This window comes from Arachis ipaensis, chromosome B8, assembly GCF_059453495.1.
Source record: "Arachis ipaensis isolate K30076 ecotype BB chromosome B8, ASM5945349v1, whole genome shotgun sequence".
In the NCBI taxonomy this organism is placed as follows: Eukaryota; Viridiplantae; Streptophyta; class Magnoliopsida; order Fabales; family Fabaceae; genus Arachis; species Arachis ipaensis.
This window is the reverse complement of record NC_142443.1, coordinates 46,278,265-46,350,353: the sequence shown is the minus strand read 5'-3', so window position 1 is coordinate 46,350,353 and position 72,089 is coordinate 46,278,265. Positions and strand designations below refer to the sequence as shown.

The 72,089-nt window shown below is 39.0% G+C and overlaps 1 protein-coding gene, 1 non-coding gene and 1 pseudogene across 2 annotated transcripts; 2 read left to right on the top strand and 1 right to left on the bottom strand.

Annotated features, from left to right (window-relative positions):
• Window positions 1-50,463: 50,463 nt before the first annotated feature.
• On the top strand, window positions 50,464-52,333 carry LOC148547931 (uncharacterized). Its single transcript, XM_088495564.1, has 2 exons — window positions 50,464-51,271; window positions 51,819-52,333. The coding sequence occupies exons 1-2, from the start codon at window positions 50,464-50,466 to the stop codon at window positions 52,331-52,333; spliced, it is 1,323 nt and encodes a 440-aa protein (XP_088351690.1).
• Window positions 52,334-52,400: 67 nt separating this feature from the next.
• LOC148547929 (uncharacterized) lies at window positions 52,401-59,120 on the top strand (annotated as a pseudogene).
• On the bottom strand, window positions 57,369-57,472 carry LOC148547930 (small nucleolar RNA R71). Its single transcript, XR_015897120.1, has one exon. It is a non-coding gene; the product is annotated as a small nucleolar RNA R71 (small nucleolar RNA).
• Window positions 59,121-72,089: the final 12,969 nt, after the last annotated feature.

Here is a 72,089-nt window from a genome sequence, read left to right as displayed (position 1 = left end):
ACTTAAGGACTTTAACTAAAAGTGCTAGGTGGGAGACAACCCACCATGGTATGATCGTTGCTTTTCATTCTTAGTCTTATTTTATTTTATTTTTATTTTTACTAGTGGTCATTCATAAATTTTGCATAATCATCTGCATTTTGCATTCTTCGTTCTGCATGTTAAAAAAAATGATGACGCACGACGCGCAAGCGTCGCTGACGCATACGCGTCATATGTGTGTGCGTGCAACAAAAGAATTGAACAGAAAGTTGGGCAGGAGTGGTGCTGGACACGTGTCTGGCGCACAAGCAAGTCCACGCATACGCGTCCGTCATGGTACGCATCGCTTGTGATTTCAGGCCTCCACGCGTACGCGTCCCTGACGCGCACGCGTGACCATGATAAATCGGCGTAAAAGCGTGCTGAACAGAGAGTTGTGATGGTCTGGGGTTGGCACTGTGCTAGAGGCACAAAATTACCCACGCGTACGCATCCTTGATACGTGCGCGACCTTTCGCTTTCAAACCACCCACGCGTACGCGTGAGCGACGCGTACGCGTCACATGGCGAATACAGTTTTCACGCGCACGCGTGCCCTACGCACACGTGTCACATCCCATTTTTCATTACCTTCTCTTTTCTTCTCTCCTTTCTATTTTTTTCTTCCTCCTTTCTTACTTTCTTCTTCTTCTTCATTACTTCTCATCCTTATTCTCTTTTATTCTATTTTTCCTATTGCATTTACATACTTTCATTCACTGCATTTTAATTTTGTGCATATTTTTATTTTCTTTTCTAAGTTTATTATCTTTCCTTTGGTGTTAAATATTTTTATTCAACTATTGTATCTTTTCTAGTATTATTTTGGTGCTTAGTAACTTGTTTTACACTGTTGGATGATATTATTTATCTGTCCATGCCAATCTTTTATGATACCTGTGTTCCTTTTGCATTGACATGAATTGATAGTATCTTGCATTACCCACACTCTCTTCCCCTTTGTTGCAATTTTTGCACTATTGATATGCCATGTGCTTCTACTGTTTTCTCACTTGCATGTTGTAGCTACCATGTAATGGAGACCCTCATTATTTGGCATTAACTCACCCATACTTTATTTGTTTTCTTATCTTTATTTCTGGGTTACTTTTCTTTCCTTTCATCTTCTTTCAGGATGGCCACCGAAGAAGGGAAAGGAAGAACGTCTATATGGGGCAAAAGACAAGTTCATCTGCACAATCTTTGGAGAAAAGCATCAGTTGGAACAACCCGTCCACTTGCACATCTCAGCATGCACTGAGGACGGTGCAATCTTTAAGTGTGGGGAGGTCGATACCGACTTCCGTGGGTTAGTTATTTCCTTCCCAACACCAATGTTTAATTTTCTTTGTTAAATTAGTTGTTGCATTTGCATGTTTGATTGCATGTTGCTTGATTTTGTGCATATTTTACCACTACTTGGTTGGAGTGATAAATTCTTTTCAAGACCCTTTTTATTGTATTTCACTAATTTAAATAAAAAAAATTGTGTTAAACTTGTTTAAAGATTGTAATTGGAACATGAATTATAGCTAAAAACACCCAACCTGTGAGATTTTGAGCTTATTTATATGGTTACATTATTTAACCATAATATTTTATTCTTGTGAGTTTTCTTCCCTATGATTGCAATCTTTGCTTTGTTCCATTCTATATGTCCATTGTTTAGTGTATTTACATGCTTGCATATGATTGAGGCCATCATTTATTAGCTCACTTATCCCAAATAGCCTACCCTTTTAATCACCTTTGTTAGCCACCTTGAGCCTTTTAATCCCCCTTTGTTCTATATTCTACTACATCACTAGCCTTAACCGGAAAAATAAGTAATTACCTGATATGAATCTTTGGTTAGCTTAAGTTAGAGATAGTGTATAAATTAAGTGTGGGTAACTGTGGGAACGTAGGTTGATGAAATGGTACTATGCTTCATTAACAAAATATTGGGAATTTGGGTACCTACTCATGTGAGATCAAAATAATTAAAATACCATTGCATTGATATGTTATTTACTTTTATATTTTTAATAAAAAAGAAAAATAAAAAATAAATAAATAAAAGAAAAGAGAAAAAAAAGAAAAAGAAAAAAAATATATATATATATATAATATAATATAATAATATAATATAAATAAATAAATAGGGGACAAAATTACCCCAATGTTAAGTTTAACAAAAGATCAATGCATATGTGATAAAATTAAAGAAAAGTTGATACATGAGTATGTAATGAAAAAGTGAGAATTTTGGGTAGTTATGCATGAATTTAGAATTACATAGTGTGTGTATGTTTAGGTGAGAGCTTAAGTTAGTCAAAGATTCATATTATAGCTCACTTGGCCATACATATATCCTCACCCTTACCTTAGCCCCATTACAACCTTGAAAAGACCTCATGATGTTTGCATTTGTACATTAAATATTTGTTGATTGGTTAGATGAAGAACAAAGTTTTAGAAAGCATGATTAGAGCAGATTAGAGTGGATTAACCCAATATACCTAAGTGATTTTGAGTGCATATACACTTCCAGTGAGGGTTCAATGCTTGATTCTATGCTCCCAGCTTTCATGAGCTATCTTCTTACAAGTTTACTTGTCTTTTATTGTGTGATTTGAATTAGTGAAATCTGATTTATGTTTGTCTTGGAAAACTTGTTTACTTTTAACCGAGTAGATGGAAATATCTTAGCATATAGTTGCATTCATATAGATAGGTTGCATTTCATAAGTTTTACCATCCCTTTTCACTCCTTATTAGCTTCTCTTGAGCTTAGCATGAGGACACGCTAATGTTTAAGTGTGGGGAGATTTGATGCACCACTATTTCGTGGTATATCTTGTGCTTAATTTAGTGGATTTTATCCACTATTCTCACACTTATTCATGTCATTGCATGTTATACATTTTCCTTCCTGATTTTGTGCTATGCTTGAAAACATGTTTCTTTGGTCTTAATTTAGCTAATTTTAATCCTCTCTTATTACCATTCGATGCCATGATATGTGTGTTAAGTGTTTTCAGAGATTATAGGGCAGGAATGACTTAGAGGGTGGAAAGGAAGCATGCAAAAGTGGAAGGAATACAAGAAACTGAAGGAACTGCTAAAGCTGTCCAGCCTGACCTCTTGGTACTAAATCGAACATAGCTTGAGCTACAGAGGTCCAAATGAGGCGGTTTTAGTTGCGTTGGAAAGCTAACATCTGGGGCTTCGAAATGATATATAATTTGCTATTGTTTCCATGCTGTTAGGTTACACGCACGCGTGGATCACGTGCCCGCGTGACCTGGAGAAAATTCAATCCACGCATACGCGTGGACGACGCATATGCGTGACTTTGCCGCGTGCTGGACGTATCAGAAATTGCTGGGGGCAATTTGTGGGCTATTTTTGACCCAGTTTTTAGCCCAGAAAACACAGATTAGAGGTTACAGAGTGGGGGAATCCATTCATTTATCATACACTTCTCATTCACATAATTTTAGGTTTTAGATGTAGTTTCTAGAGAAAGAGAGGCTCTCTCCTCTCTCAGGTTTTAGAATTTAAGATTTCTCTTAGGTTAGGTTTACTTCTTCTCCATTCCAGGTTCAATGTTCCTTTAATTTAGTTTCCCTTCTACTTTTATTTACTCTATGACTTTAGTTTGTTTATTTTCCCAATTTGGTTTATGAACTCCATGTTTGATTTGATTTCTTATTTAATGCAATTTGAGGTATTTCAGATTTATGATTTTAATTTAGCATTTTACATTCTTAGCTTGGGTTGAGTAATTGGAGATGCTTGAGTTATCAAACTCCGGTGTTGATTGAAAATTAGAATTCGCTAGTTGATTTGAATTCCCCTAACTCTAGTCTTTCCATAGGAGTTGACTAGGACCTGAGAAAATCAAATTGATTTATCCACTTAACATACCTTCATAGTTAGAGGTTGACCAAGTGGTAGCAACGAACAATTCTCATCACAATTGATAAGGATAACTAGGATAGGATTTCCAGTTCTCATACCTTGCCAAGAGTTTTTCTAGTTATTAATTTACTTTCTTACCAATTTATTTCCTTGTTCCCTATTTCAAAAACCCAAAAAGGTACTGTTCATACCCAGGGTCGAGCTATCCGACCTAGGATGATCGACGACAAAGCGACCGACCTCTTCAGGTCAAGCGGATCGACTTCTTCTCAAAGAACTCGGCCAAGTTGACAGGAAAGCCCATAAAAGGGACCAAGTAGAGGAACACGACCCAAGTGCAAAGGCCGTCCAAGCCTATAAGAGATAAGGGCGGTTCCCTTGAAGATAAGCTGACCTCAACTCAAAGATAAAGATAAGATAAGATAACTAACTTATCTTATCTAGAAAGGTCACTCTACAACTACTATAAATACACTGGAGCACCCAGGTATAACTCATACTCTGATTCTACATAAAACCTGTTTAATACCCATGCTAACTTAAGCATCGGAGTCTCTTGCAGGTACCCCCCACTCTCCGGTGATAAGGATCAGCAGCACAACCAGTCCAACAAGTCGGACGCACTGGCTCCGGTCACCATTCACGAACCGGACACCTCAGGTTCCGACTAGCACATAAGATCTCGATTGAGATCGACCTACAAATTCAGGTAACCCTCGGAACATTGGCGCCGTTGCCGGGGAACCTGAAAGTCATCCCATCACCATGGCGGACAACCATGACAACGATCACGATTCAGGTCTGGAGGATCGAACACCGCACAAAAACGCGAACGTCACGCTACAAGACGCTTCGGAGACCAACCAAGACAAAGACTCGCCAAATTCAGGGGCCATAGAAGCATTCCTAGATCGCCTAAAACAACTGGAAAAAGAAACCCACCAACAAAGGGAAATCGGAAGAGATCTACAAAGAGAGATGCGGCGACGTCGGGAGTTGGAAGAAAAACTGCAGCAATTGGAAGCCGATCTCAAATCAAAAGCCCCTCGCGCTAATCTCGAAGAGAATTCACATAAAGAACAATACCCCTTCACTAGGGAAATCATGAAAACCAAAATTCCAAAAGACTTCAAACTCCCGGATATGGCTCTATATGACGGCACCACGGATCCTAACCACCGTCTCAGTAACTTCAGAAGCAGAATGTATCTTACTGACGCCCCAGACGCCATTCGCTGTAAAGCCTTCCCAACAACTCTGACAAAGACAACTATGCGGTGGTTCAACAACTTACCACCAAAATCCATCTCAAGTTTCGACGACTTAGCTAAAAAATTCTTAGCCAGATTTTCCATTCAAAAGGATAAAGCTAAGCACGCTCCCAGTTTATTAGGAATCAAACAAGGAGATCGGGAGAGCCTTCACAACTACATGGAAAGATTCAACAAAACATGCATGGACATACAAAGTTTACCCACGGAAGCCGCAATCATGGGACTCATCAACGGCCTACGAGAGGGACCTTTCAGCCAATCTATATCAAAAAAGTACCCGACTACCCTCGACGAAGTTCAGGAGAGAGCAGAAAAATATATCAATATGGAAGAAAACGCTCATCTAGGAGAGTCCTCAAAATCGGGAGCTTCCTACCGTGAAAGAGACAAAGAATCCAAAAGAAAAGACGACAGACAAGGAGAGAAAATTAAGAAGTACCATAACTACACTCCTCTTAGGGCATCACTGGTCGAAATATATAAAGAAGTCTGCTACACAGAAAAAATCCCCCCAGCTCGGCCACTTAAAGGCAAAAAGGGAGGAGGAAACCGAAAAGAGTATTGCGAATATCATCGGGTCCGGGGACACTCCACTAACGAATGCTTCGATTTAAAAAACATAATAGAAAAATTGGTAAGGGAAGGAAAACTAGATCGATTCCTGGCCACCCGAGATGACGAGCAAAGAAAGAGACGAAGGGATGATGATACCGAACGAACAGAACGATCACCTCGGACACCAGAAAGACACGTCCATATGATACATGGCGGTTTCACAGCAGGAGGAATCTCCAAATCCTCTCGTAAGAGATACCTCAAAGAGATATACCATGACGAAGGAGAGGAAGAAGCACTCAGCATCCCAGCAATAACATTTACTAAAGAGGATGCAACCGGTATCATTATCGGACATGACGATCCCATGGTTATCACCGTCATCTTGGCAAACGCCAACCTACATCGGACATTAATAGACCAAGGGAGTTCTGCCGACATCTTATTCAAAACAGCCTTCGATAAGCTCGGCTTAGAAGAAAAAGAACTTAAAGCATATCCAAACAGTTTGTTCGGAGACACTCCGGTTCGACCACTAGGATACATACCACTGCATACAACCTTTGGAAAAGGAGACCAATCAAGAACTCTCAAAATAGACTACATCGTAGTCAACGTAAGCTCAGCCTACAACGCTCTCATAGGTCGGACCACGCTCAACCAACTCGGCACAATAGTCTCGACCCCACACCTGTGCATGAAATTCGCAACTCCAAAAGGAATAGCTACAATAAAAGCAGACCAGAGGATGGCGCGTCGCTATTACAACGAGAGCCTCAACCTTAGAGGCAAAGGAGAAGAGTTCCACACAATTGAACTGGGCAGAGTTCAACGACGAAAGGAGTTCCGTCCCCAACCAGAGGGCGAGTTAGAAAAAATTCAGATCGGAGACACCTCGGAAAAAACAACTAATATCGGCACAATCCTCAAAGGAGATCTAAAAGAACTGCTAATACAATTTTTGCGAGATAATGCCAACCTGTTTGCATGGAAAGCCGCAGACATACCAGGTATAGACCCTAAGCTAATGTGTCACAAGTTGGCAGTCTATCCAGGATCTCGACCAGTACAACAGAGACGAAGAAAGCTCGGGCCAGAGCAATCCCAGGCTGTGGAAGAGTAAGTGCAGGCACTATTGGTAGCTGGATTTATAAGAGAAGTCAAATACCCACTATGGCTAGCCAACGTTGTCTTGGTGAAGAAAACAAACGGGAAGTGGCGAATGTGCACCGATTATACAGATCTCAACAAAGCTTGCCCAAAAGATCCATACCCACTCCCGAGTATCGACGCCCTGGTAGACGCTTCCTCTGGGTATAAATATCTCTCGTTTATGGATGCGTATTCGGGATACAACCAAATCCCCATGTACCCACCGGACCAGGAAAAGACTTCGTTCTTAACGCCAAAGGCAAACTACTGCTAAATTGTAATGCCTTTCGGCCTTAAGAACGCAGGAGCCACTTATCAAAGATTGATGAATAAAGTCTTCTCGGAGCACATCGGGAAAATCATGGAAGTTTATGTGGACGACATGCTAATTAAAACGAAAAGCGAACAGACACTGTTGACCGACCTAGCCCAAGTGTTCGACACCATCAGGAAACATGGTATGCGACTCAATCCAGCTAAATGCACCTTCGCGGTAGAAGCAGGAAAATTCTTAGGCTTCATGCTCACACAACGGGGAATTGAAGCAAACCCAGATAAATGCCAGGCCATATTGAAGTTGAAGAGCCCAACCTACATGAAAGAAGTACAGCAACTCAACGGGAGGCTGGCCGCCCTATCCCGATTCTTAGCAGGAGTTGCAATAAGATCTCTCCCCTTCTATGCAACTTTAAGAAAAGGAAAACAGTTCGAACGGACGACAGAATGCGAACAAGCGTTCCAAGACTTTAAGAAGTTCTTAGGACAGCCACCTATCATATCCCGACCTCAAGAGGGAGAACCACTCATACTATATCTTGCAGTAGGAGAAAAGGCAGTAGCATCAGCATTGATCCGAGAAAGCGAAAACGGGCAACAACCCATCTACTTCATTAGCAAAGCACTACAGGGATCCGAGCTGAACTATCAGAAAATAGAAAAATTTGCCTACACTCTGGTCTTAACATCTCGGCGACTCCGCCCCTACTTCCAGGCCCACACCATCAAAGTTCGAACTAATCAACCCTTAAATGGAATACTACAGAAAACGGATTTAGCCGGTAGAATTCTACAATGGGCAGTCGAGCTGTCAGAATTCGACCTCCAATATGAAGCTCGGACCGCCATCAAATCACAATACCTAGCCGACTTTATCGCCGAGTTCACAGATGCCCTAGAGGCCCCCATAGAGTGGAATTTGTATGTGGATGGATCTTCAAACAAAACAGGAAGTGGCGCAGGAGTGATAATAGAAAGCAACCAGGGAGCCCAAGTTGAGCTTTCCCTCAAGTTCGGATTCCCGGCTTCAAATAACCAGGCAGAATACGAAGCATCGCTAGCTGGCTTAAAACTGGCTGAAGAAGTGGGAGCGCGAAAACTCAACATCTATAGTGATTCGCAAGTAGTCACATCACAGATAGCAGGGAGCTACCAAGCCAAAGATCCCATCATGAAAAGATACCTGGATAAAACCAAGCAACAGCTCGAACAATTCGGGGAATACAAGATCTGCCACATACCCCGCGAGCAAAATGCTCGAGCTGACGCACTCTCAAAGCTGGCTAGCACCAAACCAGGAGGCAATAATAGAAGCCTCATCCAGGAAATGCTACAGAACCCATCAATCTCGGAAACAGAAAAAGTCCTAAACATAACAGGTCAGGACCAAGACTGGATGATCCCCATAATCAACTACCTCAAGTCAAGAACGCTCTCCGCAGAAGAAAAGGAAGCAAAGAAGCTAAAAAGGGAAGCACAATACTACACCATTATAAATAACACCTTGTACAAAAGAGGGATATCGGTGCCATTACTAAAGTGCGTGCCGACCTCCCACACTAGGGAAGTGCTAGAAGAGGTACACAGTGGCATCTGCGGCAGTAATCTCGGAGCGAGGGCTCTAGCCAAAAAGATACTCTGGGCAGGGTTTTACTGGCAAACTCTACAGAAAGAATCTACAGAGTTCGTAAAGACATGTCCACCATGTCAGAAGCATGCCAACTTCCACATTGCCCCACCAGAAGAACTCATCAGTGTAACCGCACCTTGGCCTTTTGCGAAGTGGGGACTCGACCTTCTCGGCCCCTTTCCCCAGGGATCGGGGCAAGTTAAATTCCTCATAGTAGGGGTAGATTACTTCACAAAGTGGATCGAGGCAGAACCCTTAGCCAACGCCACTGCCCAAAGAAGCCGGAAGTTTTTATACAGAAACATTGTCACAAGATTTGGGGTCCCATATTCAATAACCACAGACAATGGCACCCAATTCACAGATACCGGCTTCAGGAAACTAGTATCCGACTTGAATATAAAGCACCAGTTTACCTCTTTCGAACACCCTCAAGCCAACGGACAGGCCGAAGCCGCCAATAAAGTCATATTAGCAGGGTTAAAACGACGACTACAAGATGCAAAGGGAGCTTGGGCAGAGGAGCTTCCACAAGTCCTATGGGCCTATCGAACGACGCCACATTCTACCACAAAGGAATCCCTATTTCGGTTAACATACGGAACGGAGGCAATGATTCCAGTAGAAATTGAGGAAGGATCGCACAGGGCAGTCCATTATAATGAGGGAGCAAACCCCCAACTTCAGAGGGAAGAACTCGACCTACTACCTGAGATCCAGGAAAGAGCTCGGATCAGGGAAGAAGCGCTAAAACGTCGAATGGCATCCAGATATAACCAAAGGGTAGTACCAAGGAGTTTCACTGAGAATGGTCTCATCTTAATCCGAAACGACATAGGAACAACTCGACCCGGAGAAGGAAAACTGGCAGCCAATTGGAAAGGACCATACCGGGTCACAGAAGTACTCGGGAAGGGCTACTACAGAATATCCGAACTCAATGGACGGGAGCTTCCAAGGTCATGGCATGCCTGCAACCTAAGAAGGTACTACAGTTAGAAAGGGTAAAGGATCTCACCAGTGGATGCGCTCTTTTTCCCTAAAAGGTTTTTTAATGAGGCACCAAGTCGAGACCCAGACCCAACTTAAGAGGATGAGAAAAATCCCACATGTATATATTTGCATTTTTCTTTGAATAAAATATTACCTAGGTATTCTACAAAGATTTCAAGACGCATTATTCTGAAGCATTCATTGTCCGATTATAAAGCTACAGGTCGGCAAAAAGTAAAAAACAATTTCACTGCACGACCACGATAAAGACAAATCGTCCAATAAAGGTGAAAACGCGATTCACCCAAAGGACGAGCTCGATATGCCAACCACTTTCTACAAATCGGCAAAAATGAACACAAAATAATGTAAGAAGTTATCGAAAGCAATCTAAAAAGAACCTGACGAGGTCTTACGGATAGCTAATATAAATAACTTAAAGAGACTGGCCGACATCAAAAAGTCGGACCAAGTCAACCTAAGTTATCAGCGAATCCCTGGAAAGAGGTCTGATCAACCTTATTAAAGAGGAATTGCTATAACTTAGAAGAGACCGACCTAACGAAGTCGGTTTCCTACAAAAACAAGTTATAAAAGTAATCCCTGAAAGAGACCTAACAAGGGTCCAAGAAAGAGGATTACGAAATAACTTAGAAGAGATCGACCTAACGAAGTCGACCTCCTGCAAAAAAAGTAATCCCTGAAAGAGACCTAACAAGGGTCCAAGAAAGAGGATTACGAAATAACTTAGAAGAGATCGACCTAACGAAGTCGACCTCCTACAAAAACAAGTTATAAAAGTAATCCCTGAAAGAGACCTAACAAGGGTCCAAGAAAGAGGATTACGAAATAACTTAGAAGAGATCGACCTAACGAAGTCAACTTCCTACAAAAGATAAGTTATAAAAGTAATCCCTGAAAGAGACCTAACAAAGGTCCAAGAAAGAGGATTACGAAATAACTTAGAAGAAATCGACCCAACGAAGTCAATCCACTACAAAAATCTAGCAATCCCTGAAAGAGACCTCACGAAGGTCCAAGAAAGAGGATTACAAAAAGGAGTCTATCAGGGGACCAATGCAAAGATGTCGATCACAAAGCACTAAAAAACACACGCAAAGCAAGAAAATCAAATTGGACCCCTACGACTACAAAGAGTCAAAAACTCAAGAAGTTCAAATTGGGAGAATTCAACATCAGCAGGTTTTATATAAAATTATAAAGGCCTCGAAGGATCACCAACACTTACTATCCAAAGGATAGCAAGCTACTTGTCTGTTTCTAAAAGTAATAAAAGTTGCTAGGAAAGCAACTAAGAAGAGTCAAACATCTAAATAAAGAGATCAAAAGGCCAAAAAACCGGGCCATCTACACAAAAGTTATAAAAAGTTCCCACAAAACGCCCACAAGCCGGGCCAACTACAAATCAACAGGCATCAGAAGTTTTCTCGGCACCATCAGGAGCTTTCTTCGCGGCATCAAGACCAGGGGAAGGAGGGCGAGCTTGAATCGGCACCGCATCAACAGTCCCATCCTCCTGATTCAGGATCTGGCAATCCAAGTCAGGCACAGCAGGAGGAGCAGAAGAAGTCGGCGCCTTGGTGGAAGACACGAGGGGAGGAACAACTTCATCATCATCACCCTCATCATCAGGGACAATTTTGCCATCTCGGACAACATTATCCAAACTGAAAAGGGTGAGATCGGCCTTAGGAGCAATGATCCGGACTTGTTCTTTCAAGTTCTCGTAAGCAGCAGTTACGCTACCAACAAGATGACCCTGGAGGTCGGCATAATCCTCCCGGGCATTGTCCAGCTCTTCCCTCAAGCGCCTCCCCTCCCTATAGGATGTCACATAGCTTTCCTTGTGCATCATGGCTGCATCCTCAGCCAACCTCAAGGAAGCAGCCAGCGGCTCAGAGCTCGCCTTCTCATTCTCGAGGTCCTTCTCCAATTTGGCCACCTTCACCTCGAGCTCCTCCTTCAACCCCTTCATCTGGTCGAACTCTCGTTTTGCCTCCTTCATAAATGCCTTAGTAGCATGAAGAGGAAGGTTCTGGGCAGTTCGATGAATCGCAGCCGCCATATAGGCCATCTTCACATGATTCTGAGCCATAAACTCCAAATGATGAAGAATGGACACATCATCCATGGGAATGGTACCATATGGCCCAATCTGTTGATCTATAAATTCAATAGCGTTGAAGTTAGGAGCATTGAGATCAAAGGGCTCGGAAGTCTTTTGCTTTTTACTTGGAGGAACAATGGGTGGAACAGCAGAAGAAGAAGGGGGATCCACCAAACGGACCCGAGGTATCGGGATCGTCTTCTTCACCCCGGGAGAGCTCGGCACGGCCGGCTTCTCACGAGGCTGAGAAGACCCCTCCCCAGCAGCCCTGGCCGCAACATTCCTGGCAGCAGTCGCCTTCTGTGCCCTTTTAAAAGCTTTCATAGACTCATTGTTCTTCATTGCCTCTGCAAATAAAATAAAAGTCAAGCTACAAATCAAATACAGCTACAAGCATCATAAGACAAACAGCAAAGGAAACACAAGATACCCAGTTCAGATTGAAGAAGAGAAGGGTTGGTTAGAAATTTCTTTGTGTCAAGATGAGGAGGCTGACCCCAACGCTCCTCTAACACAGTCACAAAGGCTCGCTCAGCCTCATCCAACATGTCCCAAGAGTACCTAGAGACCCTAACATCCTTCTACCACTCTAGGGGAAAGGCGGGCTCATCATTTTCATCCAAGAAAAAGGGCCGAGATCCTTCAACAGCTCGGACCTTGAAGAAATAGTTTTTAAAATCCCGAAACGATTCGTCAAACATGGAAAAAACTTTCTTTCCTTGGGTAGAACGGAAGGAGACCCAAGCTGACTTCTTTTTCACCACACCAGGCTTAGTCAAGACAAACAAATAGAAAAAGAGAGATTGGGAAGCAGGAATACCAAAACTATTACACAATAATTGGAAGATTTTAATAAAACCCCAGGAGTTGGGGTGAAGTTGAGAAGGGGCAACATTACAAGACCATAACAGGTCGATTTCAAATGGAGAAAAGGGAAGAGTAACTCCGAGTTGACCAAAGAAAAAATCGTAAGCATAAAAGAAAGGGCGATCGTCAACAACTCGAGTCGAGAAACAGACTCTCTCGTCAGAGGAAGGAGGAACAAGCTCATAATTCTTCTCATCACCAGAGTTACTACAGACGCTGTGAAACTGCCTAAGCTGAGAACAAAATTCAGAATCAACCAGCGAGACACACATGAGGACCATGGAATCCACCCAATCGGCCATACCCGCAGGGACCTGAGAAGGCGTCGCTACGACGTTATTTCAGGAAGACATGAGGTCAACTAAGATCCTACAAAAGAAAAGAATAGCGGATTACTCAAAAAACATCTCGGGCACGGGTCAAAACATCTCGATGGGCGGATAAACAAAAGAAAAACCCCAAGACTAAAGCCAAAAAGTCCTGGGGCATCCTTTGGAGGCAATAACAAAGCAAGATTTCTAGGAAAAACCTACGCCCCAGTATCTCTCAAAACAAGGAAAGAAGACCTAAAGCAGCAAGCATTTCGTCCATCAAAGTTAAGAAACGCAAAGTCATCAAAGCAACTATCTTTCTACAATCTACCAGCAAAAGCACTGTTAACGTCAGTAATACCAAACAGAAAACCATCAAAAGCAGAGAAACAGCAAAGACGCAAACTTTTTCGAAATCAAACAAAAATCATCAGCAGAGAACAAGCACCAACATCGAACACTCCCAAAATCGTCAAAGGAGCAACCTTTTTCAGAGTCAAACAAAGTCATCATTCCAAAGCTTCAAATACAAAAGCATTCACAAAACATGCAAAGTTCCTAAAGTATCAAGAAACAGAGGGAGAAACTACAAGACACACAATGATCAGCAAAAAAGACAGAAAAACCCAAACTTTCTCAAAACAGACACAAAAAATGGCATAGAGAAAGATAGAAAGAAAAATCGAACCTGGAGAAATAGAAGAAAGACTGTAAAAGAAAGCCGAAGAGCAGAAGCAAAACCACCCCCCTCGAAGCAGAAATTACGAAGATAGAAGGAGAAATCTGGAAATCTCCTCTTTCCCACAGAAAGCAGTAACAGAACAGGCGTTGCAGGAGAAATTGCGAAAGAAACAGAAAATGAGATAGTAAAGGGAGAAGTTACGAAGAGGAGCGAAGAAGAGAAACCGTTTTTTATTAAGAATTTCAAAATAAAAGCCAAGAGAGAACGAGAGCAATTAATAACTAATTAATGAAGGCATTAAACCCTCTCACGTTCCCAAGAACAAAGCGTTGGTATAAAAGCGCGCGTTTTTAGAGGAAAACGTTCTACATTCAAAAGCTCTACGTAGAAAGGAATCGACAAAAGTGCTCGAGTTCGGCTTCGCTGTAAAGAAGTTCGAAGTCAAGAAACTCGACTTCAAAGCAGAAGACCGAGCTCAAGCAGGGGTACTATTCATACCCAGGGTCGAGCTATCCGACCTGGGATTATCGACGACAAAGCGACCGACCTCTTCAGGTCAAGCGGATCGACTTCTTCTTAAAGAACTCGGCCAAGTTGACAGGAAAGCCCATAAAAGGGACCAAGTAGAGGAACACGACCCAAGTGCAAAGGCCGTCCAAGCCTATAAGAGATAAGGGCGGTTCCCTTGAAGATAAGCTGACCTCAACTCAAAGATAAAGATAAGATAAGATAACTAACTTATCTTATCTAGAAAGGTCACTCTACAACTACTATAAATACACTGGAGCACCCAGGTATAACTCATACTCTGATTCTACATAAAACCTGTTTAATACCCATGCTAACTTAAGCATCGGAGTCTCTTGCAGGTACCCCCCACTCTTCGGTGATAAGGATCAGCAGCACAACCAGTCCAACAAGTCAGACGTACTGGCTCCGGTCACCATTCACGAACCGGACACCTCAGGTTCTGACTAGCACATAAGATCTCGACCGAGATCGACCTACAAATTCAGGTAACCCTCGGAACAGGTACTTTTCCATAACCAATAATAAATCATACTTCCCTGCAATTCCTTGAGAGATGACCCGAGGTTTAAATACTTTGGTTATCAATTTTATTCTGTTTGCTTTATTGACAACCAAAACTTTTGTATGAAAGGATTCTCTGTTGGTTTAGAAACTATACTAGCAACGAGAACTTATTTGTGAAATTTCTTTTCTAGCAAAAAATCCGTTCGTCAAGCGACTTTGTCCATGTGAAATAATCTTCTAAATCCTGTTCTCGAATACAGCAAAGGTTTGTTTACCATGCGCCATGATTATACTATCTAAGTCCAAGAGTGTCTCCAATAGAATTGAATAGTTTTGGAAGCTAATGGTAGAAAAAAATGTTGTTGAAATTTTTTATATTAATAGATAAGGTACTTGTGAATTTTTACACCAAATCTCTTGATATCATAATAAGTTTTGCATTATTTACTGAACAAGAAATAGAAAATGAGAAGAGAAGAGAGTGAGGAACAACTTGCATTTTGTGTATTATTGATCATGAGAGAATAAAATACAAATTAGTACAGATTATAACTTTCTAAACACTATAATAACAAACTTGTAATAGAAAAATTGAATTAATTACTAGTAATTAACTTTCAACAAATCACTTCTCATTATTTTTTCTTATATCATATTTTTTTCTCTAACTTTTCTCCATTTAATAACCTTAGTATTTATAGGGTGTATTCTTGTATATAACTAAGATGGCAAAATGGGTCGAACTTTTCAAGTCAACTCGACAAAAAAGGCGGGCTGAACTGCGATTTTTAACCTGCCAAACCTGTATCACCAAACTCGCAGGCTTTAGAGGGCGAAGCAGGCCAGACCAACGGGACAATATTATTTTAAAAAAAAATGAAGGCATTGTTTCTAAATTTGTTAACTTATAAAATAAAAATTAGGTTCAGATTTTTCCCTCCTTTTCTTTCTCTCAGTGCTTTCACCCTCTCTCAAATCACCCCTCCTCTTACTGTCATTCTCTCAGGTCTCTTTCTTCTCTCACTCTCCGTTCTCCTTCTTCCTTGGGCTTTGGCTCTCTCACCCGACAACAACGCTCTCATCTCTTGCAGCTTGCATCTCTTAGCTCGTGTCTTTGATCTCTCAACCTCTCTTAGTCCCTAAAGCCCAGTGTCTTCGCCTCCTAACAACGACAACATCTCCATCAGTGACAGGTTCGATTAGCAACTTTTGCTCTCCGATCTACTCTTTTGCTGAGTCTACTCTACTTTTATATTTTTGCACTCTAAAGAGAACGTGGAGAGTGGAGAGAGAGAAGTGGAAAGGGATTAATGTTTGGATATGTTTTCGAACAAAATAAGAATTATGATTGTTCATTGTTTGAGATTTTTTACTACTTTATTGTTTTGTTACTAATTTGTTTTGTTACTAATTTGTTACATGATTTGTTATAGATTCTCTTTTAAGGAATGAATGTATTAGGAATTAAAGATTAATTGTATTTATTTGGAATTAATTGTGTTAAAGTTCTGTTTAAGTAATTAAAGTTATATTTTAGGAATTAATTTTATATTTTTATATAAATTTAGATTATTTTAACAAAATAGAATAGGTGAGTTAGCCTGCCAATTTGCCCTTAACTGGAGTGATTTATAAATATTGGCCTGTGTTAATTTGGCAGGATGGTTTCGGTTGGGCAAAGCGAGACAAGATGGGACGAGTATGCTGTTTTATCACCCCTATAAATAATGCACATAGATTTTATGCTAAAATGTATTTATTTATTTTTATTTTAAAAGAAAAAAAGCAATAAAAATCAAAACTATACTTTTTAAATTATAAAATTTTAAATATTATATTATAGAATAATATCTCTTAAAAATTTTAAACGATTAGAATTCATATTAATAATTTAAGAATAAGAATAAATAGTCATTTCTGACCATAAAAAATTGAAACTAAAGTGATACCTATATAAGATAAGTTTTGTTCCACAAAAATAACCAATGATTAAATTTTTATTAGTAATACCTTAAGTATCCCTCTTTTTCCTTCTTCCTTTCTTGTCTTCCTTCCATAACCACCACCACTTCCGGTGCATCGGCCTCGACCCCAAAATTCTCTCATGTCGATTTAACAAACCCTAATTTACTGCTTTCTTTTGCAGTAGGAACCCACGTTCTTTTGTCCTTTTTCTTCATTCGATAGTGATCGTTCCAAATCTGGGCTAAGAGATTCGTCTCTAATAGGTGAATTCTTTTATTTGTGTGCGTGTATTGTTTCAGTTTTTTCCTTTTGATTGATTTCAATAAAAAAAAAAAGTGGAATTTGAGAGAAAGAAAAGGAAAGATGTTGCTGAGAAAGAAAAAGAAGAACAACCAGAATGCAAATGTGAGGTGGCTTCTGATAAGCTCAACGTGCTTGGTAGTGATGACTTGCATCATCTACCTCTTTTTCTCATCAAAAAATCCATATAAGTGACAAATTCTCATTGATTTAATGCCTTGATAAGAGCTATATCATGAATTTATAGGACATTGCTTTAAAATGAGTTCTTGCATGCATTTCAGGTGAAAAGAGCAACAAAAGAAGAAGAAAACAATCAAAGGTGACTGGGCACTTGTGTGGGCGTGCCACTTCAAGCAAGTGCCTGGATCGTAAATTTGGTGTGCTTGGGCGTGGCACGCCAGGCTTATTCTCCAGAGAAGGATGTCCAAGCTTCACAATGGGCATGGCACACCACTGCTGGGCGTGGCACGCCAGCTATGTTTTCCAGAGAAGAGTTCTTCACATTTTCACTAGGGGCGTGGCACGCTAAGTCTGGGCGTGGCACGCCAAGACCAGGGGTGGCACGCTAGTTATCTGATCCAGAGACGAGTTCTTCGAGCTTTATAATGGGCGTGGCACGCCACTACAGGGCGTGGCACGCCAGGCATATTATCCAGAAAGGAGTTCTTGAAGATTTATAATAGGCGTAGTATGCCAAGGCTGGGCGTGGCATGCTAAGTCTAGTCCCCAGAGGTAGTTGTTCATAGTACACTACGGGCGTGGTACGCCAAGGCTAAGCGTGGCACGCCAGTTATCTTGTCCAGAAGAGGTTTCTCCAGGTTTCATCATGGGCGTGTGGCATGCCACTGCTGGGCGTGGCACGTCACTGCTGGGCGTGGCACGTCACTGCTGGGCGTGGCACGCCAATTATGCTTCCCAGAGAAGGATGATCAAGGCTTCACCAAGGGCGTGGCACGCCAAGCTACGGCGTGGCATGCCAGTATCATTTTCCAGAAAGAGATATTCAGCTCACCTAAAGGGGTGTGGCATGCTAGGTTTTCCTCCACAATGGGCGTGGCACGCCAAAGTCTGGGCGTGGCATGCCAAGTCTCAACCCTAGAGAAGAAAGGATGGTGTAACTTCATGGACGTGCTCGAAGGCGTGGCACGCAAGGGTTTCCTTCACAATGGGCGTGGCACTCCAGTTCATTTGTCCAGAGAAGAAGAATGGAAAGTCACCATGGGCGTGGCACGCCAGTTCACTATTTTAGAGGAGTAAAAAGCAAGCAGCATAATGGGCATGGCACGCCACACATGGGCGTGGCACGCCAATTCTAAATTTCAGAGAAGGAGGAAAAGAGCATCACTATGGGCGTGCCACTTGGTACTTTGGGCGTGGCACGCCAGGCTTAAGAACTTGGAAATAGAGAATGGGCATGCTCGAAGGTGTGGCATACCCAACCCTCATCATGGGCGTGTCCAAGAGTTGCTTGGGCATGGCACGCCAAGTCAAGACTTCATCATGGGTGTGCCACTTGGTACCTTGGGCGTGGCACGCCAAGTCAATACAGTGGGAGTGCACTCTCACGTGCCACGCCACTCACACGCCACCAATGAGATATTATTTTCTTTTGTTTTAAGTGTAATTTCTTTTATTTTATTTGTAATTTCTTATTTCTAGATTTAGGAGTAGTATAAGTACCCTTTGGAGGGTACTGAGAAATAGATTTGAGATCCCATCATCTAATTTTTGCTTACTTTTACTTTCATTCCATCTCTTGTACTTTCTCTGAACTATGAGCAGCTAAACTCCCTCTCATTGGGGGAGGCAGCGCTGATGTACTTGATGGATCAATAGAATTTGAGTTTCTTCTTCTCTTCATCTCTCTTGATTTACTTGAAAGCTTTTCGTTCTTCATTCAATTATTCAATCATCTTGGAAAAGAGGTTGAATACTCATGGATTCCATGTGAACCTTGGAAAAGGAATCATGGAGTTATGCTTGAAATCCTTTCTCATAATTGAGTAGATCTGGGTTTTGTGACTGGGTAAATGTGACGCTAGATCCACCCATTACTTGGATCTATGAGAAGGATGATCGTATAATCAGGGACTAAGCTATATCTTTCTTCATGAACAACTAAACCAAGGAATTGGCTATTGATCAATAATTGGGAGATTGAATCACCAAGGAATTGGGATTCAATCAATCATGATTGCCAAGAGGTCAATGAGTGCATGATTGAAGAAGAGATGATGTGATGATTGATCCGGAGAATACATCATCTCATAACCCTAATGAACCTTTCGTATCTCTATCTTCCCTTTCTTTACAACTTTATTAATTTCTGTGCATCACCCCATTCCCTTTACATTTCAGTCATTTAGATTTCTACTCATTTACTTTATGTAATTTAACTTTTATGCTCTTTAATTAAGCTATTTATCGTTCCAGTTATTTACAATTCTGTCATTTATATTCCTGCACTTCAATATTCATCCATGATCAGTTTAACTAGAATATCCTAATAACTAAAGTTGTTCAACCAATCAATCTCTGTGGGATTTGACCTCACTCTTGTGAGTTATTACTTGACGGCAATTCGGTTTACTTTCCGAAGGAATTTTGTCAGGTACAATTTCCAGTCAATCAAGTTTATGGCGCCGTTGCCGAGGATTGATTTTTAGTTGACAATGACTAAGTTAAGGATAACTAGATTGAACATTTTTCTTTTCTTATTTTTTTAATCAGCTAATTGTAGTTAGTTTACTTTAATCTCGAGTAATTTTCATTTATTTCTTGTGTTCATATACTCAACTGAATTCTAACACACTAACTGTTTGAGAAATTGCATCACCCACTCTTTCAATAGAGTATTTTCCATTGTTTCCTTGTGGTTGTGTGTATGACAGGCAGGAGAGGAGCTGTAACCTCTTACAATTCTGAACTTGAGAGGACATTTCTAAGATTGAAAAGAGAGGAAGTAGCAAGAAGGAAAAGAATGGTTGGAGAAGGAGAAGACTCAAACCAAATCATGGAAGACGAGGCACATAACCATGATGGAGAGGGTGTTGCTAACCATGCTCAACCTGCTAGAAGCGTGTTAGGATCCTTCATCAATCCTAACCCTGGAAATTGTCGAGTAGCATTCTTACACCTACTGTACATGTGGTGCACGAAATTGTGATCTCAACTGCGCCAACAACTTGGTACGCACGTTCATAATCTCAATTCTCTTTTCACAACTCCGCACAACTAACCAGCAAGTGCACTGGGTCGTCCAAGTAATAAACCATACGTGAGTAACGGTCGATGCCACGGAGATTGTCGGCTTGAAGCAAGCTATCGTCATCCTTGTAAATCTCAGTCAGGCAGATTCAAATAGTTATGGGATTTTGATAATTAAAATATAAATAAAACATAAAGTAGGATAGAGATACTTATGTAATTCATTGGTGAGAATTTTAGATAAGTGTATGGAGATGCTTTGTTCCTTCTGAATCTCTGCTTTCCCACTGCCTCCATTCAATCATTCATACTCCTTTCCATGGCAAGCTGTATGTTGGGGGATCACTGTTGTCAATGGCTACCATCCGTCCTCTCAGTGAAAATGATCCAAATGCGTTGTCACCGCACGGCTAATCATCTGTCGGTTCTCACTCATGTTGGAATAGGATCCATTGATCCTTTTGCGTCTGTCATTACGCCCAACACTCGCAAGTTTGAAGATCGTCAAAGTCATCCCATCCCAGATCCTACTCGAAATACCACAGACAAGGTTCAGACTTTCCGAATCTCAAGAATGCTACCAATAATTCTAGCTTATACCACGAAGACTCCGATCTTTCGGAATGGAGGCTAAACGATAAACACTCAAGCTATTGCATGTAGAACGGAAGTGGTTATCAGGCACGCGTTCATAGGTGAGAATGGTCATGAGTGTCACATAATCATCACATTCATCATGTTTATGGGTGCGAATGAATATCTTAGAATAAAAATAAGCTTGAATTGAATAGAAAAGCAATAGTACTTTGCATTAATTCATGAGGAATAGCAGAGCTCCACACCTTAATCTATGGGGTGTAAAAACTCCACCGTTGAAAATACATAAGTGATAATAGTGTAGGCATGGCCGTGAGGCCAGCCTGCAATGTCTAAGGACTAAACGTTCCAAAGATATAAATACAATAGTAAAAGGTCCTATTTATAATGAACTAGTTACTAGGGTTTACAGAGATAAGTAAATGATGCAGAAATCCACTTCCGGGGCCTACTTGGTGTGTGCTTGGGCTGAGCATTGAGCCTTACACGTGTAGAGACTTCTCTTGGAGTTAAACGCCAGGTTGCAGCCTGTTTGTGGCGTTTAACTCTAGTTTGTAACCTGTTTCTGGCGTTTAACTTCAGAATAGGGCAGGAAGTTGGCATTTGAACGCAAGTTTGCGTCGTCAAAACTTAGAAAAAGTATAGACTATTAAATATTATTGGAAAGCCCTGGATGTCTACTTTCCAACGCAATTGAGAGCGTGCCAATTGGGCTTTTGTAGCTCTAGAAAATCCATTTTGAGTGCAGGGAGGTCAGAATCCAACAGCATCTGCAGTCCTTTTTCAGCCTTTGAATCAGATGTTTGCTCAGGTCCCTCAATTTCAGTCAGAAAATACCTAAAATCACAGAAAAATACACAAAATCATAGTAAAGTCCATAACTGTTATTTTTATTTAAAAACTAATAAAAATATAATAAAAATTAACTAAAACATACTAAAAATAATGCCAAAAAGCGTATAAATTATCCGCTCATCACAACACCAAACTTAAATTGTTGCTTGTCCCCAAGCAACTGAAAATTAAATAGGATAAAAATAAGAGAATATACTATTAAATTCCAAAATATCAATGAAATTTAGCTCCAATTAGATGAGCGGGACTAGTAGCTTTTTGCCTCTGAATAGTTTTGGCATCTCACTTTATCCTTTGAAGTTCAGAATGATTGGCATCTATAGGAACTCAGAATTTAGATAGTGTTATTGATTCTCCTAGTTCAGTATGTTGATTCTTGAACACAGCTACTTTATGAGTCTTGGCTGTGGCCCTAAGAACTTTGTTTTTCCAGTATTACCACCGGATACATAAATGCCACAGACACATAACTGGGTGAACCTTTTCAGATTGTGACTCAGCTTTGCTAGAGTTCCCAATTAGAGGTGTCCAGGGTTTTTAAGCACACTCTTTTTGCTTTGGATCACGACTTTAACCACTCAGTCTCAAGCTTTTCACTTGGCACCTTCACGCCACGCACATGGTTAGGGACAGCTTGGTTTAGCCGCTTAGGCCAGGATTTTATTCCTTTGGGCCCTCCTATCCACTGATTCTCAAAGCCTTGGATCCTTTTTACCCTTGCCTTTTGGTTTAAAGGGTTATTGGATTTTTGCTCTTTCCTTTTGGTTTAAAGAGCTCTTGGCTTTTTCTGCTTGCTTTTTCTCTTCTTTTTTTCGCCATTTTTTTTTTGCAAGCCTTGTTCTTCACTGCTTTTTCTTGCTTCAAGAATCAATTTTATGATTTTTTAGATTATCAATAATATTTCTCTATTTTCATCATTCTTTCAAGAGCCAAAAAATTTAACATTCATAAAAAACAATATAAAAAATATGCACTATTCAAGCATTCATTCAGAAAACAAAAAGTATTGCCACTACATCAAAATAATTAAACTAATCTCAAGGATGAATTCGAAATCCATGTACTTCTTGTTCTTTTGTTTTTAGAATATTTTTCATTTAAGAAAGGTGATGGATTCATAGGACATTCATAGCTTTAAGGCATAGACACTAGACACTAATGATCATGTAATAAGACACAAACATAAATAAAAATAAAGCATAGAAAACAAAAACAGAAAAAATAAATAGACAAGGAGATTAAGGAACGGGTCCACCTTAGTGAGGGTGGCGTCTTCTTCCTTTTGAAGAACCAATGGTGTTCTTGAGCTCCTCTATGTCTCTTCCTTGCCTTTGTTGCTCCTCCCTCATAGCTCTTTGATCTTCTCTAATCTCATGGAGAATGATGGAGTGCTCTTGGTGCTCCACCCTTAGTTGTCCCATGTTGGAACATAATTCTCCTAGGGAGGTGTTAATTTGCTCCCAATAATTTTGTGGAGGAAAGTGCATCCCTTGAGGCATCTCAGGGATTTCGTGATGAGGATTTTCCTCATGCTCTTGTTGAGGTCCATGAGTGGGCTCTCTTGTTTGCTCCATCCTTTTCTTAGTGATGGGCTTTTGAGATGAATCTCTCCATCTCCCATGACTCGGAGGTGGAAGCAATTGCCTTCCCTTTCCTCTTTCTAGAGGTTTCTCCGGCCTTAGGTGCCATTAGTGGTTATGAAAAAACAAAAAAGCAATGCTTTTTCCACACCAAACTTAAAAGGTTTGCTCGTCCTCGAGCAAAAAAAGAAAGAAGAGAGGAGAAGAAGAAGAAAATGGTGGAGATGGAGAGGTATGAGTGTGTCGGCCAAGGGGGGAAAGAATTGTGTATTAGGGGTTGGGTTTGGGAGGGAAGAGTGGTGAAGAGGTGATGGGGAAGAGAGATGGATGTGATTGGTGAAGGGTATTATTGGAAAGTGTGAAGAAGAGAGAGGGTGAGTTGAGGTAGGTGGGAATCCTATGGGGTCCACAGATCCTGAGGGGTCAAGGACTTAGCATCCCTGCTCCATTTAGACGTTCAAGACGCCCTTAGAATGCAATTCTGGCGTTAAAAGCCAGATTGCTGCTTGTTTCTGGCATTTAACGCCAGCTTTTCTCTCTTTCTTGGCATTAAACGCCAAGTGGATGCTCTGTTCTGGTGTTAAACGCCAGTCTGGTGCCTGTTTCTGGCGTTAAACGCCCAGAATGGTGCCAGACTGGGCGTTTAACGCCCATTCTGCTACTCTTACTGGCGTTTAAATGCCAGTAAGCTCTTCCTCCAGGGTGAGCTATTTTTAATGCTATTTTTCATTCTGTTTTTGATTTTTTAGTTGTTTTTGTGACTTCACATGATCATCAACCTAAAGAAAACATAAAATAATAATGGAAAATAAATAGAGATAATTAAATAACATTGGGTTGCCTCCCAATAAGTGCTTCTTTAATGTCAATAGCTTGACAGTGAGCTCTCACGGAGCCTCACAAATAATCAGAGCAGGGTTGTGGCCTCTCAACACCAAACTTAGAGTTTGGTTATGGCCTCCCAACACCAAACTTAGAGTTTGGTTGTGGCCTCCCAACACCAAACTTAGAGTTGAATGTGGGGGTTTTGTTTGACTCTGTATTGAGAGAAGCTTTTTATGCTTCCTCTCCATGGTTACAGAAGGAGAACCTTGAATCTTGACTACAAGGTAGTTCTCATTCAACTGAAGGACCAACTCTCCTCTGTCAACATCAATCACAGCTTTTGCTGTGGCTAAGAAGGGTCTTCCAAGGATGATTGATGAGAGAACTTTTGTGTGGTCTAGAAAATTGAAGATAAATCCTCGTTGCAAATATAGCTTCTAAACCAACAAAAGTCCTTTCATACAAACGTTTTGGTTGTCACAAGTAACAAACCCCTTTTTAAAATTGATAACCGAGTATTTAAACCTCGGGTCGTCTTCTCAAGGAATTGCAGGGAGGTATGTTCTTATTATTGGTTATGAGTTTGTAAATTCGGGGTTTGGAGTTTGGGCAATGGGCACAGGTATATTTAAATGACAAGTAAAATAAATAAATAACTGTAAAATAAACTCTTGGCAAGGTATAAGAACTGGAAGTCCTATCCTAGTTATCCTTATCAATTGTGATGAGAATTGGATTTTTCTTCCACTTTGTTAACCTCTAACTATGAAGGTAAGTTAAGTGGATGAATTAATTTGAATCTTCAAGTCCTAGTCTTTCCTTGGGAAAGGCTAGAGTTATTAGATCTCGAATTAATCCTTGAAGAATTCCAATTTTCAATCAACAATGAGTTTGATAACTCAAGAGTCACCAATTAATTAACCAAAGCCAAAATGGGAGAAATTCTACTTGAATGAAAATAATTTGGATAAATGGAGAACATTAATAAATTAAAGAAAGCAATCATAAGTCTGAAATACCTCAAATTATATTAAATAAAATATTCAAATCTAACATGGAAAAGATTCATAAGCCAATTTGGCAACATTTGTAGATACGAATAAAAGCATTAAAGTAAAAGTAGAATATAAACATAAATTAAAGTAAATATTAAACCTGGGATCGAGAGTTACTCCTAAAACTAAGAGAAGTCCTAAATCCTAATCCTAAGAGAGAGAGGAGAGAACCTCTCTCTCTAAAAACTACATCTAAAACATAAAAAGTAAATTATGAGAGCCTGATTATGAATGGATGTATTCCCCCACGTTATAGCCTCTAATCTGTGTTTTTTGGGTCGCAAACTAAGTCAAAAACAGCCCAGAAATCGCCCCCAGCGTATTCTGGTACGTACAGATCGCGGAAAAGTGACGCGGAGGCGTCGTCCACGCGGCCGTGCGGGTTGCGTTCCTGCCAGGTCACGCGTCTGCGTGACCCACGAGTTCGCATCGCCTGGCATCGGGGCAGCTATGAAAAATTATATATCAAATCGAAGCCCCGGACGTTAGCTTTTCAACTCAACTGGAACCGCGTCATTTGGACCTCTGTAGCTAAAGTTATAGCCGTTTGAGTGCGAAGAGGTCAGGCTGGACAGCTTAGCAGTTTCTCCAACTTCTTGTATTCCTTCCACTTTTGCATACTTCCTTTCCATCCTCTGAGCCATTCCTGCCTTGTAATCTCTGAAAACACTTAACACACATATCAAGGCATCTAATGGTAATAAGAGAGGATTAATAATAAGCAAATATAAGATCAAAGAAGCATGTTTTCAATCGAAGCACATAATTAGGAAGGCAAACGTAAAACCATGCAAATAGTATGAATAAGTGGGTAAAGAGTAGATAAAAACCACTCAATTGAGCACAAGATAAACCATAAAATAGTGGTTTATCAACCTCCCCACACTTAAATAATAGCATGTCCTCATGCTAAGCTCAAGAGAAACTATAAAGGGGTGAAGAAGAATGGTAAAAATGTATGAAATGCAACCTATAAATGCAACAACGTGCTAAGATGTTTCTACCTACTTGGTTAAAAATAAATAAATTCTCCAAGACAAAATATAAATCAGATTTCACTAATTCAAATTATACAATAAAAGACAAGTAAACTTGTAAGAAGATAGCTAATGAAAGCAGGGAACATAGAATCAAGCATTGAACCCTCACTGGTAGTGTATATGCACTCCAATCTCTCAAGTGTCTAGGGTTAATCACTCTACTCTTCCCTATTCATGCTTTCTAAACTTTGTTCTTCATCTAACCAATCAACAAATATTTAGCATACCAATGCAAACATCATGAGGGCTTTTCAAGGCTGTAATGGGCCAAGGTAAGGGTGAGGGTATATATATAAGGTTAACTGAGCTAGTGAAGTGAATCCTTGAGTAGTCTAAGATCTCACCTAACATATACATACTCTATAAAAATTTTAAAATTATACTTAGCTTCCTATAATTTTTTTTTCACTTTTTATCACATACTCATGTACCAATTTTTTTTTATTTTACTTTCATGTGCATTGATTTCTCTACTAAACTTATTATTGGGGTAATTTTGTCCCCTTATTCATAAATATATAAATTTTTTTTCTTTTTTCTTTTTTTTATATTCTTTTTTTTAAAACATAAACAGAACATATATCAATGCACATGGTGTTTTTAATTTAAATTTGTTTCACATGAGCATGCTCCCAAAAATCCTTATTAATTTATTGAATTAATCTTTTCCTATCAACCCATGTTCTCATGTTTCCCCACACTTAGTGGATGCACAATCTCTATCTTAAGCTAACCAAGGATTCAACTTGGGATTTTTAATTTGTTTTTCTGCTTAAGGCTAGTAATGTAGTTATAGAACAAGAGGGGATTTAAAAGCTCAAGGGGGCTAACAAGGGTGATGTAAAAGGTAGGCTAATTTTGGGATAAGTGAGCTAGAATCAAACAATGGCCTCAATCATATGCAAGCATGTAAATATACTAAATAATGGACATATAGAATGGAACAAAGCAAAGATTGCAATCATAGAGAAGAAAATAGACAAGAAGAAAATATTTATGGTTAAATACTGTAACCATGTAAATAAGCTCAAATTCTCACAGGTTGTGTGTTCTTTGGCTCAAAAACCATGTTCCAAATACAATTTCAAACAAATTTAACACAAAAATTTTTTATTTTAAATTAGTGAAATTATTCAAAAATAGGGTCTTCACAAGAAACTTATTATTTTAACCAAGCAGTGGTAAAATATGCACCAAATCAAATAAACATGCAATCAAATATACAAATGCAACAACTAACAAGAAAAATAAAAAAAAATAAACCATTGGTGTTGAGATAGAAGAGTAACTAAACCCATGGAGATCGGTATCGACCTCCCCACACTTAAAGATTGCACCGTCCTCGGTGCATGCTGAGATGTGCAGGTGGATGGGGTTGTGGTTCCTCAGCTGGGGCTCTTTTTGTTCCTTTCCTTGCCGGTGGTTTGGGAGTCGCTTTCTCTTTACCCTTCTTGGTGGCCATCCTGAAAAGGGGAAGGGAAAGTAAATTAAATTCAAAGAGATAGAGCAAGGAAGAGAACAGAAAGGGGGTAATCAATGCACAATAAAGAAGAATGACGTTAACACACGCTCATGAGTACATGTGAAAAGTCATCAATGGAAAATAGCTAGTGCATATGATGACAAGTGAATGCAAGGTGTTTATTGGCATGCTGGCAAAGGCATGAGTAGCATAGATCAAGCATACAATGTCCAAGTTAGATTACCAAGTCTTTCAAACTAACAACATGTTTGTAATAATAATTATATTTAATTAATAGAATATAAAAAGGGTTTTGTGAAAAGCAAGCATTTATAGTAGTAGATTAAAAGAAATCTTTAAAAATAGTGCACAATGTCATACGGGCTTTTTCACAAACACATAGCATGCATAGTAAATAATCTAATGAAAATAATAAATTGAACATGCAAGCAACCCTTTAAAAATATAATTGCCAAACAATTATGCAACAATCCACAATGACCCAAATAAAATTCCAACACCAATGAAAATAAGGCAATGAATGAAAGTATGCAAATAAATTAAAATAAAATAAAAAGAAAAATAAGAAGAATGAGAAGGGAAAGAAGGGAAGAAGAAGTAAATAAGAAAGGAGGGAGGAAAAATTAGGATTGGGGAAGAAAAGATAAGATATTTGGCAAATTGGGATATGTTGTGCGGCGCAAGCGACGCGGACGCGTGGGTCACGCGGACGCGTGACTTGCTCTTTAAGTTAATCGACGCGGTCGCGTCGGTCACGTGGTCGCGTGACACGGTTTATGCTACTGGCGCGAGGGCAGCCTCGCGCTCGCACAACTCTCTGTTCAAAATCTTATTTTGCCAAATTTTGGGTGACGCGATCGCGTGGGTGACGCGATCGCGTGGGTGACGCGATCGCGTGGATGGCCATTTTTGAAAGACGACGTGGCCGTGTGGAGCACGCGGTCGCGTGGGAGGGTTTGGGCTTCTAGCACGAGTCCAGCCCAATTCCAGCACAACTTTCGGCCATACACCTTTTTGACGTTGATTTTCATGGCACGCGGCCGCGTGGGTGACGCAGTCGTGTGGGAGGCCAAAGTTCCACATGACGCGGTCACGTGGGGTCAAATTATGCTAAAGGCGCGCCTCCAGCCACGTTCTCGCGTGACTCTCTATTCAGTTCCTTTCTTCCCAACGCACTAGTGACGCAGACGCGTCAGCGACGCTGCCGCGTCGCGTGCGTATTTTTTTTTATATGCAATTATGCAGTATGCAATATGCAGTGCTAATGTAGATGCTATGAATACTTCCAGGTTCAATGAAAATAAAATAAAATAAAAATAAACAACACGAAATAAAATTGAAAAAGAACGATCATACCATGGTGGGTTGTCTCTCACCTAGCACTTTTAGTTAAAGTCCTTAAGTTGGACATTTGGTGAGCTCCCTGTTATGGTGGCTTGTGCTTGAATTCATCCAGGAATTCCCACCAATGTTTGTACTTCCAGTAGCCTCCGGGGTCCCAAACTAGGTGCAGAAAGCCTTCAAGTAAGTTAAAGCAAGTGACAAGGCCCCAAGAGTGCTGATTTCTAGATTGAATTCCGGGGTCCCAAATCTTGCTTTTGCACCCGTCTTCTTGTTGACCATCTTTGTTCCAACTGGGTGATAAGCAATCTGAATTCTCACAAAAGCAGTCAAACAGCTTCCTAGACCCATTCAGTTGAGCTTTATACCAACCTTTGTACTTCAATTTGGAGCATGCAACCATATTGAACCTTGCATGATGACTCCTACCACTAACCATCTTCCTCTTACGCTTAATGCCATAAAGAGCTCTAAGCTGACCATCTGTTTCAAGCAAAGCATATTCAAGTGAGCTAATTAAGCTTAAAGATGAGAGATTTACCCACTTGAATGAAGGAATGGACGGTGATGGCTTTGGGGAAGAGGTTTCCAACAACTGTAGTAAGGTGATTTGCAGCTCCATTCCCTTGGGCTCTTCTTTGACAACTTCCACCTCTGTGCAAGCTTCTTCAATTTCAACCTCCTCCTCTTGGTAGATTTCTTCCTTTTTAATAATTTCTGCTTTGTCCAGTTGTTTAAGTATAAGATCGCACTCATCCTCGATGATTTTCTTTCCAAGACAACTCCTTTCAACTACTCCTTCATCTTCAAGATTTTCTCCTACCTTTACCCGTAGGGCCTCCTCTAGCTCCTTATGAAGTATGGATTCGCGAAGATGATTCCTTCTTTCTTGTTCCATATCAATAGCATAATTGGGATCGTCTTGCTCTTGGATTGATGGATGTGGGTGCTCTCCCATGGAAGGTGGTGATGGGATGAAAAGATCATTATGTGGTTGAAAAGGAAGTGCACTAGAGCTTGAGGGTTGAATATTGGAGGTAGAGGGTTGGTTCATGCGGGATATAAGATTTTGGAGTGTAGAGGTGAGACCAATGATGTTAGAGATGAGTGTATTGTTATCCAATGGAGGTTGGGGTGGATCTATGTATGGTTCATTTGGTTCATAGGGTGGTTGGTATGGTGGATGTGGGTTAGGGTCATATGGAGGTAAATAGTGTAGAGGGGCTTGTGAGTTTGGTGGTTCAAAGGTATGTTGGGGAGGTGGTTCATAAGCATATGATGGGGGTCCACCATAACTATTGTCTTGACATGCATTGTTGGATGGTCGTTGTCCATGGTATCCTGGAAGGTGATGTTGCCGAAAGGGTTGATCAGATCCTCGTGGCTCCTTCCATCTCTGATTGTTTTGAACTTGATGCATGTTCCTGTTATAATTTCCATTCCCTACAACAATATTAGAACCAAACTCAAAGCGAGAAGGGTGAGAATTCATAGTAGCTAATAAAAAATTAAAAACAAAAATAAAAATAAATTTAAATTAAAAGGTTATCAAAATTTAAATTTTGAATTTGAAAATTAAATTTTGAAATTTGAATTTTAAATTTTAAATTTTAAAACTTGAAATTTGAAATTTTTAATTTTAAATAATTTGAAATTTTGAATTTTAAATTTTTGAAATTTGAATTTTGAAATTTGAAATTTAAATATTGAATTTCGAAATTTGATTTTTGAAATAAGATAAGATAAGATTTTGAAAAAGATATGTTTTTTGAAAAAAAATTTGAATTTTGAAAATTAAAATTTTTAAATTTTTAAATTTTGAAATCTGAAATTTGAATTTTTAAATTTTTAAATTTGAATTTTGAAAATTGAGATTTGAAATTTGAGTTTTAAATTTTGAATTTTTGAATTTAATGAGGAAAGAGAAAAAAATAATAAAATGACACTAAACTTAAAAATTTTTAGATCAAAATGAAGAAAACAACTAAGAACAACTTGAAGATCAAGATGAACACTAAGAACAAATTTTTAAAAAAAAATTTTAATAACAAAATAAAAACCAATAACCTCTTAATTTACGCAAAAGCAAAAATAAAAACAAATAAACAAGCAAAAAGCAAATATTTACAATAACCAATAATAAGGCACACGTTTGCAATTTCCCGGCAACAGCGCCATTTTGATGAGCGAACTTTTGCGTGGTCTAGAAAATTGAAGATAAATCCTCATTGCAAGTATAGCTTCTAAACCAACAAAAGTCCTTTCATACAAACGTTTTGGTTGTCACAAGTAACAAACCCCTTTTTAAAATTGATAACCGAGTATTTAAACCTCGGGTCGTCTTCTTAAGGAATTGCAGGGAGGTATGTTCTTATTATTGGTTATGAGTTTGTAAATTGGGGGTTTGGAGTTTGGGCAATGGGCACAGGTATATTTAAATGACAAGTAAAATAAATAAATAACTGTAAAATAAACTCTTGGCAAGGCATAAGAACTGGAAGTCCTATCCTAGTTATCCTTATCAATTGTGATGAGAATTGGATTTTTCTCCCACTTTGTTAACCTCTAACTATGAAGGTAAGTTAAGTGGATGAATTAATTCGAATCCTCAAGTCCTAGTCTTTCCTTGGGAAAGGCTAGAGTTATTGGATCTCGAATTAATCCTTGAAGAATTCTAATTTTCAATCAACAATGAGTTTGATAACTCAAGAGTCACCAATTAATCAACCAAAGCCAAAAGAGGAGAAATTCTACTTGAATGAAAATAATTTGGATAAATGGAGAATATTAATAAATTAAAGAAAGCAATCATAAGTCTGAAATACCTCAAATTATATTAAATAAAATATTCAAATCTAACATGGAAAAGATTCATAAGCCAATTTGGCAACATTTGTAGATACGAATAAAAGCATTAAAGTAAAAGTAGAATAGAAACATAAATTAAAGTAAATATTAAACCTGGGATCGAGAGTTACTCCTAAAACTAAGAGAAGTCGTAAATCCTAATCCAAAGAGAGAGAGGAGAGAACCTCTCTCTCTAAAAACTACATCTAAAACATAAAAAGTGAATTATGAGAGCCTGATTATGAATGGATGTATCCCCCACTTTATAGCCTCTAATCTGTATTTTCTGGGCCGCAAACTGGGTCAAAAACAGCCCAAAAATCGCCCCCAGCGTATTCTGGTACGTACAGGTCGCGGAAAAGTGACGCGGAGGCGTCGTCCACGCGGCCGCGCGGGTTGCATTCCTGCCAGGTCACGCGTCTGCGTGACCCACGCATTCGCGTCACCTGGCGTCGGGGCAGCTATGGCAAATTATATATCAAATTGAAGCCCTAGATGTTAGCTTTTCAACGTAACTAAAACCACGTCATTTGGACCTCTGTAGCAAAAGTTATAGCCGTTTGAGTGCGAAGAGGTCAGGCTGGACAGCTTAGCAGTTTCTCCAACTTCTTGTATTCCTTCCACTTTTGCATGCTTCCTTTCCATCCTCTGAGCCATTCCTGCCTTGTAATCTCTGAAAACACTTAACACACATATCAAGGTATCTAATGGTAATAAGAGAGGATTAATAATAAGCAAATATAAGATCAAAGAAGCATGTTTTCAATCAAAGCACATAATTAGGAAGGCAAACGTAAAACCATGCAAATAGTATGAATAAGTGGGTAAAGAGTAGATAAAAACCACTCAATTGAGCACAAGATAAACCATAAAATAGTGGTTTATCAATGATAGATTCATTCTCATCCTTCCTAGTGTCTAGGATTATGAAATCAACAGGGATGTAAAGGCCTTCAACCTTTACTAGCACGTCCTCTACTAGTCCATAAGCCTGTTTCATTGATTTGTCTGCCATCTCTAGTGAGATTCTTGCAGCTTGTACCTCAAAGATTCCCAGTTTCTCCATTACAGAGAGTGGCATGAGGTTTATCCCTGACCCAGGTCACACAGAGCCTTCTCAAAGGCCATGGTGCCTATGGTACAAGGTATGAAGAATTTTTCAGGATCCGGTTTCTTCTGAGGTAGTGTCTGCCTCATTAATGCACTCAGTTCATTGGTGAACAAGGGGGGGTTCATCCTTCCAGGTCTCATTACCAAATAACTTGGCATTCAGCTTCCTGATTGCTCCTAGATATTTAGCAACTTGCTCTTCAGTGATGTCTTCATCCTCTTCAGAGAAAGAATATTCATCAGAGCTCATGAATGGCAGAAGGAAGTTCAATGGAATCCTTATGGTCTCTGTATGAGCCTCAGATTCCTTTGGTTCCGCATTAGGGAACTCCTTGGAGGCTAATGAACGTCCATTGAGGTCTTCCTCACTGGAAATCACTGCCTTCCGATTCTCTCCAGGTTCGACCATGTTGGTTATATTTATGGCCTTGCACTCTCTCTTTGGATTCTCTTCTGTATTGCTTGGGAGAGTACTGGGAGGAGTGTCAGTAATCTTCTTACTCAGCTGACCCACCTGTGCCTCTAAATTTCTAATGGAGGACCTTGTTTCATTCATGAAACTTAGTGTGGTCTTGGATAGATCAGAGACTATGGTTGCCAGGCCAGAATAGCTCTGTTCAAAATTCTCTGTTTGTTGCTGAGAAGATGATGGAAAAGGCTTGCTATTGCTAAACATATTTCTTCCACCATTATTGCTGAAGCCTTGTTGAGGCTTCTGTTGGTCCTTCCATGAGAAATTTGAATGATTTCTCCATGAAGGATTATAGGTGTTTCCATAGGGTTCTCCAATGTAATTCACCTCTGCTATTGCAGGATTCTCAGGATCATAAGCTTCTTCTTCAGAAGATGCTTCTTTAGTACTGTTGGATGCAGCTTGTAATCCATTCAGACTCTGAGAAATCATATTGACTTGTTAAGTCAATATTTTGTTCTGAGCCAATATGGCATTCAAAGTGTCAATTTCAAGAACTCCCTTCACCTGAGGCGTCCTGATGAGCGGATAATTTATACGCTTTTTGGCATTATTTTTAGTATGTTTTAGTTAGTTTTTATTATATTTTTATTAGTTTTTATTTAAAATTCACTTTTCTGGACTTTACTATGAGTTTGTATGTTTTTCTATGATTTCATTTATTTTCTGGCTGAAATTGAGGGACCTGAGCAAAAATCTGATTCAGAGGCTGAAAAAGGACTGCAGATGCTGTTGGATTCTGACCTCCCTGCACTCGAAGTGGATTTTCTGGAGCTACACAAGCCCAATTGGCGCGCTCTCAATTGCGTTGGAAAGTAGACATCTTGGGCTTTCCAGCAATATATAATAGTCTATACTTTGCCCGCGATTTGATGGCCCAAACTAGCGTTCAAAGTCAGCACAAAAGTTCTGGCGTAAAACGCCCAAACTGGCACAAAAGCTGGAGTTAAACGCCCAAACTGGCACAAAAGCTGGCGTTTAACTCCAAGAAAAGTCTCTACACGAAAATACTTCAATGCTCAGCCCAAGCACACATCAAGTGGGCTTGGAAGTGGATATTTACGTCATTTACTCATTTCTGTAAACCATAGGCTACTAGTTCTCTATAAATAGGACCTTTTGCTATTGTATTTTCAATCTTGGAACGTTTAGTTCTTAGACCATGGGGGCTGGCCTCACGGCCATACCTAGACCTTGTTCTTATATATTTTCAATGGTATAGTTTCTACACACCATAGATTAAGGTGTGGAGCTCTGCTGTACCTCGAGTATCAATGCAATTACTATTGTTCTTCTATTCAATTCAGCTTATTCTTGTTCTAAGATATTCATTCGCACCCAAGAACATGATGAATGTGATGATTATGTGATGCTCATCATCATTCTCACTTATGAATGCGTGCTTGACAACCACCTCCGTTCTACATGCAAACAAGGCTTGAATATGTATCTCTTGGATTCCTTAATCAGAATCTTCGTGGTATAAGATAGAATCCATTGGCGGCCATTCTTGAGAATCCGAAAAGTCTAAACCTTGTTTGTGATATTCCGAGTTGGATTCAAGGATTGAATGACTGTGACGAGCTTCAAACTCGCGAGTGTTGGGCGTTAGTGACAGACGCAAAAGAATCACTGGATTCTATTCCGACATGATCGAGAACGGACAGATGATTAGCGGTGCTGTGACAGAGCGCGTTGAACATTTTCACTGAGAGGATGGGATTGTAGCCATTGACAATGGTGATGCCCAACATACAGCTTGCCATGGAAAGGAGTAAGAAGGATTGGATGAAGACAGTAGGAAAGCAGAGAGACGGAAGGGACAAAGCATCTCCATACGCTTATCTGAAATTCTCACCAATGAATTGCATGAGTATCTCTATCTTTATTTTATATCTTATTTATCTTTTAATCATTCATCCTCCATAACCATTTGAATCCGCCTGACTGAGATTTACAAGATGACCATAGCTTGCTTCATACCAACAATCTCCGTGGGATCAACCCTTACTCGCGTAAGGTTTATTACTTGGACAACCCAGTGCACTTGCTGGTTAGTTGTGCGAAGTTGTGATAAAGAGTTGAGATTACAATTGTGCGTACCATGTTGATGGCGCCATTGATGATCACAATTTCGTGCACCAAGTTTTTGGCGCCGTTGCCGGGGATTGTTCGAGTTTGGACAACTGACGGTTCATCTTGTTGCTTAGATTAGGTAATTTTATTTTATTTTATTCTTCAGAGTTCTTAAGAATGAATTCTAGAGTTTCAGATGATGTTTTCATCATCACCAAAGCTGATTGATTCTCATCAATTTAGCTCTTGAATGTAATGTCCTGCTGAAGCTTGGCTAGCCATGTCTAATCTTTTTAGACTGCAGTTTTAGACTAACATTGCATGATTCCTAGAAATTCTTATTAAGAATTTTGAAATCCTTATTTTTTTTTTCCTAATAATTTTCGAAAAATCCAAAAAATTTTAAAACCTTAAAATCAAAAATATTTTTATGATTTCTTGTTTGAGTCTAGTGTCTAATTTTAAGTTTGGTGTCAATTGCATGTCTTTATTATTCTTGCATTTTTCGAATACATGCATTATGTTCTTCATTGATCTTCAAGTTGTTCTTGATGATTTCCTTGCTCTGATCTTTAAATTCTCTTGTTTTGTGTGTTTTATTATTTCTCATATGCATTCTTAATTTGTTAGTGTCAATAGTATACAAACTTCTAAGTTTGGTGTCTTGCATGCATTGTTTATTTGATCTTAGTTGCATTTTGATTATTCCTCATCATTAAAAATTCAAAAAAAAAATTTTAAAAGTGTGTCTTTTCAAGTCAATAATACAGAGAATTGAAGATTCAGAACATACAGCAAAGGAATCATACATAAAAAGCTGGGCGTTCAAAACGCCCAGTGAAGAAGGAAAACTGGCGTTTAAATGCCAGCCAGGGTACCTGGCTGGGCGTTAAACGCCCAAAAAGGTAGAGTTTTGGGCGTTAAACGCCAGAATGGATACCATTCTGGGCGTTTAACGCCAGGATGACACAAGAGGGAAGATTTTGTTTTTAATTCAAATTTTTTTCAAGTTTTCATAATTTTTCAAAATCAAATCTTTTTCAAAATCATATCTTTTCAATCATATCTTTTCAAAATCAATTTCTTTCCATTTTCAAAAATACTTGCTAACAATTAATGATTTGATTCAAAACTTTCAAGTGTGTTGCCTTTTCTGTTAAGAAAGGTTTAATGTTTGAATCATATCTTTTAAATTTCTTGTTAGCCAAGTCATTAATTTTAAAAATCAAATCTTTTTAAATTGTTTTTCAATCATATCTTTTCAATCATATCTTTTTAAAACCATAACTTTTCAATCATATCTTCTTAATCACATCTTTTTCAAAATAGTTTTCAATCATATCTTTTTGATTTCTAATTTCAAAATCTTTTTCAAAATCACTTTATTTCTTTCCCAACTTTAATTTTCGAAAATCATTCATCAAATTTTCAAAATTTCTTTTAATTATTTCAAAATCTTTTTCTTTATTTTAGAAAATTCTTCCCCTATTCTCACATCCTTCTATTTAAGGACTAACACTCCTCCATTATCAATAATTCGAATTCTATCTCTCTTGATAAGTTCGAATTTGTCTCTTTCTACCTCCTCCTTCTATTCTTCTTTTCCTCTGACACCTCAAGGAATCTCTATACTGTGACATAGAGGATTCCATACTTTCTTGTTCTCTTCTCTTTCATATGAGCAAGAGCAAAGACAAAAGCATTCTTGTTGAGGCTGATCCTGAACCTGAGAGGACCTTGAAGCGAAAGCTAAGAGAAGCTAAGGCACAACTCTCTGGAGAGGACCTAACAGAAATCTTCAAACAAGAAGAAGACATGGCAGCCGAAAACAACAACAATGCCAACAATGCAAGGAAGGTGCTTGGTGACTTTACTGCACCTACTCCCGACTTCTATGGGAGAAGCATCTTTATCCCTGCCATTGGAGCAAACAACTTTGAGCTTAAGCCTCAATTAGTTTCTCTAATGCAACAGAATTGCAAGTTTCATGGACTTCCATTGGAAGATCCTCATTAGTTCTTAGCTGAATTCTTGAAATCTGTGACACTATCAAGACCAATGGGGTTGACCCTGAGGTCTACAGACTTATGCTCTTCCCTTTTGCTATGAGAGACAGAGCTAGGATATGGTTGGATTCACAACCTAAGGAAAGCCTGAACTCTTGGGAAAAGCTAGTCAATGCCTTCTTGGCAAAGTTCTTTCCACCTCAAAAATTGAGTAAGCTTAGAGTGGAAGTCCAAACCTTCAGACAGAAGGAAGGTGAATCCCTCTATGAAGCTTAGGAAAGATACAAGCAATTGATCAGAAGGTGTCCTTCTGACATGCTTTCAGAATGGAGCATCATAGGTATCTTCTATGATGGCCTGTCTGCACTATCCAAGATGTCATTGGACAGCTCTGCTGGAGGATCTCTTCATCTGAAGAAGACGCCTGCAGAAGCTCAGGAACTCATTGAAATGGTTGCAAATAACCAATTCATGTACACTTCTGAAAGGAATCCTGTGAATAATGGGACAAATCAGGAGAAAGGAGTTCTTGAGATTGATACTCTAAATGCCATATTGGCTCAGAACAAGATATTGACTCAGCAAGTCAATATGATTTCTCAAAGTCTGTCTGGAATGCAAGCTGCACCAGGCAGTACTAAGGACGCTTCATCTGAAGAAGAAGCTTATGATCCTGAGAACCCATCAATGGAAGAGGTGAATTACATGGGAGAACCCTATGGAAACACCTACAATCCTTCATGGAGAAACCATCCAAATCTCTCATGGAATGATCAATAGAGGCCTCAACAAGGCTTCAACAACAATAATGGTGGAAGAAACAGGTTTAGCAATGGCAAGCCTTTTCCATCATCTTCTCAGTAGCAGACAGAGAATTCTAAGCAGAGCCACTCTGACTTAGCAACCATAGTCCCTGATCTAATTAAAACCACTCAAAGTTTTATGACTGAAACAAGGTCCTCCATTAGAAATTTGGAGGCACAAGTGGGTCAGCTGAGCAAGAAAATTACTGAACTCCCTCCTAGTACTCTTCCAAGCAATACAGAATAGAATCCAAAAGGAGAGTGCAAGGCCATCAACATGGCCGAATTTGGAGAGGAGGAAGAGGCAGTGATCGCCACTGAGGAAGACCTCAATGGACGTCCACTAGCCTCCAATGAGTTTCCTAATGAGGAACCATAGGAATCTGAGGCTCACACTGAGACCATAGAGATTCCATTGGATTTACTTCTGCTATTCATGAGCTCTGATGAGTATTCTTCCTCTGAAGAGGGTGAAGATATCACTGAAGAGCAAGTTGCTAAGTACCTTGGAGCAATCATAAAGCTAAATAACAAGTTATTTGGTAATGAGACTTGGGAGGATGAACCTCCTTTGCTCACCAAAGAACTGGATGACATGACTAGGCAGAGAATACCTCAAAAGAGACAGGATCCTGGAAAGTTCTCAATACCTTGTACCATAGGCACCATGACCTTTGAGAAGGCTCTGTGTGACCTAGGGTCAAGTATAAACCTCATGCCTCTCTCTGTAATGGAGAAGCTAAGGATCCTTGAGGTACAAGCTGCAAGAATCTCACTAGAGATGGCAGACAATTCGAGAAAACAGGCTTATGGACTTGTAGAGGATGTCTTGGTAAAGGTTGAAGACCACTACATCCCTGCTGATTTCATAGTCCTAGAGACTGAGAAGTGTATAGATGAATCCATCATCCTTGGAAGACCCTTCCTAGCCACAGCAAAGGCTGTGATTGATGTTGATAGAGGAGAATTGATCATTCAAGTGAATGAATACTCCCTTGTGTTTAAGGCTCAAGGATATCCCTCTGTAACCATGGAGAGGAAGCATGAAGAGCTTCTCTCAATACAGAGTCAAACAGATCCCCCACAGTCAAACTCTAAGTTTGGTGTTGGGAGGCCACAACCAAACTTTAAGTTTGGTGTTGAACCCCCACATTCAAACTCTAAGTTTGGTGTTGGGAGGTTCCAACATTGCTCTGAGTATCTGTGAGGCTCCATGAGAGCCCACTGTCAAGCTATTGACATTAAAGAAGCGCTTGTTGGGAGACAACCCAATGTTATATCTATCTATTTTCCATTGTTATTTTATATTTTCTATAGGTTGATGATCATGTGAAGTCACAAAAACAATTGAAAAAGCAAAAACAGAATGAAAAACAGAATGAAAAATAGCACACCCTGGAGGAAAAACTTGCTGGCGTTTAAACGCCAGTAAGGGCAGCAAATGGGCATTTAACACCCAGTCTGGCACCATTCTGGGCGTTTAACGCCAGAAAGGGGCACCAGACTGGCGTTTCACGCCAGGAATGGGCAAGAAGCTGGCATTAAACGCCAGAAAATGGCAGCAGCCTAGCGTTTAATGCCAGGATTGGCAGAAAGGGCATTTTTGCACGCCACTTGGTGCAGGGATGAGCTATTCTTGACACCTCAGGATCTGTGGACCCCACAGGATCCACACCTACCCCACCACTCTCTCTCTTCCTCACCCATTCACCAATCACCTCATTACCTCTTCCCCAAAAACCCCTCACCTATCAAATCCAACCATTTTCTTCACCACTCACATCCATCCTTCATAAAACCCCACCTACCTTACCATCCAAATTCAAACCACTTTTCCTCCCAAACCCACCCATAATGGCCGAACCCTACCCCCCTCTCCACTCCTATATAAACCCATCTTCACCCCTTCATTTTCACACAACCTAAACACTACTTCTCCCCCTTGGCCGAATCACTCCCACTCCTCCATCTCCTCCATTTTCTTCCTCTTCTACTCTTTCCTTTCTTCTTTTGCTCGAGGACGAGCAAACCTTCTAAGTTTGGTGTGGTAAAAGCATTGCTTTTTGTTTTTCCATAACCATTTATGGCACCTAAGGCCAGAGAAACCTCTAAAAAGAGGAAAGGGAAGGTAAAAGCTTCCACCTCCGAGTCATGGAAGATGGAGAGATTCATCTCAAGGGTGCATCAAGACCACTTCTATGAAGTTGTGGCCAAGAAGAAGGTGATCCCCGAGGTCCCTTTCAAACTCAAAAAGAGTGAATATCCAGAGATCCGACATGAGATCTGAAGGAGAGGTTGGGAAGTTCTTACCAACCCCATTCAACAAGTCGGGGTCTTAATAGATCAAGAGTTCTATGCCAATGCATGGATCACCAAGAACCATGATCAAAGTGTGAACCCGGACCCAAAGAATTGGCTTACAATGGTTCGGGGGAAATGCTTAGATTTTAGTCCGGAAAATGTAAGGTTGGCATTCAACTTGCCCATAATGCAAGGAGATGCACACCCCTACACTAGAAGGGTCAACTTTGATCAAAGGTTGGACCAAGTCCTCATAGACATTTGTGAAGAGGGCGCTCAATGGAAGAGAGATTCAAGAGGGAAGCCGGTTCAACTAAGAAGGCATGACCTCAAGCCCGTGGCTAGGGGATGGTTGGAGTTTATCCAATGCTCAATCATTTCCACTAGCAACCAGTCTGAAGCTACTATAGACCGGGCTATTATGATTCATAGCATCATGATTGGAGAGGAAGTAGAAGTTCATGAGGTTATATCCCAAGAACTCTATAAGGTGGCAGACAAGTCCTCTACCTTGGCAAGGTTAGTCTTCCCTCATCTCATTTGTCACCTCTGTAATTCAGTTGGAATTAACATAGAGGAAGACATCCTCATTGATGAGGACAAGCCCATCACTAAGAAAAGGATGGAGCAAACAAGAGATCCCACTCATGGACATGAGCATGAGGGAATTCCTCATCATGAAATCCCTGAGATGCCTCAAGGGATGCACTTTCCTCCACAAAATTATTGGGAGCAAATCAACACCTCCTTAGGAGAATTGAGTTCCAATATGGGACAACTAAGGGTGGAGCACCAAGAACATTCCATCCTCCTCCATGAAATTAGAGAAGACCAAAGAGTCATGAGAGAGGAGCAACAAAGGCAAGGAAGAGACATTGAGGAGCTCAAGCACTCCATAAGATCTTCAAGAGGAAGAACAAGCCGCCATCACTAAGGTGGACCCGTTCTTTAATCTCCTTGTTCTTTATTTCCCTATTTTTCAAATTTTTATGCTTTATGTCTATTTATGTTTGTGTCTTATGATCATTAGTGTCTAAGTGTCTATGCATTAAAGTTATGAATGTCCTATGAGTCCATCACCTTTCTTAAATGAAAAATGTTCTTAATTGAAAAAGAAAAAGAAATGCATGATTTTTGAATTTTATAACAGATTAATTATTTTGATGTGGTGGCAATGCTTTTGTTTTCTGAATGTATGCTTGAACAGTGCATATGTCTTTTGAATTTGTTGTTCATGAATGTTAAAATTGTTGGCTCTTGAAAGAATGATGGAAAAGGAGAAATGTTGTTGAGGATCTGAAAAATCATCAAATTGATTCTTGAAGCAAGAAAAAGCAGTGAATATTCAAAAAAAAAGAGAGAAAAAGCAAGCAGAAAAGCCAATAATCTTTTAAACCAAAAGGCAAGGGTAAAAAAATAAAAAGGATCCAAGGCTTTGAGTATCAGTGGATAGGAGGGCCCACAGGAATAATATCCTGGCCTAAGCGGCTAAACCAAGCTGTCCCTAACCATGTGCTGGTGGCGTGAAGGTGTCAAGTGAAAACATGAGACTGAGCGGTTAAAGTCGTGATCCAAAGCAAAAAGAGTGTGCTTAAAAACCCTGGACACCTCTAATTGGGGACTCTAGCAAAGCTGAGTCACAATCTGAAAAGGTTCAACCAGTTATGTGTCTGTGGCATGTATGTATCCGGTGGTAATATTGGAAAACAGAGTGCTTTGGGCCACGGCCAAGACTCATAAAGAAGCTGTGTTCAAGAATCATCATACTTAACTAGGAGAATCAATAACACTATCTGGATTCTGAATTCCTATAGAAGCCAATCATTCTGAACTTCAAAGGACAAAGTGAGATGCCAAAACTGTTCAGAGGCAAAAAGCTAAAAGCCCCGCTCATCTAATTAATACTGATCTTCATAGATGTTTTTGAAATTCATTGTATATTCTCTTCTTTTTTATCTTATTTGATTTTCAGTTGCTTGGGGACAAGCAACAATTTAAGTTTGGTGTTGTGATGAGCGGATAATTTATACACTTTTTGGCATTGTTTTTAGTATGTTTTAGTTAGCTTTTATTATATTTTTATTAGTTTTTATTTAAAATTCACTTTTCAAGAATTTACTATAAGTTTGTGTGTTTTTCTGTGATTTCAGGTATTTTCTGGCTGAAATTGAGGGACCTGAGCAAAAATCTTATTCAGAGGCTGAAAAAGGACTGCAGATGCTATTGGATTCTGACCTCCCTACACTCGAAGTGGATTTGCTGGAGCTACAGAAGCCCAATTGGTGCGGTCTCAATTGCGTTGGAAAGTAGACATCCTGGGCTTTCCAGAAATATATAATAGTCCATACTTTGTCCGAGATTTGATGGCCCAAACTAGCGGTCAAAGTCAGCACAAAAGTTCTGGTGTAAAACGCCCAAACTGGCACAAAAGCTGGCGTTTAACTCCAAGAAAAGTCTCTACACGAAAATGCTTCAATGCTCATCCCAAGCACACACCAAATGGGCCCGGAAGTGGATATTTACGTCATTTACTCATTTCTATAAACCCTAGGCTACTAGTTCTCTATAAATAGGACCTTTTGCTATTGTATTTTCAATCTTGGAACGTTCCATGGGGGCTGGCCTCATGGCCATGCCTAGACCTTGTTCTTATGTATTTTCAACGGTAGAGTTTCTACACACCATATATTAAGGTGTGGAGCTCTGCTGTACCTCGAGTATCAATGCAATTACTATTGTTCTTCTATTCAATTCAGCTTATTCTTGTTCTAAGATATTCATTCGCACCCAAGAACATGATGAATGTGATGATTATGTGACGCTCATCATCATTCTCACTTATGAACGCGTGCCTGACAACCACCTCCGTTCTACATGCAAACAAGGCTTGAATGTGTATCTCTTGGATTCCTTAATCAGAATCTTCGTGGTGTAAACTAGAATCCATTGGCGGCCATTCTTGAGAATTCGGAAAGTCTAAACCTTGTCTGTGGTATTCCGAGTAGGATTCAAGGATTGAATGACTATGACGAGCTTCAAACTCGCGAGTGTTGGGCGTTAGTGACAGACGCAAAAGAATCACTGGATTCTATTCCGATATGATCGAGAACCGACAGATGATTAGCCGTGCTGTGACAGAGCGCGTTGAACATTTTCACTGAGAGGACGGGATTGTAGCCATTGACAACGGTGATGCCCAACATACAGCTTGCCATGGAAAGGAGTAAGAAGGATTGGATGAAGACAGTAGGAAAGTAGAGAGACGGAAGGGACAAAGCATCTCCATACGCTTATCTGAAATTCTCACCAATGAATTGCATGAGTATCTTTATCTTTATTTTATGTCTTATTTATCTTTTAATCATTCATCCTCCATAACCATTTGAATCCGCCTGACTGAGATTTACAAGATGACCATAGCTTGCTTCATACCAACAATCTCCGTGGCATCGACCCTTACTCGCGTAAGGTTTATTACTTGGACAACCCAGTGCCCTTGCTGGTTAGTTGTGCGAAGTTGTGATAAAGAGTTGAGATTACAATTGTGCGTACCATGTTGATGGCGCCATTGATGATCACAATTTCGTGCACCACGTCCCATTGTTCACAGGATTTCTCTCAGAGGTGTACATGAACTGGTTATTTGCAACCATTTCAATGAGTTCCTGAGCTTCTGCAGGGGTTTTCAGATGAAGAGATCCTCCTGTAGAATGGTCCAATGACATTTTTGACAACTCAGACAGACCATCATAGAATATACATATGATGCTCCATTCTGGAAGCATGTCAGTAAAACACCTTTTGATCAGTTGCTTATATCTTTCCCAAGCTTCGTAGAGGGACTCTCCTTCCTTCTGTCTGAAGGTTTGGATCTCCACTCTAAGCTTGCTCATCTTTTGAGGTGGAAAGAATTTGGCCAGGAAAGCACTGACCAGCTTATCCCAAGAGTTCAGGCTATCCTTAGGTTGTGAATCCAACCATGTTCTAGCTCTGTCTCTTACAGCAAAAGGGAAAAGCATAAGCCTGTAGACCTTGGGATCAACTCCATTGGTCTTGACAGTGTCACAGATTTGCAAGAATTCAGCTAAAAACTGATGAGGATCTTCCATTGGAAGTCCATGAAACTTGCAATTATGTTGCATTAGAGAAACTAATTGAGGCTTAAGCTCAAAGTTGTTTGCTCCAATTGCAGGAATTGAGATGCTTCTTCCATAGAAGTTGGAAGAGGGTGCAATAAAGTCACCAAGCATCTTCCTTGCATCTCCACCATTGTTATTAGGTTTGGCCATGTCTCCTTCTTTTTCGAAAATTTCTGTCAGGTCCTCTCCAGAGGGTTGTGCCTTGGCTTCCTTTAGCTTCCTCTTCAGAGTCCTTTCAGGTTCAGGATCAGCTTCAACAAGAATGTTCTTATCCTTGTTCCTGCTCATATGAAAAAGAAGAGAATAGAAAAAAAAGAGAGGAATCCTCTATGTCACATTATAGAGATTTCCTTGTGTGAGTAGAAGAATAGAAGAGTAGAATGAAGAAAAGAGAAGATGAAGAATTCGAACACAGAGAGGTAGAGAGGGTTCGAATTATGAATAGAAGAAGAGGGTTAGTAGATAAATAAATAAATAGAAGGAGATGAGAGAGGGAGAGAGAATTCGAATTTAATTTAAAATAAAAGGAAAATATTTTTTTATTTTAAAAATCAGTTATAATTCGAAAATTAAAAAGAGAAACAAAATAAAATTTGGAAACTAAATAAATTAATTAATTAAAAAGATTTTTGAAAAAGTGGTTAGTGATTTTCGAAAATCAGAGAGAGGAAAACAGTTAGATAGTTTTGAAAAAGATAAGAGTTTTAAAATCAAACAAAAATTCAAGTGGTTAATTGAAAAAGATTTTGAAAATCAATTTTGAAAAGATAAGAGGTTAGAAAAAGATTTTGAAATTGATTTTGAAAAAGATGTGATTGAACATCATTTTGAAAATGATTTGAAAAAGAAATTTAAAAAGATTTGATTTTGAAATTAAAGTTAATTACTTGACTAACAAGAAACTAAGAGATATGATTCTAAAATTTAAAGATTGAACCTTTCTTAATAGGCAAGTAACAAACTTTAAAATTTTTGAATCAATCACATTAATTGTTAGTAATGATTTTGAAATCAAGAAAAAGATTTTGAAAATCATTTTTAAAATTTTCAAAAATCATAAAAGAAAGATGAAAAAGATTTGATTTTTGAAAAAGTTTTGAAAAGATAGGATTTTTAAATTGAAAATTTGACTTGACTCATGAGAAACAACTAAATTTTGAAAAATTTTTGAAAATGTCAACTCAAATATTCGAAATTTGTGAGTGAAATAAGGGAAAGATATTTTTTATTTTTGAATTTTTAATGAAGAAAGAGAAAAACAACAAAAAGACTCAAAACATGAAAATTATGAATCAAACCACACAATGCATGCAAGAACACTTTGAATGTCAAGATGAACACCAAGAACACTTTGAATGTCAAGATGAACATCAAGAACTTATTTTTGAAAGTTTTTAAGAAAAGAAACACATGCAAGACACCAAACTTAGAAATTTTCAATCTTTAGACACTAACAAATTGAAAATGCATATGAAAAACAAGAAAGAACACAAAACATGAAAATGCAAAGATCAAACAAAGAAGATTATCAAGAACAACTTGAAGATCATGAAGAACATAATGCATGAAATTTTGAAAATTTTTAGGAAAATTAAAAAGATGCAATTGACACCAAACTTAAAAATTGACACTAAACTCAAACAAGAAACACAAAATATTTTTGGTTTTTATGATTTTATTAAATTTTTTTTTGTATATTTCGAAAATTATTTTGGGAAAAATGAAAAGGAAGAAAATTTTTTTTTGTACTTTTTCGAAAATAAGAAATAAAAAGCTTAAAAATAAAATAAATTTACCTAATCTAAGCAATAAGATGAACCGTCAGTTGTCCAAACTCGAACAATCCCCGGCAACGGCACCAAAAACTTTGTGCACGAAATTGTGATCTCAACTGCGCCAAAAACTTGGTACGCACGTTCATAATCTCAATTCTCTTTCACAACTCCCCACAACTAACCAGCAAGTGCACTGGGTCGTCCATGTAATAAACCTTACGTGAGTAAGGGTCGATCCCACGGAGATTGTCGGCTTGAATCAAGCTATGGTCATCCTTGTAAATCTCAGTCAGGCAGATTCAAATGGTTATGGGATTTTGATAATTAAAATATAAATAAAACATAAAGTAGGATAGAGATACTTATGTAATTCATTAGTGAGAATTTCAGATAAGCGTATGGAGATGCTTTGTTCTTTCTGAATCTCTGCTTTCCCACTGCCTCCATTTAATCATTCATACTCCTTTCGATGGCAAGTTGTATGTTGGGGGATCACCGTCGTCAATGGCTACCGTCCGTCCTCTCAGTGAAAATGGTCCAAATGCACTGTCACCGCACGGCTAATCATCTGTCGGTTCTCACTCATGTTGGAATAGGATCAATTGATCCTTTTGCGTCTGTCACTACGCCCAACACTCGCGAGTTTGAAGCTCGTCACAGTCATCCCATCCCAGATCCTACTCGGAATACCACAGACAAAGTTTAGACTTTCCGGATCTCAAGAATGCTGCCAATAATTCTAGCTTATACCACGAAGACTCCGATCTTTCGGAATGGAGGCTAAGAGATAAACACTCAAGCTATTGCATGTAGAACGAAAGCGGTTGTCAGGCACGCGTTCATAGGTGAGAATGGTGATGAGTGTCACATAATCATCACATTCATCATGTTCTTGGGTACGAATGAATATCTTAGAATAAGAATAAGCTTGAATTGAATAGAAAAACAATAGTACTTTGCATTAATTCATGAGGAACAGCAGAGCTCCACACCTTAATCTATAGGGTGTAGAAACTCCACCGTTGAAAATACATAAGTGATAATGGTGTAGGCACGGCCGTGAGGCCAGCCTCAAATGTCTAAGGACTAAACGTTCCAAAGATATAAATACAATAGTAAAAGGTCCTATTTATAATGAACTAGTTACTAGGGTTTACAGAGATAAGTAAATGATGCAAAAATCCACTTTCGGGGCCCACTTGGTGTGTGCTTGGGTTGAGCATTGAGCTTTACACGTGTAGAGATTTCTCTTGGAGTTAAACACCAGGTTGCAACCTGTTTGTGGCGTTTAACTCTGGTTTGTAACTTGTTTCTACCATTTAACTTCAGAATAGGGCAGGAAGTTGGCGTTTGAGCGCAAGTTTGCATCGTCAAAACTTAAGCAAAGTATGGACTATTACATATTGCTGGAAAGCTGTGGATGTCTACTTTCCAACGCAATTGAGAGCGCACCAATTGGGCTTCTGTAGCTCTAGAAAATATATTTTGAGTGCAGGGAGGTCAGAATCCAACAGCATCTGCAGTCCTTTTTCAGCCTTTGAATCAGATGTTTGCTGAGGTCCCTCAATTTCAGCCAGAAAATACCTGAAATCATAGAAAAACACATAAACTCATAGTAAAGTCCAGAAATGTGATTTTTATTTAAAAACTAATAAAAATATAATAAAAATTAATTAAAACATACTAAAAATATACTAAAAACAATGCCAAAAAGCGTATAAATTATCCGCTCATCAACATGCCAACAATATCAAGCTAAAGCCACAGTTGATCACCATTGTTCAGAACAACTGTCAGTTTGGGGGAGGAATTCAAGAGGATCCCAACCAACACTTGACAACCTTCTTAAGGATATGCGACACCGTAAAAACAAATGGAGTTCATCCAGACACCTATAGACTGCTTCTATTCCCTTTTTTCTTGTGGGATAAGGCATCTAAGTGGCTGGAGTCATTTCCCAAAGAGAGCCTAACCACCTGGGATGATATGGTGAATAAGTTTTTAACTAATTTCTACCCCCCTCAGAGGATCATCAAGTTAAGGACGGAGGTCCAAGCCTTTAGGCAGCTGGATGGAAAAACTTTATATGAGGCTTGGGAAAGGTACAAAGAGCTGACAAGGAGATCCCCCCTGATATGTTTAATGAATGGGTGGAGCTGCATATCTTCTATAAAGGCTTGTCTCAAGAGGCAAGGAAGGCCTTAGATCATTCTTTAGGAGGTTCTCTCAATACCAAAAACACTATTGAAGAGGCCATAGACATCATAAAAACTGTGGCCAATAATGAGTATTTCTATGCATCAGATAGGAACCCCATGAGGGGAGTGATGGAGCTAAACCAAATGGATACCCTGCTAGCTCAAAACAAAGTGATCACAACCCAAATGGCTGCTCTCACCAAGAAAATGGAGAAAACTCAGGTCTCAACAATCAACATTCAAGCACCAGCTCAGGAAGGAACTGGCCCAGAAAAGGAATATGATTAGAAACAGGCCAACTATATGGGTAACCAATCCAAATAGCCTTATGACTCCCATGCTAAAACCAACAATCCAGGCTAGAAGAATCACCCAAACTTTGGGTGGAGAAACCAACAAAATCAAACCCAAGATCACAAGCCATACAACTCTAACCAATACAACAACCCTAACCACCAATCAAACAATTATAGATCTTACCATAACTTACATAATGCCCCCCTTCCAACCCAATTAACAATCACACAGCAACCATCTTCAAAACTGAACCAATCACAATACGCCATCTTCAACCTCACAACCATGTGATGACAGTGACAGATTTGCAAGGTTAGAGGCCATACTTGGAAAGATGGCAGAAGACACAGCAGTAACAAAAGCACAAACCGACAGGAAGTTGGAGGCTTACCAAGAAGAAGTCAGATCCAATTTAAACAACCAAGGAGCATCAATCACAAAATTGGAAGAACAACTTGGATATCTATCCAAGCAATTACCCATGTCTACAAATGCATTTTCCAATGATACGATGACCAATCCAAGGGGGGAATGTAAAGCCATCACGTTAAGAAGTGGAAAGGTGGTGAAGGAGGCATCTTCAAGCCACAAATTACAAGAAGAAGAGGCTAACAAGAACCCAGAAATTAAAGAGGAAAAAGAGATACATACACCTACCCCACCAAAGGAGACTTTGAAGCCATATGTACCAAAAGCTCTCTACCAATAAAGGCTAAGAAAAGATGGGAAGGACAGCCAATTCTCCAGGTTTTGGAAATCTTCAAAAGGCTCCAAATCAATATATCATTTGCAGAAGCATTTGAACAGATGTCACTCTATGCCAAGTTCCTAAAAAAGCTCATGACCAAGAAAAGGGATTAGAGAGAAAAGGAAACTGTAGTGCTAACAGAAGAGTGCAGTGCTATCATACAAAGGAAGCTCCCTCAAAAGCTAAAGGACCCTGGAAGTTTCCAAATCCCATGTGTCATAGGTGACATCAACATCAACAAGGCACTTTGTAACCTGGGAGCAAGCATCAACCTAAGGTCTTTATCTATGATGAAGAGAATGATGATTGAGGAAGCCAAGCTAACAAGAATGGCACTCCAACTGGCTGATAGAACATTCAAATTTTCCTAGAGTGGTGGAGGACTTATTAGTCAAGGTGGGAGAATTCATCTTCCCAGCAGATTTTGTGGTTTTTGACATGGAAGAAGAAGCTAGTACATCCATCATACTAGGAAGACCATTCCTAGCAATAGCAGGAGCTATTATTGATGTACAAAAAGGGGAATTAGTCCTCAGACTTCATGAGGAAAGGATGGTATTTAATAAGTTCAAGGCCATGAGTTATCCAAAAAAAAACTCTTAGAGAGTGCATGATAGTGGACGCAATTGAGTCATTGGTGCAAGGAACCTTAGAAGAAGACACACTTGAAGAAGTGATGGAAGAGAGTCAACAAGCATGCAGTGCAACTCTACAAGAAAACACAGACATTCCAATCATGTTGGATACAAAGGAAGAGAAGAATGAAGCACCCAAGCTGGAATTAAAGACACTACCTCCCAGCCTGAAGTATGCCTACCTGGGGAGCAATGATACTTATCCAGTAATCATTACCTCAACCTTGAGTGAGGATCAGAAGAAAGAACTACTTGAGGTGCTGAAAAAACATAAGGATGCAATTTGGTGGACCTTAGCTGACTTGAAAGGGATAAGCCCCTCAATGTGTATGCACAAGATCCTCCTTGAGGAGGATGCCAAGCCTACAATCCAGCCACAAAGGAGACTGAATCCCTCAATGCAAGAAATTATGCAGAAGGAAGTACTGAAGCTATGGCAAGCAGGAGTGATCTGCCCCATTTCTTATAGTTCATGGGTAAGCCCTGTTCAGGTGGTGCCTAAGAAGAGAGGCATTACAGTGGTGCCAAATGAAAAGAATGAGTTGATTCCTACCAGGACAGTTACAGGATGTCGCATGTCCATTGACTATAGAAAGCTCAATGAGGCTACAAGAGAGGACCACTTCCCACTCCCTTTCATCGATCAGATGCTAGAGAGACTTTCGGGGCATGAGTATTATTGCTTCCTGGATGGATATTCTGGCTACAACCATACTGTAGTAGATCCTAAGGACCAGGAGAAAACTTCTTTTACTTGCTCATATGAGGTGTTTGCTTATAGACGCATGCCCTTTGGATTGTGCAATGCACCAGCCACGTTCCAAAGATGCATGTTGTCCATTTTTTCTGACATGATTGAGAAGTTCATAGAAGTCTTCATGGATGATTTTTCTGTATTTGGTGATTCATTCCCTAACTGCTTACACCATCTTGCCTTAGTGTTTAAGAGATACCAAGAGACTAACCTGGTTTTAATGGGAAAAATGCTATTTTATGGTGACTGAAGGGATAATCCTTGGCCACAAAATCTCTAACAAAGGCATAGAGGTGGATAGAGCTAAGGTGGAAGTAATTGAAAAGTTACCCCCACCTTGCAATGTGAAAGCAGTTAGGAGCTTCCTAGGACATTCAGGCTTCTATAGAAGGTTCATAAAAGACTCTTCAAAAATTGCCAAACCTTTAAGCAACCTTCTTGTCTGTAATGTATCTTTTATTTTTGATGATGAATGCATGAAGGCCTTTGAAGACCTTAAGAGTAAGCTGTCCTCTGCACCTATCATAGCACCACCCAATTGAGATTTACCTTTTGAATTGATGTGTGATGCATCAGATTTTGCAATAGGTGCTATGTTAGGGCAAAAAAAAGACAAAATGGTTCATGTGATATATTATGCTAGTAAAGTCCTCAATGAAGCACAGAAGAATTACACAACCACTGAAAAAGAGTTACTTGCTATTGTATTTGCTTTTGATAAATTCAGATCCTATCTAATTGGCTCTAAAGTAACTGTGTTTACTAACCATGCAGCATTGAAATACTTGCTGAATAAGAAAGACTCCAAGCCAAGGCTACTAAGGTGGATCTTACTGCTCCAAGAGTTTAACATAGAGATCAAAGACAGAAGTGGAGTAGAGAACAAGGTAGCAGACCATCTCTTAAGAATCTCATATGAGGAGAATGAAGCTTACAATCCCTGTGTCAATGAATACTTCCCAGATGAGCAATTGATGATGATCAAAGAAGCACTATGGTTTGCAGACATGGTCAACTTTAAGGCCATTGGAGAACTACCCCCTAAGACCAACAAGCACTTGAGAAGGAAGCTCATCAATGATGCCAAGTAATTTATCTGGGATGAGCCGTACCTCTTTAAGAGATGCTCTGATGGCATGCTAAGAAGGTGCATATCACATGAAGAAGGCTAGAAAGTCCTGTGGCACTGTCATGGATCTGCTTATGGAGGATACTTTGGGGGAGAAAGGACTGTTGCAAAGGTACTACAATGTGGATTCTACTGCCCTACCATATTCAAAGATGCAAGAGAATTGGTGAAGAACTGCAATGAGTGCCAAAGAGTTGGAAACTTACCCAAAAAGAATAAAATGCCACAAAAGTACATTATGGAGTTAAAGTTGTTTGATGTGTGGGGAATTGACTTCATAGGACCTTTCCCACCCTCATACTCAAATAACTATATACTAGTGGCAGTGGACTATGTGTCCAAATGGGTAGAAACCATTGCAACATCAACAACAACAAAGTGGTGATTAACTTCTTGAGAAAAAATATATTCAGTAGATTTGGAGTGCCAAGAGCTTTTATAAGTGATTGAGGAGGTCACTGTTGCAACAAACCACTGGAAAACCTCCTCCTCAGATATGGTGTCAAGCATAAGGTGGCTACACCTTACCACCCACAAACTAATGGACAAGCAGAAGCTTCAAATAGAGAGCTCAAGAGGATTCTTGAGAAGACTGTTGGGGAATCAAGAAAAGACTGGTCAAAGAAGTTAGATGATGCTCCATGGGCCTATAGGACAGCTTTCAAGATACCTATTGGTATGTCTCCATATCAATTGGTGTATGGAAAAGCTTGTCACTTGCCTGTAGAACTGGAGCATAGAGCATTCTGGGCCCTTCAAGTGCTAAACTTTGAAAATGATGCTGTTGTAAAAAGAAGGATGCTACAGTTGAATGAGCTGGAAGAATTCAGGAATCAAGCCTATGAAAGTGCAAAAATCTACAAGAAAATCACAAAGAAATGGCATTATCAAAGGCTAGCACCGAGAAACTTTGCTGAAGGACAAAGAGTCCTCTTGTACAACTGTAAACTCAAGTTCTTCCCAGAAAAGCTAAAATCAAGATGGTCAGGGCCATTCACTATCATAAAGGTGTCATCCTATGGTCATGTTGAGATCATGGATAAAAAAACATGCAGAACATTCATTGTTAATGGTCAAAGACTCAAGCATTATCTGGGGGAATCAATGGAGGAGCACAGGGTGAACTACAATCTCAATTAAGTAGAGGAAGATGATGAGCGGATAATTTATACACTTTTTGGCATTGTTTTTAGTATGTTTTTAGTAGGATCTAGTTACTTTTAGGGATGTTTTTATTAGTTTTTATGCTAAATTCACATTTATCAACTTCACTATGAGTTTGTGTGTTTTTCTTTGATTTCAGGTAAATTCTGGCTGAAATCGAGGGACCTGAGCAAAACTCTGATAAAAGGCTGACAAAAGGATTGCTGATGCTGTTGGATTCTGACCTCCCTGCACTCGAAATGAATTTTCTGGAGCTACAGAACTCCAAATGGCGCGCTCTTAGCGGTGTTGGAAAGTAGACATCCAGGGCTTTTCAGCAATATATAATAGTCCATACTTTGTTCGAGATTTGACGACGCAAACTGGCGCTCAACGCCAGTTCTACGCTGCATTCTGGAGTTAAACGCCAGAAACACGTCACGAACCAGAGTTGAACGCCAAAAACATGTTACAACTTGGCGTTCAACTCCAAAGGGAGCCTTTGCACGTGAAAAGCTAAAGCTCAGCCCAAGCACACACCAAAGTGGGCCCCGGAAGTGGATTTCTGCATCAATTACTTCAGTAACCCTAGTAACTAGTTTAGTATAAATAGAACTTTTTACTATTGTATTTTTATCTTCGGATCATCTTTGGTCAAGTTTTATTCAATTATTCATCTTAGGAGACTATTGATCATGTTTAGGGGGGCTGGCCTCTCGGCCATGCCTGAACCTTGTTCTTATGTATTTTCAACGGTAGAGTTTCTACACTCCATAGATTAAGGTGTGGAGCTCTGCTGTTACTCGAGTATTAATGCAACTACTATTGTTTTCTATTCAATTCAACTTATTCCCATTCTAAGATATTCGTTGCACTTCAACATGATGAATGTGATGATCCGTGACACTCATTATCATTCTCACCTATGAACGCGTGACTGACAACCACTTCCGTTCTACCTTAGACCGGGCGCATATCTCTTGGATTCTTGACCCACGACGCATGGTTGCCTCGCTTGACAACCAAGCCTTCCATTCCGTGAGATCAGAGTCTTCGTGGTATAAGCTAGAATTGATGGCGGCATTCATGAGAATCCGGAAAGTCTAAACCTTGTCTGTGGTATTTCGAGTAGGATTCGAGGATTGAATGACTGTGACGAGCTTCAAACTCGTGAGTACTGGGCGTGATGACAAACGCAAAAGGATAAAAGATCCTATTTCGGTATGATCGAGAACCGACAGATGATTAGCCGTGCTGTGACAGAGCATTTTGGACCATTTTCACTGAGAGGACGGGATGTAGCCATTGACAACAGTGATGCCCAACATACAGCTTGCCATGGAAAGGAGTAAGAAGGATTGAAGGAAGGCAGTAGGAAAGCAGAGATCCAACAGGGACAAAGCATCTCCATACACTTATCTGAAATTCTCACTAATGATTTACATAAGTATTTCTATCTTTATTTTCTGTTTATTTATTATTATTATTCGAAAACTCCATAACCATTTATCATCCGCCTAACTGAGATTTACAAGATGACCATAGCTTGCTTCATACCAACAATCTCCGTGGGATCGACCCTTACTCACGTAAGGTATTACTTGGACGACCCAGTGCACTTGCTGGTCAGCTACACGAAGTTGTGACAAATTATGAATTAAGGTTAAAGAACCAAGTTTTTGGAGCTATTTCCGGGGAAACAATTTCGAACAACAATTTAAGTATGCATCACAATTTCGCATACCAAGTTTTTGGCGCCGTTGCCGGGGATTGTTCGAGTTTGGACAACTGACGGTTCATCTTGTTGCTCAGATTAGGTAATTTTCTTTTTATTTTATTTTCAAAAATTCTTTAAAAATCTTTAAAAAAAATTTTCCTATATGTTTTCGAAAAAAAAATATACAAAAATCCAAAAAAATAATAAAATCATAAAAATCAAAAATATTTTATGTTGTTTGTTTGAGTCTTGAGTCAATTTTTAAGTTAGGTGTCAACTGCATTTTTCTAAAAAATTTCTTGCATTTTTCGAAAATTCATGCATGTGTTCTTGATGATCTTCAAGTTGTTCTTGGACAATCTTCTTGTTTGATCTTCATATTTTCTTGTTTTGTGTCTTTTCTTGTTTTCATATGCATTTTCAATTTGTTAGTGTCTGAAATTTGCAAATTTCTAAGTTTGGTGTCTTGCATGTTTTTTTTTTTTTTGCATCAAAAATTTTTCAAAAATATGTTCTTGACGTTCATCATGATCTTCAAAGTGTTCTTAGTGTTCATCTTGACATTCATAGTGTTCTTGCATATTTTTCTTGTTTTGATTCATAATTTTCATGTTGTGAGTCATTTTTATGTTTTTCTCTCTCATCATTAAAAATTCAAAAAAATCAAAAATATATATTTTCCTTGTTTTTCTCTCAAAATTTCAAAATTTTGGGTTGACTTAGTCAAAAATTTTAAAAATAAGTTGTTTCTTGTTAGTCAAGTCAAAATTTCAATTTTAAAAATCTTATCTTTTTCAAAACCTTTTAAAAAATCAAATCTTTTTCATTTTTTTATGATTTTCGAAAATTTAAAAATATTTTTCAAAATCTTTTTCTTAATTTTATCTTTATTTTCGAAAGTTATGCTAACAAGTAATATGATTGATTTAAAAATTTGAAGTTGTTACTTTCTTGTTAAGAAAGGTTCAATCTTTAAATTCTAGAATCTTATCTTTTAGTTTCTTGTTAGTCAAGTAATCAATTTTAATTTTAAAAATTATATCTTTTTAATTATATCTTTTTATCATATCTTTTATATCATATCTTTTTCAAAATTTTATCTTTTTCAAAAATTTGATTTCAAAAATATCTTTTCTAACTTCTTATCTTCTTATCTTTTCAAAATTGATTTTCAAATCTTTTTCAATCAACTAACTAACTTTTTATTTGTTTCTTATCTTTTTCAAAACCACCTAACTAACTCTCTCTCTCTCTCTCTCTTTAATTTTCGAAAATCCCTTCCCTCTTTTTCAAAATTCAATTTTAATTAACTAATTGTTTTAAATTTTTTTTAATTTTTATTTTCGAATTTTAACTTTAAATTTTAATTTTATTTTACTAAATTTTCGAAAACTTCTCTCTCTCATCCTATTCTATTTATTTATTTATTCATTCACTAACACATCTCCTCATCTCAAATCACTGCTCCTATCCTCACCCTTGTGTTTGGATTATCCACTCTTCTTCACCCTTATTCCCTTTCTTCTTCTACTAACAATAAGGAACCTCTTTACTGTGACATAGAGGGTTCCTCTTCTTTTCTTGTTCTCTTCTCTTTCTTATGAGCAGGAGCAAGGAAAAAGGCATTCTTGTTGAAGCTGATCCAGAACCTGAAAGGACTCTGAAGAGGAAACTAAGAGAAGCTAAATTACAACAACCCAGAGACAACCTTATTGAAAATTTCGAACAAGAAAAGGAGATGGCAGCCGAACCTAACAACAATAATGCAAGGAGGATGCTTGGTGATTATACTACACCTACTTCCAAGTTTGATGGAAGAAGCATCTCAATCCCTACCATTGGAGCAAACAATTTTGAGCTGAAACCTCAATTAATTGCTCTAATGCAACAGAACTGCAAATTCCATGGACTTCCATCAGAAGATCCCTATCAGTTTTTAACTGAGTTCTTGCAGACCTGTGAGACTGTTAAGACTAATGGAGTAGATCCTGAAGTCTACAGGCTCATGCTTTTCCCTTTTGCTATAAGAGACAGAGCTAGAACATGGTTGGACTCACAACCTAAGGATAGCCTGGACTCCTGGGATAAGGTGGTCACGGCCTTCTTGGCTAAGTTCTTTCCTCCTCAAAAGCTGAGCAAGCTTAGAATGGATGTTTAGACATTCAAGCAAAAAGATGGTGAATCCCTCTATGAAGCTTGGGAAAGATACAAGCAGATGACCCAAAGGTGTCCTCCTGACATACTATCAGAATGGACCATTCTGGATATATTCTATTATGGTCTGTCTGAGTTCTCCAAGATGTCACTGGACCATTCTGCAGGTGGATCCATTCACCTAAAGAAAACGTCTACAGAAGCTCAAGAACTTATTGACATGGTTGTAAATAATCAATTCATGTATACTTCTGAGAGGAATGCCGTGAATAATGGGACGCCTCAGAAGAAGGGATTTCTTGAAATTGATGCTCTGAATGCCATATTGGCTCAGAACAAAGTGTTGACTCAGCAAGTCAACATGATTTCCCAAAGTCTGAATGGATGGCAAAATGCATCCAACAGTACTAAAGAGGCATCTTCTGAAGAAGAAGCTTATGATCCTGATAACCCTGCAATAGCAAAGGTAAATTACATGGGTGAACCTTATGGAAACACCTATAATTCATCATGGAGAAATCATCCAAATTTCTCATGGAAGGATCAACAAAAGCCTCAACAAGGCTTTAACAATGGTTAAAGAAATAGGCTCAGCAATAGCAAGCCTTTTCCATCATCTTCTCAGCAACAGACAGAGAATTATGAGCAAAATACCTCTAATTTAGCAAACTTAGTCTCTAATCTGTCTAAGGCCACTTTAAGTTTCATGAGTGAAACAAGGTCCTCCATAAGAAATTTGGAAGCACAAGTGGGCCAGCTGAGTAAGAAAATCACTGAAACCCCTCCTAGTACTCTCCCAAGTAATACTGAAGAGAATCCAAAAAGAGAGTGCAAGGCCATTGATATAATCAACATGGCCAAACCTAGAGAGGAAAGAGAGGACGTGAATCCCAATGAGGATGACCTCATGGGACGTCCCTCAAGCAAGAAGGAGTTCCCAATTGAGGACCCAAAGGAATCTGAGGCTCACATAGAGACCATAGAGATTCCATTAGATCTCCTTCTGCCATTCATGAGCTCTGAAGAATATTCTTCCTCTGAAGAGGATGAAGATGTAACTGAAGAGCAAGTTGCCCAATATCTAGGAGCCATCATGAAGCTGAATGCCAAATTGTTTGGTAATGAGACTTGGGAAGATGAACCTCTCTTGCTCATTAGTGAACTAAATACAAGGGTTCATCAAACTTTACCTCAAAAGAAACAAGATCCGGGTAAATTCTTAATACCCTATACCATAGGCCCCATGACCTTTGAGAAGGCTCTGTGTGACCTGGGGTCAGGGATAAATCTTATGCCACTCTCTGTAATGGAGAAGCTGGGGATCTTTGAGGTACAAGCTGCCACATTCTCATTGTAATTGGCAGATAATTCAGTAAGACAAGCTTATGGAATGGTAGAGGACGTGTTAGTGAAGGTTAAAGGCCTTTACATCCCTACTGATTTCATAATCTTAGACACTGGGAAGAAGGAGGATGAATGCATCATCCTTGGAAGACCTTTCCTAGCCACACCAGGAGCTGTGATAGATGTTACCAGAGGAGAATCAGTCCGTCAATTGAATGGGGACTACCTTGTGTTTAAGGCCCAAGGTTATCCTTCTGTAACAATGGAGAGGAAGCATGAAAAGCTTCTCTCAGTACAGTGTCAAATAAAGCCCCCATAATCAAACTCTAAGTTTGGTGTTGGGAGGCCTCAGCCAAACTCTAAGTTTGGTGTTAGGGATATACAAAATTGACCTGAGCACCTGTGTGGCTCCATGAAAGCCCACTGTCAAGCTATTGACATCAAAGAAGCGCTTGTTAGGAGGCAACCCAATTTTTACTTATCTAATTTTATTTTTATTTTATTGTTCTTTTATGTTTTATTAGGTTCATGATCATGTGGAGTCACGAAAAAAATACTAAAATTAAAAACAGAATCAAAAACAGCAGAAGAAAAATCACACCCTGGAGGAAGGACTTACTGGTGTTTAAACGCCAATAAGGAGCATCTGGCTGGCGTTCAACGCCAGAACAGAGCATGGATCTGGCGTTGAACGCCAGAAACAAGCAACATCCAGGCGTTCAAATGCCAGAAACATGCTGCAGATGGGCGTTGAACGCCCAGAATAAGCATCACTTCGTCGTTTAAACGCCAGAATTGTATGCAAAGGCATTTTACATGCCTAATTGGTGTAGGGATGTAAATCCTTGACACCTCAGGATCTGTGGACCCCACAGGATCCCCACTTACCTCCACTCATATTCTCCCCTCTTCTTAACATTCATCATCTCCTTCCAATAAACACTCTTCCCTATTACCCCTTCACCACTCACCTCCATCCATCCTTCCCACCCAAACCCACCCTACATGGCCAAAACACAAACATCTCTCCCTCTCCTCCATATCTTCTTCTCCTTCTTCTATTCTTTCTTCTTTTGCTCGAGGACGAGCAACATTCTAAGTTTGGTGTGGTAAAAGCATAGCTTTTTTTGCTTTTCCATAACCATTGATGGCACCTAAGGCCAGAGAAATCTCAAAAAAAAAAGAGAGAAAAAGAAGAGAAAAGGGAAGACAAAAGCTTCCACCTCCGAGTAATAGGAGATGGAGAGATTCATCTCAAATGTCTATAGCTCAGTGGTAGAACATTTGACTGCAAATCAAGAGATCCCTGAGATACTTTAGGGGATACATTTTCCTCCACATAATTATTGGGAGCAATTGAGGATAGGAATACCAAAATCACTAGGGATCAAGCCACAAAGGCAAGGAAGAGACATAGAGGAGCTCAAGGATACCATTGCCCCTTCAAAAAGAAGGTGCCACCATCACTAAGGTGGACTCATTCCTTGTTCTTAAATTTTCTATTTTTTTCGATTTTATGCTAAAAGTTTATTTATGTTTTGTGTCTCTACTTCATGATCATTAGTATTTAGTAACTATGTCTTAAGGCTATGAATAATTCCGTGAATCCTTCACCTCTCTTAAATAAAAAATGTTTTAATTCAAAAGAACAAGAAGTACATGAGTTTCGAATTTATCCTTGAATTTAGTTTAATTATATTGATGTGGTGACAATACTTTTTGTTTTCTGAATGAATGCTTGAACAGTGCATATTTTTGATCTTGTTGTTTATGAATGTTAAAATTGTTGGCTCTTGAAAGAATGATGAATAAAGAAAAATGTTATTGACAATCTGAAAAATCATAAATTTGATTCTTGAAGCAAGAAAAAGCAGTGAAAAAGCAAAAGCTTGAAAAAAAAAGGGCGAAAAAAAATAATAGAAAGAAAAGCAAGCAGAAAAAGCCAATAGCCCTTAAAACCAAAAGGCAAGGGTAATAAAAAAGGATCCAAGGCTTTGAGCATCAGTGGATAGGAGGGCCTAAAGGAATAAAATCCTGGCCTAAGCGGCTAAACCAAGCTGTCCCTAACCATGTGCTTGTGGCGTGAATGTGTCAAGTAAAAAGCTTGAGACTGAGTGGTTAAAGTCATGATCCAAAGCAAAAAGAGTGTGCTTAAGAACCCTGGATACCTCTAATTAGGGACTCTAGCAAACTGAGTCACAATCTGAAAAGGTTCACCCAACTATGTGTCTGTGGCATGTATGTATCTGGTGGTAATACTGGAAAACAGAGTGCTTTGGGCCACGGCCAAGACTCAAAAGTAACTGTGTTCAAGAATCAACATACTTAACTAAGAGAATCAATAACACTATCTGAAATTTTAAGTTCCTATAGATGCCAATCATTCTAAACTTCAAAGGATAAAGTGAGATGCCAAAACTGTTCAGAGGCAAAAAGCTACAAGTCCCGCTCATCTAATTAGAATTAATATTCATTGATAGTTTGGAATTTATAGTATATTCTCTTCTTTTTATCCTATTTGATTTTCAGTTACTTGGGGACAAGCAACAATTTAAGTTTGGTGTTGTGATGAGCGGATAATTTATACGCTTTTTGGCATTGTTTTTAGTATGTTTTTAGTAGGATTTAGTTACTTTTAGGGATGTTTTTATTAGTTTTCATGCTAAATTCACCTTTCTGGACTTCACTATGAGTTTTTGTGTTTTTCTTTGATTTCAGGTAAATTATGGCTGAAATTGAGGGACCTGAGCAAAACTCTGATAAAAGGCTGACAAAGGACTGCTGATGCTGTTGGATTCTGACCTCCCTGCACTCGAAAAGGATTTTCTAGAGCTACAGAACTCCGAATGGCGCATTCCCAATGGCGTTGGAAAGTAGACATCCAGGGCTTTCCAGCAATATATAATAGTCCATACTTTGTTCGAGATTTGATGACACAAACTGGCGCTCAACGCCAGTTCTACGCTGCATTCTGGAGTTAAACGCCAGAAACATGTCACGAACCAGAGTTGAACACCAAAAACACGTTACAACTTGGCGTTCAACTCCAAAAGGAGCCTATGCACGTGGAAAGCTAAAGCTCATCCCAAGCACACACCAAAGTGGGCCCCGGAAGTGGATTTCTGCATCAATTACTTCTGTAACCCTAGTAACTACTTTAGTATAAATAGAACTTTTTACTATTGTATTTTTATCTTCGGATCATCTTTGGTCTCAGTTTTATTCAATTATTCATCTTAGGAGACTATTGATCACGTTTAGGGCGGCTGGCCTCTCGGCCATGCCTGAACCTTGTTCTTATGTATTTTCAACGGTAGAGTTTCTACACTCCATAGATTAAGGTGTGGAGCTCTGCTGTTCCTCGAGTATTAATGAAACTACTATTGTTTTCTATTCAATTCAACTTATTCCCATTCTAAGATATTCGTTGCACTTCAACATGATGAATGTGATGATCCGTGACACTCATTATCATTCTCACCTATGAACGCGTGACTGACAACCACTTCCGTTCTACCTTAGACCGGGCGCATATCTCTTGGATTCTTGACCCACGATGCATGGTCGCCTCGCCTGACAACCGAGCCTTCCATTCCATGAGATCAGAGTCTTCGTGGTATAAGCTAGAATTGATGGCGGCATTCATGAGAATCCGGAAAGTCTAAACCTTGTATATGGTATTCCGAGTAGGATTCGAGGATTGAATGACTGTGACGAGCTTCAAACTCGCGAGTACTGGGTGTGATGACAAACGCAAAAGGATAGAAGATCCTATTCCGGTATGATCGAGAACCGACAGATGATTAGCCGTGCTGTGACAGAGCATTTTGGACCATTTTCACTGAGAGGACGGGATGTAGCCATTGACAACGGTGATGCCCAACATACAGCTTGCCATGGAAAGGAGTAAGAAGGATTGAAGGAAGGCAGTAGGAAAGCAGAGATCCAACAGGGACAAAGCATCTCCATACACTTATCTGAAATTCTCACCAATGATTTACATAAGTATTTCTATCTTTATTTTCTGTTTATTCATTCTTATTATTCGAAAACTCCATAACCATTTATCATCCGCCTAACTGAGATTTACAAGATGACCATAGCTTGCTTCATACCAACAATCTCCGTGGGATCGACCCTTACTCACGTAAGGTATTACTTGGACAACCCAGTGCACTTGCTGGTCAGCTACACGAAGTTGTGACAAATTATGAATTAAGGTTAAAGCACCAAGTTTTTGGAGCTATTACTGGGGAATCAATTTCGAACAACAATTTAAGTATGGATCACAATTTCGCGTACCAGAAGACCATCAAGTTAGTGACATAAAAGAAGCGTTAGTTGGGAGGCACCCCAACATTCATATCCTTTCAGTTTACTGCTTTCTAGATCTTTTTTATGTTTACTACTTTAGTTTATTGCTTTCTAGCTTCTAGTGTTAATTACTTAGTTTGATAGCTTTATATTTTTTAGCTTTAGAGTATTCTTAGTTTTTCTAGAAGTTAAACTGTGAATATTTCATTATGTGGTGTTCTTGATTGGTTTGAGAAACTTGCTAAAGAACTAAGTTTGGTGTGCCCACCATTCCACTTAATCTTTGAACTTACATGACAACATTTTAAATGATCTTATGAGTAAGCCAAAAATTAAGTTTGGTGTGGCCACCAACATAAGAAATTTTTTTTGAATTGTGTATTCAAAGAAAGTGAGTCCAATGAATTGGTATCTCAACGCACCCAGTAACATGGTGAGATAAATGAAAAGGGACTTAATTACATACACATAGAGTGAAAGTGGAATGGTTTGAAGAATTAAATACCTTCCACTCATGATGTATATAATAAATTCTAATCATGAGCACCAGTTACCAGATGCAATGAACTTAAGTTTGGTGTCCAAAAAATACACAAAATAAATACCAATTAATTGGAAAGAAGTGAAACAACTCCTTGATCAATAATGTGAACATTTGCAATTGCAATTTTAGGAAGTAAGTGGGGCCCATAATGCATTGATATCTCATCAAGTCACAGGAGTCAAAGTGTGAAGTACACTTTGGAACTCGCAATTTGAAGAAAAAGCTGGACCATTTTTAAGAGTGGTGCTTCTCTCATGTTGGACGCCGAACCCCAACTTGAAAATATTCAATTATGCCATTAATTACACACCTTTTCAAATCCATCTCTCTTTATTTCACCCTCTATAAATTGAACTCCCCCCTCTCTTCATCACACTACACACAATCTCTTGTCTCTTCTGTATTACAAGCTCTATCTTCTCTACTTTCTTGCCTTCTTTTCTTGCTTGGGACAAGCAAGTTCTAAGTTTGGTGTTGGTGAGCAAAATACTTTTGCTCTCTTCTTCTCCTTCTTTCTTCTACCATCACAAAATTCACACTTCACCAATGGCACCACCAAGAGTTTCCAGCTCAAAGAAGAGAAAGACAAAGGAAACCTCTAGGTCATCAAGCTACAATGAGTATAAATTCCTCTCATTTTTCCACCAGAACTAATTCTTTAGGTGGGTGAGTGAGAGACAAATTATTCCAGAGGTAGGATTCCAGCTAGGAATGGATGAACACAGGGAGATCAACATTGAAATCAATAGCAGGGGATGGGCAGCACTTTGCAACCCACCAAAGACAGTGGTGGTGAGCCTAGTAAGGGAGTTCTATGCCAATGCTATTCCACTATCAGGACAACAACTCACCTACCAACACTCTGTAAGGGGAAAAACCATTGACTACAACCCTGCAAACTTGGAAAGAATTTTGGAAGTGAGGCACACAAGATCCACTCAGAGTTATGAAGAAAGAGTGAAGCAAATTGATCCTAGCTTTGAAGACATTATGAATGAAATTTATGTCCTCAATACTGAATGGATCAAGGACAAAGATGGAAAACCTAGTCAATTGAGGAGGAGAGACTTGTGTCCCCAAGCAAGAGGTTGGCTAGACTTTGTGAGGAGGTCACTCAACTCTACTTCCAACACCTCAGAGGTAACCATAGAGAAAGTAGTGTTAATTTACAGCATAATGAAAGGTGAAAATATGAATGTAGGAGAGATGATTGCTAGCAACAATCATAGGGTGCTAACAAGCACTAAGAACAGTACAAGGCTGGCCTTCCCGAGCATCATTCAGCATTTGTGCAATGAAGCTGGAGTGGAGACCAGTGCAGATGAAACATTGTTAGAGCAAGAGAAGCCAATCACTACCAAAAAGATGGAACAAGTGGTGGCTCCTAATCCATTACAGAGGGCAAGAGAGCATAGAGATCATGTGCAAATACCACAAAAGCCACCATACCAAGAAGAGCCACAAGTCCAAGCACCAATTCAAGAAGGTTTTAATTCGGAGCAAATGCAGGAAAATATCAACCAAATACAGGGAGACATCAACCAACTCATGGAACAGCAAAAATGCTGGGAACAAGTGCAAGAAAGCATCAATCAGATACAAGAAAATATGGATCAAATCAGGGAGCAGCAAGGGCAATTCGATTGGGGAGAGATGCAAGGTAGCCTCAATAAGATTTTGGAGCAACAAATGGTTCAACAGAGGAACCTTGCTGAATTTAGGTCACTATATGAAGCTAGAACTACTTCAAGAAGGGAATATGACATAAATACACAAGCGAAACTAAACCATTTGTGCAACATAGTAGCAACTCTGAACCCAAACATCCAACATTTGTGCAAGGGATGGAGGAATTAAGTGCCAAACAGGAGAAAATTCTAGCAAAGCACAAAGAGGACGAGAGGACATTCATGAGAAGGTTAGGCTTTTGGAAGCCAAAAGATACTCAACCATAAGAAGGAGCTTCAACAAAGAAGAATGATGGTGATTCCTCCAAGAAAAAGGATAAAGGAAAAGGCCCAATGCAATAATCAGGGGCATGAAGCATGATGAGCAAAAGGTGGTTGAGTTCCATTAGGGGACATTTAGTTATATAATAGTTTTCTTTGATATATCTGTTTTTTTTTTTTTTGAATTGAGAGTCGTAGCTTATGTCTCTAAGTTGCTAGTTTTATTTTGAGAAGAAAGAAAATGCTGCTTGATTATCTTTACAACATCAATGAATTGAGCTTGTTATTAAGAAAAGTTAGTGTGAATTGTTCAAAAATAAAAAGAAAGGAACTATGACCCTAAGAGAGTGAGATTAAGAAAAAGAGATGAGGACTAAGTATAAAACCATAAAATGAAGTTTAGAAAGTGAGTAATCCAGAATGAAACAACTAGACATAGAGGACATAAAAGTAGATGCTAAGGATGACCCTTGAATATCAATAGAACCAAAAAGTAGTAAGTATGACCCAAGGCTCCGAGCATCAACTACTAGGAAGAAAAGCAAGAAATAAAGAGCTCAAAGAGCTAAGACCCTAGTAGATGCTTGTGGTGAAGCTATGTCAAGAAGAGAGACCTGAGCAAGTAAATTCTTAGGGGTGTCTCAACACCTAGTACCCTAAAACCAATTGGTTTGGGAGTGCTAATTGAAAACTTACCTTAAAGGGTCGTCTTGATACAAAACATGTAGATTCGTGGTCAATGAAAGAAAAAGAAGAACAATAAAAAGAAAAGGAACACCCTTACTACTTCAAGGTGACAATCCATAGAAAGGGCTTTAAAAGCAGGCACTTAAAGAGAATCCTCAAAGATCTAAGAGTTTCATTTTAGTATGAAAGAAAATAATAAAGTTCATGCATCATTGGATACTTAATCTTTATCTCCAGCTTTTGATTGCATTCTCTTAAGGGCCAAGTCTCATGCATTTGAAACAATTCATATATAACTCTGATTTGCTTGAGGACAAGCAAAAGTTAAGTTTGGTGTTGTGATGACTTGCATCATCTACCTCTTTTTCTCATCAAAAAAGGTCATAGAAGTGATAAATTCACATTGATTTAATGCATTGATAAGAGCTATATCATGAAATTATAGGACATTGCTTTGAAATGAGTTCTTGTATGCATTTCAGGTGAAAAGAGCAACAAAAGAGGAAGAAAACAAGCAAAGGTGACTGGGCACTTGTGTGGGCGTGCCACTTCAACCAAGCACCAGGATCTTAAAGCTGGCGTGGCACGCCAGGCTTATTCTCCAGAGAAGGATGTCCAAGCTTCACAATGGGCGTGGCACGCCATTGCTGGGTGTGGCACGCCAGCTATGTTTTCCAGAGAAGAGTTCTTCACATTTCCATTATGGGCGTGGCACGCCAAGGCTAGGCATGGCACGCCAGTTATACCTTACAGAGGAGAGTCCTTGAAGTTCACTATGGGCGTGGCACACCAAGGCCAGGTGTGGCACACTAGTTATCTGATCTAGAGAAGAGTTCTTGGAGCTTTATCATGGGCGTGACACGCCACTGTTGGGCGTGGCACGCCAGGCATATTATCCAGAAAGGAGTTCTTAAAGATTTACAATGGGCGTGGTACGCCAAGGTTGGGCGTGGCACGGCAAGTCTAATCCCCAGATGAGGTTGTTCATAGTACACTGTGGGCGTGGCACGCCAAGGCCAGGAGTTGCACGCCAGTTATCTTGTCCAGAAGAGGGTTCTCCAGGTTTCATCATGGAAGTGGCACGCCACTGCTGGGCATGGCACGCTAGTATCATTTTTCAGAAAGGGATATTCAGCTCACCTAAAGGGGCGTGGCACGTCAGGAATTGGTGTGGCATGCCAGGTTTTCCTCCACAATGAGCGTGGCACGCCAAAGTCTAGGCGTGGCATGCCAAGTCTCAACCCCATAGAAGAAAGAATGGTGCAACTTCATGGGCGTGCTCGAAGGCGTGGCACGCCAGGGTTTCCTTCACAATGGGTGTGACATGCCAGTTCATTTGTCCAGAGAAGAAGAATGGAAAGTCACCATGGGCATGGCACGCCAAGTCTTGGGCATGGCACAGCAGTTCACTATTTCAGAGGACTAAGAAGCAAGCAGCATAATGGCGTGGCACGCCAGTTCTAAATTTCAGAGAATGAGGAAAAGAGCATCACTATGGGTGTGCCACTTGGTACTTTGGGCATGGCACGCCAGGCTTAAGAACTTGGAAAAAGAGAATGGGCGTGCTCGAAGGCATGGCATGCCCAACCCTCATCATGGGCGTGCCACTTGGTACCTTGGGTGTGGCACGCCAAGTCAATACAATGGGCGTGCACTCTTACGTGCCACGCCACTCACACGCCACCAATGAGATATTATTTTCTTTTGTTTTAAGTGTAATTTCTTTTATTTTATTTGTAATTTCTTATTTCTAGATTTAGGAGTAGTATAAGTACCCCTTAAAGGGTACTGAGAAAAGGATCTGAGATCCCATCATCTAAGTTTTGCTTACTTTTACTTTCATTCCATCTCTTGTATTTTCTCTGAGCTATAAGCAGCTAAACTCCCTCTCATTGGGGGAGGGAGCGTTGATGTACTTGATGGATCAATAGAATTTGAGTTTCTTCTTCTCTTCATCTCTCTTGATTTACTAGAAAGCATTTTGTTCTGCATTCAAGTATTCAATCATCTTGGAAAAGAGGTTGAATACTCATGGATACCATATGAACCTTGGAAAGGAATCATGGAGTCATGCTTGAAATCCTTTCTCATAATTGGGTAGATCTGGGTTTTGGGACTGGGTAAATGTGACACTAGATCTACTACAACAAATTTAGGCTGAGGCAACCTTTTAAAAATGTTGCCTATAATAAGAAAAAGTGTTGCCTTTGATGAAAGGTAACACTTTCCAACAAAACACAACGCTTTTTAGGGGGTTGGCTATACGGTCGTTACCTTTGGTCTAAGGCAACGCTTTTGTGTATCAAAGAGAACCCTTTTTATAACAACCTTAAAAAGATGTTGCCTTTTCTACAAAAAAAAAACAACTCTACGAAAGGGTTGCCTTAGAGCACCCAAAGACAACGCTTTAGATAAGACTTTATGGCAACACCTTTTACGAGTTGTATTTTTTAATACATAAAGCAACACTTGTCCAATTTTTTTTTTAAGTTGCCTTTCATATACCTAAGGCAACACTTGTATAATTTTTTTCTGGTTGTTTTTTTATATACCTAAAGCAACACTCCAGAATTTTTTAAGTTGCCTTTTTCATAGACCTAAAGCAACACTTATCTAAGTTTATTTGCAGTTGTCTTTTTCTAATACCTAAAGCAACACCTTATTGAGTTTTTCTTAGATTTTTTTATATCTAAAGCAATATATTTTTTATCTTTGTTAAATTTATATGATATTTAAAGGATATATAGCATACACTAACAATATTTAAATATTTAAATATTTAAATTCAATTTAATCAATATAGGGAGAATAAGCTAATAATATATATTACATATATATAAAAAGGTCTTCCAAGTATCAATTAACATACTTGTTAAGTTACCATGTCAAATAAATAATAAACATAAGTAAACAAAATACATGTTTTTCTCATGATGAAATTGAACAAAAAAAAAATTAGTTTTTCCATTTGAAACCAAAAAGACTTTGTGTTTCACCATTGTGCCAACAGTCGCCTTTATCTCTTCCAAAACATCGAACTCTTTCTGGATTCTCTTTACCAAACACTTTTTGAAATACATTACTAGGAGTTTCTCCAGCTTCATGGAGATCATCAAGTTTATCCTATACATACAAATAGTGAGATGCCTATTTTTAGTGATAATATTTCAATGAAATAATGCTCAATTTAATGATAAAAAGATTAGAGCGGCAAATTGGTTCTCCTAAAAAAAAATCATAGTTATGCTAGTCATTCTATCATCTAGATAATCACATGTCATAGATCATTATGAGCCTTATAATATTCACAAAATAGCCATAAAACAGCAACTCAAACAGCAACCATGACAACCATAAAACAGCCATAAAGTAGCAACTAAAGTAGCAACCACGACAACCATAAAACAACCACCATAACAGCCATAAAACAACAACCATGACAGCCACAAAGTAGCAAATAAAACAGCAACCACAATAGCCATAAAACAGCAACGAAAACAACAACCATGACAGCCATAAAATAGCAACTAAAACAAGAAAATTATAGACTAACTTACAATAACAACTTGTGTTTCTACATCAAGTGTTTTCCCTTTTAGTCCATTCCGAGTTGCAACAAACATTTTAGCTTGATTTGGCTCCTCTTTGTTCTCTTTTTTCTCACGCTACATGCCAATATGGCAATTATAAAGTTATAACATACTAAAATTAGGTAAAAATCATTGAGTAGAGAATTTTTACTCAAACGTGACCTTACCAAATCAACACGTACTCTTGCAAAAATAAAGGTTGATATAAAAACGACAAGAGGCAACACACACATGTACAATGCAGATTAAACACATACACTTAGATATAATGTATAATATTTTATTGGTTAAGCTAAGGTTGAAGAATCAGATAGAAGCAACTAGCAGGTAGCATCGTCATTGATTCATAGATATTCTCAGCACCACATTGGTAGCTTAGTTAGGTTTGAGTGACAGGTGTGTGGCATGGACATGTTCATGCACTAGTATGTATCACCATTTAGCACCACACAATTAACTAATTTTTCATACCAAAATTTTAAACCTTATATAATGTAAATTTTGCTCTGTATGGTGGATTCAGCATAATTATAACTTATAAAAGTGTGTTAGTTATTTGTTGGAGGATTCTAAGACGGGTTATACAGCAAATCCAAACTAATCATAAGAAAAGAAAAGATCCATTCATCAAAAATCAGTTTTGCAATTTTTATTACTAATTTTTTAATTCTCTCATAAACTTTTACCATGACATATGACAAGGTCATATCAACAAATCTCTGAGAAAGGAATTAACTTAAAATAATCTCTTAGGATCAAGACTTAAAACACACTAAATACACCAGACTACTATATTTAACATGATAAAGGAATTAACTTTGCAAAACTAATGTATACATCCAATCCATTAACAATATAAATACATGAAAAGAAAAAACACTACACAAAATAAGTTCACATTGATTACTCACATCGAAGGAGCTTGAAGCAGGCAATAAGCAAGAAAAGCAGCAATCATTCATTGCCCATATACCCCTACAGAGAAACAATTTTGTGGTCATTTAGCATATTTTACAAGGAAGTAAAAATTTAACAAAGCAACATGATCATCAAATGTCAAATACTAAATCTTTTAATAGAATTGACAATATTACCATATGCATCTCTTTCTGGATCAAGTGCCCCATTTGCCCAACTAGCACATTTATTCGGCTATACTTCAATGGATAAAATTTGCTTTTGTGCTATTGGCTACCGGCTGACTGAATCTGTGATCATGCCCCTTCTTGTTTATTGTTCTGATTATATAAAATAGAAAATTTATTACACAAACAATCAGTGACACTAATCGTTACTATAAATCACTGGCAATCATTGACACCTAAAGATTTGCATCGCGTTGAAACGCTCTTGTGGAGCACTTAAGAGAAATTTTTCCTCTACTATACACCTCAACAGTTAAGGTATAGCACATAGAATGATTTTCTACACTTGATGGCAGCAACTAGTAACTAGCAACTAGCAATTGCTAGAGGCAAAAGCGAGCAACAAGACAATGAGTAAAAGAACTTATTGAAGACAACAATAGATTTTATTTCAAACTCAATAGTTCAAAATCCTCGAGAAATAACAGCACAGATTGGGAAGGATAAAAATGCTAAATATATAGATATCACGGAATTATCGGCGAGTAACATCTTTTTCTTCATCCCCTGACAATCAGCAATGCAAACCCAGAATTGTTGCACAATCATGGATCATATTCGAGCATCAAAGCCGATAACTCCTCCCCCTTCTCCTTTCCTTCCACCTGCAACAAACAAAAGTCTCATGATTCATGCCTATCTCTGAATATGCTAAGAGCAAGAAAAGGGGAAAGGATCAGAGGGGACACCCATTTGGGAACTCTTACAAATAATATTTCAGAAAAAAACAACTTCTTTTTCAAGTAATATATATATATATATATAACCCTAAGAAAAATGCAGAAAAATTAAAAAATCCTAAGAAGTAACAATTAGAACCATGAAAAATTCAGAAAAGTTGTAATAAAACCCCTAAAATCAGAATTATCAAAAAGTCCCAAAAATTAAGATTCAATGCATTCAAAAATTCTATTTTCATACTAAAATTCAGAAAATCCCAATCTTCATTCACAATCAATGCATTCAGAAATTTTATTCCTTAGTAAAATTCAGAAGCTTTCTTACCAATACGTAGAGGAGAAGGAAGGGGTTCCAGCTGTGTGTAGTGTTGTCAAAGCTTGCGAAGAGGAGGAGGCGAGACAGGGAAAGAAGAGGAAGAAGGAGAAGGAGAGGGGTTTCTCGAAGATGACT

What these genes read in the sequence shown, in the direction of transcription:
- LOC148547931 (XM_088495564.1), top strand. Translation starts at nt 50,464, where the DNA reads ATGATAGTGGACGCAATTGAGTCATTGGTGCAAGGAACCTTAGAAGAA. An exon ending in TGAGGTGTTTGCTTATAGAC is followed by an intron (nt 51,272 to 51,818) that starts GCATGCCCTTTG and finishes GTGATGCATCAG; the next exon opens with ATTTTGCAATAGGTGCTATG.